The sequence below is a fragment of the Humulus lupulus genome, chromosome 3 (genome assembly GCF_963169125.1).
Source record: "Humulus lupulus chromosome 3, drHumLupu1.1, whole genome shotgun sequence".
NCBI classification, from domain to species: Eukaryota; Viridiplantae; Streptophyta; class Magnoliopsida; order Rosales; family Cannabaceae; genus Humulus; species Humulus lupulus.
In genome coordinates this window covers 251,103,505-251,175,593 of record NC_084795.1, presented here as the reverse complement: position 1 = coordinate 251,175,593, position 72,089 = coordinate 251,103,505, and the positions used below count along the sequence as shown (strand labels likewise).

At 38.4% G+C, this 72,089-nt stretch overlaps 2 protein-coding genes, 1 long non-coding RNA gene and 1 other non-coding gene across 6 annotated transcripts in view; 2 read left to right on the top strand and 2 right to left on the bottom strand.

Annotated features, from left to right (window-relative positions):
• LOC133825556 (uncharacterized) overlaps positions 1–22,888 on the top strand; it is a 31,978-nt gene extending 9,090 nt beyond the window's left edge. The window contains exons 5-6 of the mRNA XM_062258483.1: positions 22,543–22,633; positions 22,737–22,888. Of these exons, the coding sequence (XP_062114467.1) occupies positions 22,543–22,633; positions 22,737–22,888 (243 nt within the window). The remainder of the gene's footprint in view (positions 1–22,542; positions 22,634–22,736) is intronic.
• A 31,760-nt stretch (positions 22,889–54,648) lies between these two features.
• LOC133823576 (uncharacterized) lies at positions 54,649–58,088 on the bottom strand. The gene is made up of 3 exons (XR_009888424.1): positions 57,932–58,088; positions 57,291–57,354; positions 54,649–55,206 (listed from the first exon to the last, which is right to left on the bottom strand). It is a non-coding gene; the product is annotated as an uncharacterized LOC133823576 (long non-coding RNA).
• A 1,068-nt stretch (positions 58,089–59,156) lies between these two features.
• Positions 59,157–63,103, top strand: LOC133823574 (uncharacterized). Of its 3 annotated transcripts, XM_062256412.1 has the most exons (9): positions 59,157–59,395; positions 59,560–59,665; positions 60,740–60,764; positions 60,815–60,950; positions 61,047–61,103; positions 61,538–61,691; positions 62,037–62,134; positions 62,264–62,329; positions 62,701–63,103. In XM_062256412.1, exons 4-9 carry the CDS (start codon positions 60,822–60,824, stop codon positions 62,737–62,739), a joined length of 543 nt encoding a protein of 180 aa, XP_062112396.1. In that variant the 5' UTR covers positions 59,157–59,395; positions 59,560–59,665; positions 60,740–60,764; positions 60,815–60,821; the 3' UTR covers positions 62,740–63,103. The 3 variants fall into 3 exon arrangements, with proteins under 3 accessions (XP_062112396.1, XP_062112394.1, XP_062112393.1); XM_062256410.1 differs by lacking the exon at positions 60,740–60,764 and having other exon boundaries at positions 59,158–59,395; positions 60,772–60,950; XM_062256409.1 differs by lacking the exon at positions 60,740–60,764 and having other exon boundaries at positions 59,158–59,395; positions 60,767–60,950.
• Positions 63,104–68,468: 5,365 nt separating this feature from the next.
• LOC133828286 (small nucleolar RNA R71) lies at positions 68,469–68,575 on the bottom strand. Its single transcript, XR_009890914.1, has one exon. It is a non-coding gene; the product is annotated as a small nucleolar RNA R71 (small nucleolar RNA).
• Positions 68,576–72,089: the final 3,514 nt, after the last annotated feature.

Sequence of the window (72,089 nt, the reverse complement as noted above, 5' to 3'; positions counted from 1 at the left end):
TGAATTCCTTTTGTCGTCTCTTCTTCTGCTGCGCAGCTGGCAAGACCGTCTTACTCTTGGAAGGAGGGTGAACCACCTTAGGCCAGAACCTGTGAATAGAATGCTCCTGAGAATGAGTAGCATAGCGATGAGAACCCTGGTATGTTCTTGCTGAGAAGAAGATTGATGGGGAACCCGACTAGTATCTTGGTGAGAAGGGCGTTGCAATGGTTTTCACTGATCTGACCTTTCCTGCTGAGAAGAATGACTCCACTGAGGTGTACCTTGGGTGCCTTGGGAATCACAAGGCATACTGTGCTAAGAAGTAATCTGAAGAGCACGGAAAGGAGCCCTGAGTGACATTGCTGGCAATCTGAAGATCATCTTCAGGGGTTGCCGAGTTGTCTGTTTCACTCTCGCCATTGGACAGTACCTCTTTAAGAAATATTCCTCACTGAATAAGTATAAAGCAAAACGAGGGAGAATCCTTTTCAACCTTTCCAAGAAATCCTGGGGAGTACGCTCACTTACTGACTTGTTTGATGAAAAGGAGCTGGGCATCTGCAACAGAAGAAAAATAAAGATTAAAGTTAGTAAATGAGCATAATGATGCCAATAGCTGGGGGCATGTTCATGAACTAAAGAGTAAAAATGAAGAAATCAGGAGCAAGATTCTATATAGGGGGTCGGCCCAGTGAGCCTAAGCATAGGCCAACCACCCCAAGGAAGTAAGCTTCAGAAAAATGCCAGAGGACCGTTCAAGTCTCCAGAATTTTTTTTACAGTACAAGGTAGACCCCCAAGGAAATCAGCTGAGTTGAAAAAATTATATTTTAGGATCCCAGGTGGTCGGCTTATGCTTGGGCCGGCCACCCTGAGTCCCTGAAAATCGCCTAAGGCAAGAGGTACTCGACCTATGAACCCCTAAGGTGGTCGGCCTAGCCCTAATTCTAGGCCTGTAAATCGCCTAAGTGAAGGAAAGGGAATACTCGGCCCATGAAGCTCTATGGGTGGTCGGCCTAGCCCTAATTCTAAGCTTGGGAATCGCCCAAGACAAGGATTAGGAGCCCTAGAGGTGCTCGGCCCAAACACTAATTCTAAGCTTGGGAATCTGTAATGCCCCACGTCACTATGGCTACTTCCTAGAATGATGACTGGCCCTACAAACCAACACGCGTCTTTCTGGCGTGCTTTGTCCTCACTCGCACACTTCCTGGGAAAACTTCCTAGGAGGTCACCCATCTTGAGATTGCTCCAGGTCAAGCACGCTTAAATTTGGAGTTCTCAAGTGATGGGCTACCAAAAAGAAGATGCATCTTATTGATATAGGTAGTACCCATCAATCCATTTAAGCCCTCTTCAACTGTGTAGTCCCATACCTACACAGTCTTAGAATCATCACACTTGACCTTCCCCAGGTGATGTGGGATTGCACAGCTTTACCCGGTCTTTCCCCATATGGATCACGGGATACTGACTGTCACAGAATCGCCCAAGACAAGGATTGGGAGCCCTGGGGGTGCTCGGCCCAAACACTAATTCTAAGCCTAGAAATTTCCCAAGGCAAGGATTGGGAGTCCTGGAGGTGCTCGGCCCAAACACTGTCCTGGAAATCGCCTAAGGCAAGGATTGGGAGCCCTGGAGGTGCTCGGCCCAAACTTGCTCCTAGGCCTGGAAATCGCACAAGGAGAAGCCAAGAGGTACTCGACCCATGATTGGGTGCCATGGAGGTGCTCAGTCCAAATCTGATCCTATCCTTGGAAATCGCAGGCACTAGGGTTTGGAGTCCCATAAATCGCCAGGACTAGTGAGTGGTCGGCCTAGGGTCCTACATCCCTGGAAATCGTCCAGTCTGGGGTTTATAACCCTGGAAATCTCCCAAGCTAAGGAATTTTACTGAGAAATCTTGATTCGAGTAAGTCAATTATTTTGGATCAAGATACAACAATACAATAAGATTCAGACAAAAAATCCTCAAAAATGCAAAGTGTTTCTTATGAATCTAAGCACATTTAAATTAAATGATGTGAAGATTAGAAGAGAGTACTTACCAAAGATCTGAGTTTGATGAGGAACTGGAAAAATCAGACTTAAATCCTGTTTGAAAGTGGAGCATGGAGCAGGAATGAGGAGAGAGGATCTACTTATAACCTCTTAGGTAGACAATTTTAGGAATTCAAATTTCCTTGAAAAATATCTATGTTTTTAGGAATTTAAAATTCCTTGAAAAATATTTATATTTTTGTTTTTTTTGCACTTTCTGAACATATGTTGAACAAATTTCCTAGAAAAACTTGAGCATGCTTAGTACTTAAGGTCACGCCCCCATTGCTCATGTATACCCCGATCGGTATGTACTATATGCCCCCAAGTGATCGTGGGTTTAAAAGCCTTGGTCACTTGCTACTTGACTATGCCTTGCTTCGAGCGTTAGACACATAGTACTATCCTTTTCACCCAATGATGCAAGCAGAAAATGCTTGTCCCTCATTGGTAGTCGGGTGATGGTTTCATACTCAGTAGTAATGATACCTATACACAAATGCAGATTGTGTAGCAAGTGTTGATCACGATCTACGTAATCTCTCGTGTACTCGTTATAATGATTGTAGACAGAAATGTCTAAGTTGGACCAACCGGGTCTAGATGGGCTAATCAAATCTGTAATGAGTCTTAGATCAAATTATCGATCGGTTCCTCAAGGACTAGATTCGATTATGATCTGATAATAGTGACTGGTCCTCGGACCAGTCTCTTGTTTTTTGATCGTATGGGCTGATAGGTTCCTAAAGAACGATATTCAGAGTGTCCGCATCTTTGGCACTGGCAAGCTTGGCTAAGGCATCAGTGTTGGAAATTTGCTCCTTCGAGACTTGTGTAATTAAGTATTTCTTGAACTGCACCAACAAGTCCTTCGCCTTGTTCAGGTACTGCACCATCCTAAGTCCCTTGGCTTGATACTCCCATTGTACCTAATACACCACTAGGTGGGAATCGCTGAATATCTCCAGGGACTACGCATGTATATCTCGAGACAAGCGTAATCCAGCTAATAATGCCTCGTACTCAGCCTCATTGTTTGAAGCGTTGAATCCAAATATGAAAGTGCAATGGATTCGATGATTCTCCAGAGTGATCAGTATGATTCCTGCGCCTGAGTTGCGTTCATTGGATGCTCCATCAACATATAGCTTCCATACATGAGTATCTCCTTCCTTCTTGGTATCTCCATTCTTCGATTGGTAGGGGGGTCTTCAAGGTTGGTGCCTTCAACTATGAAGTCTGCCAATGCTTGTCCTTTTATCGACATCCTTGAATGATAAGTGATATTAAACTATCCCAGTTCCACTGCCCACTTGAATAATTGTCCCGAGGCCTCTGGTTTCTGAAGAACCTGCCTTAGCGGTTGATCAGTCAGGACTCGGATCGAATGAGCTTGGAAATATGGACGCAGCTTTCGAGAGGCGATTACTAAACAGTAGGCTAGTTTTTCAAGAGGGGGATACCTAGACTCCGCACCAACTAGCCTTTTACTGATATGGTATACATGGTGTTGTACCCTATTCTCTTCCTTTATCAAAGTAGCACTGATTGAATGCTCGGTGATTGCCAAATAGATGAAAAGTACTTCTCCATATATTGTCTTTGCTAGGATGGGAAGTTGGGCGAGGTGCTCCTTCAAGGCTTGGAAAGCCTCCTCACACTCCTCAGTCCATTGGATCTTCTTGCCGCCCCTCAGTAAGTTAAAGAAAGGGACACAATTGTCTGTAGACTTTGATATGAACCTACTGAGGGCAGCTACTCTCCCGGTTAAGCTTTGCACTTCTTTGATTGTGGTAGGTGACTTCATGTCAATCAATGCTTTGATCTTCTCGGGGTTAGCCTCGATTCCACGTGAATTGACTATGTATCCGAGAAACTTACCAGAACCAACTCCAAACGAGCACTTTAGAGGGTTTAGCTTCATGCTATACTTTCTAAGTATTGCAAAGCATTCCTCCAAGTCTTGAACATGCCCTCTAGCTTCTTTGGAGTTGACCAACATGTCATCGATGTATACCTCCATATTTTTGTCGATCAAGTCTCGGAACATGCCATTCACTAAACGTGGTAGGTGGCTCCTGTGTTCTTTTAACCGAATGACATCACCTTATAACAGTACAATCTCTTGTCTGTCCGGAAGCTGGTATGTTCCTCACCGAGAGGGTGCATACTTATTTGATTATACCCATAATACGCATCCATGAATGAGAGTATTTCATGTCTTACCGTTGCATCGACCAGTTGGTCTATTCTGGGTAGTGGGAAGCAGTCTTTGGGACAGGCCTTGTTCAGATCTATGAAGTCCACGCATGTTCTCCACTTCTCTTTTGGTTTTGGGACCAACATGGGGTTTGATACCCAATCAGGGTAGTAGGCCTCCCTTATAAAACTGTTTTCCTTGAGCCGCTCGACCTCCTCCTTCAGGGCTTGAGATTGACCTTTGTCAAGCAGTCTCCTTTTTTGTTTCACTAGTGGGTAGTTCTTGTCTATATTGAGGACATGACTTATTACGGATGGAGAAATTCCAACCATGTCCTTATGTGACCAGGCAAAGACGTCTTGGTTTTTCTTAAAAAATTCCACCAATCGTGCTTTAATTTCCACCTTTAACTCCTTCCTGACTTTGATTATTGTAGTTGAGTCCTCCTCATCTAGTAGGACTTCGTCAAGATCTTTGACACCCTCATGACGTCATCCCCAAAGCGAGGATCGATGTCGTATCCCTCGCTTTGGGAAACTTGCTATAACAACAAATCTTCATTAAAAGCAGCTCCCAATCCAATAGAACATTTCTTTCAACGTCAATTTCCATGTTGACAATCTCATTGGTTCCTTCACTCTTTTTGTAGCAGGTTACTATCATGTTGTTTAAGCATGGTCCTTTCTTTTCCTTGACCACTGAAGCATTATAGCATTATCATGCTTCCCTTTGGTTACCCTGTATGCATCCTTGCCCTGCGCTGGTGGGGAACTTCAAAGATAGATGCCAAATAGATACAGCTGCGTGTAATTCCATTAGGAGGGGTCTCCTGAGTACTACATTGTAAGTCGATGAGCAATCTACTACCAAGAACTCTGTCATCACAGTCTCGTGCATGGGGGCATCCCCCACTGTGACCGGTAGTTTGATAGTTCCTACTGGTGCTAGGCATTCTCCCGTGAACCCATATATCACTTGGGAACATGGTGACATGTCCTTGACCGTGAGCTTCATCTTCTTGAGGGATGATTTGTAGATGATATCTACCGAGCTTCCCGTATCCACCAAGCACCTCTTCACTCAGGCATTGGCGATTTGAATGGTAAGGACTAGAGGGTCATTGTGGGGGTACCTCACGTGTCTGGCGTCATCCTCTGTAAAAGTGAGTGTTTCACTTTCACACTTTAGATTTTTTGGAGACTGCTTCTCGACCGCCATGCACTAGGAAGACTCCCCTACCTCACGCCTAAGGGTCCTTGCATATGGCTCGCGAGCATTGTTACTGTTGCCTGCTATGCGGGGTCTTCCATATATGGTAACCAGTGTGAAGTCTATAGCTGTCGGCTTCAGTGGTGGACTCTTCTGCCTTCGAAATTCTGGGTGCCTGCCTGGGGTCTCCGTCTTGCCTCGGTACCTCAAGAGTTTTTCTGATCGGAGAAGAAACTCTATCTTATCCTTCAATTGTTTGCACTCGTTTGTGTCGTGCCCATAATCATTATGGAAACGACAAAACTTATTCTTGTCCTTTTTTCCTTCTAAATGCAAGGGTGGTGGCTTTCGGTATGGTACTTCCTGGTATGTTGCCAAGTAAATCTCAGTCCTTGATGTGGTCAGGATGGTATAATTGGTGAACCTGGGCTGGTGGGTTGATGTTTAGCTTGTTTATCGGCGGGTGCTGACTTAGCTTTCTTTTCTCTCCCCTGCTCGGCCCCTGAGGTATTTATCTTCTTACTGTCACCCCCACTGCCACCCTGAGGGTTTGCACCGTTCTTATCTGCCTTGACAATGGTCGAATGGTTTATGTCTTTTCTTCCTTCATGATAGCATCACTAGCTTCATGTATTTTTCAGCTCGGCCCAGGAACTCCTGCAAGGTGTTGATAAGGTTCCTGTGTATACTATCCCACAAGGGACTTCGATAAGTTATTCAGGCCGAGATGGCAACGAAATTCCCTTCATCTCCTACCGTGGCCGCCCGATTTTCCTCTCTCATGAATCTCTGAATGTATTCTTTTAGGGACTCATCTTTCCCTTGCTTGATGTCAGCTAGCTGATTGACATAAACCGGTTGAATTCGCCCGGCACTAAAGACCTTGCATAATTCCTTCCTGAACTGCACCCAAGAAATGATGGATCCGGGTTTGAATTTCTAATACCATTCCTAAGCTGAGTCAGAGGAAGTGGTAGGGAATACCCTGCTCCTATAATCATGCTCCACACCGAGTAACTCCATCTGATCCTCGAACTTCCCAATGTGTCATACCGAGCCCTCCTTCCAAGTGTATGTAGGAAGTTTCGGGGTCTTGTATTTTGGTGGTGGTTAGGCAGCTTGGATCTTGGCACTGAAAGGACTCCCACTTCTATGAGCCAGCTTGATATCTGAAGGTTTCTTTGTTAGACCCTGAACAACCATAATAAGTGCATCTATTTGAGCCTGTACTGCTGGTGGGATCGTTGCTCTAGGTGGGGTAGAGGTCCCTGGTACCCCTTCCTGAGCGATGGTCCTTCTGTTGATGACCTCCCTCAAATCCTGAGGTTGCGCATCTTTCCCCAGCCTATCAAACACAGTACTTATGTTATTCATCGGTTCTTTTCCCTTGTGAGATTGAGGGTGTTAGGGTGGTAGGTCCGCCTTGCCCCTGTCGATGCGACCCTGCCCCCGAAGCCTCTCCTCCTACATGACTTCGAGACTTTGAGCGGCCATTTCCATACATGTCATGCCTTTCAGATGTTTGACCCTCATCTCCTGCGTTGTTTTGTCGGTCCCCCTGGGAGGGGGCCTTCGGGTTGGTAATACTCCTACTCCGAGATGGAGTGTTATTCTTCTTAGTCATGGAGGAGGTAGTCTTGGACTGTGCCTTTTCATCCTGTCTCTGGGAAAGTGGTTCTGAGAGTGTCCTTGGGGTCCTACTCCTCCCCTGGGACTCTCTGTTACTGTTGTCTCGCATTCCTGCTGCTTTGGCCTGAGCCTCCCTCACCGCTTGAGCAACAGCTTCAGAGTTAGCTCAGGCTAACTGAGTAGCCACCTCCAAGGCCACAACGGCGTCCTGGTGCTTCTGTTCAGCCTCCTGCTCCCTCTGGATCATCCTTTAGACTTGCTCATCGATCTCCCATCATTACTGTTCCATAGTCGCCCTCTGAAGGGAAATTTCTACAGCAAAGGCCTCCTGCCTCGCCAGAAATTGCGCCATCTCCTCCTGGTGAGCGTCCTGTGGATCTTCTACATCAGGTTGATCTCCTTCCTCCACTTGAGGTTCGATAACGGGATCTATGGGATCCTGAGTGGGGGGATCCATAGGAGCAGTCTTCTTTGTCTGACTGGGTTTTGGAGGCATCGTAAAAATGATGAAAACGTGTTTCTGGATTTCGTACTCTCAATGAAAGCACCGAAATGTTGACCTGTGAAATTGGCCAACGGTCGTATGTACAGTATACGAAACCTTTTGAATGAAATAAATGACAGAGTACGATTATCTTAAATAAACACACAGGAATTTTATAGTGGTTTAGCCCTGTTCAAATGAACAGTAATAACCTAATCCACTTAGCTTTTAGTATTGAGTCACTCGACAATTACAAGTACAAATTGGTGAGTTCACTCATCTGTAAGCTTTTTCTCCCAAAATTCCAAAGAAAGAGATCAGATCCAGAAAAGAGAGTAAAAAAAAAAAGTCCCTTTAAATGAAGCCCTAGGTCCTTTATTTATAGTAGCCAAGGATTGTTACATGACCAGTCATACTGGGATCGTGGTTTGGCACACGATTATCAGGTAGTGGAGATACATGTCCACCTTCTCATGATCATGAGATCATGGGTCTTCTCGTTGTTTCTTTAGATCGTGGTAGACAATGCACGATTGAAACTTCTGGGAAAATGTTAAGTCTCTGTTGGTATGTGAGACTTAGGTGCTAGGCCCGACGACCCGAGCTTGGGTGCTAGGCCTGTGACTTTCTGGGTGCTGGACCTGTTGATCCTCTGGGTGCTAGGTAGGTAGGTAGTAGTAGTAGTGGTGGTGGTAGTGGTGGTGGTAGTGGTAGTGGTAGTGGTAGTGGTAGTGGTAGTGGTACTGGTAGTGGTAGTGGTAGTGGTAGTAGTGGTAGTAGTGGTAGTAGTAGTGGTAGTATTAGTGGTAGTATTAGTGGTAGTAGTGGTAGTGGTAGTGGTAGTGGTAGTGGTAGTGGTAGTGGTAGTGGTAGTGGTAGTGGTAGTGGTAGTGGTAGTGGTAGTGGTAGTGGTAGTGGTAGTGGTAGTGGTAGTGGTAGTGGTAGTAGTGGTAGTGGTAGGTAGTGGTAGTAGTGGTAGTGGTAGTAGTGGTAGTGGTAGTGGTAGTAGTGGTAGTAGTGGTAGTGGTAGTAGTAGTGGTAGTAGTGGTAGTATTAGTGGTAGTAGTAGTGGTAGTAGTAGTGGTAGTAGTAGTGGTAGTAGTAGTAGTAGTAGTAGTAGTAGTAGTAGTAGTAGTGGTAGTGGTAGTGGTAGTGGTAGTGGTAGTGGTAGTGGTGGTAGTGGTAGTGGTAGTGGTAGTGGTAGTAGTGGTAGTGGTAGTGGTAGTGGTAGTGGTGGTGGTGGTGGTGGTGGTAGTGGTAGTGGTAGTGGTAGTGGTAGTGGTAGTGGTAGTGGTAGTAGTAGTAGTAGGTTAGTTATCGTGGATTTTGGTTTAAGTCGGGACTTAGTTGGAAACTCATAGCAACAGTTATGAATTTAATAAGGTTAACCTATAGTTTAAGAATATTAATTATAACATAAGGTTTGATTAATATTGCTAGTCATAGATATATTATTTATTATAACCTAAGGTTTGGATAGAACCATTAAGAGCATGACACTTGTCATAATCATGATTATTGAGGAATTAAGTATTTTTGATGAATAGTTTTAATAAAAAAAAGATCTAAAAGCTCTAGAACCTTCTAGAAACTGTTAGGATCGTAGTATGACTCAGTCAAAGCTGTTACTTAATTCAAATTATGCTAAAAAAGTGCAAATACGTGTTTAATATATTCACGTATGCTGATATATCGCAGCATAGGGGCCGATATATCGCCTACGGAAGATACAGAAAATACGTCAACTTTGCACGAATGACCGAACGAACCTCGGGAATACTGGGGGAGGCGATATATCGCCTAGGGTGGGCGATATATCAGCTAGATGAGGGTAGTTTTGAAAGTTTGACTTTTTGAATTTTAAAAATACCCTTAACCACTTAGACCTGCCTTTGAACGATTTTGACCGAGTTCTGGGCGTTAATCGAACGAAAATTCAAATCTTTTTCATTTTAAAATAATTTATTTATTCAAATTAAAAGGGGTTAGTTTCACTCCTTGAACTCTATAAATAGGACCTAGTGCTCAGCCATTCTCTTCATTCTTCAAGCATATGATCAGAGCCTCCAAGGTGCTAGTGTTACTATAGAGAGATACACTTGGGTTTTGGGTTAAAGCTTTATCATTCTAAGCTTTTATAAACACTTGGGAAGTGAGGTTTAGTTTGATTTCGGTATTAAGGTTTAGACCAATCCATAAGGTCAACCAAGGTATTCCTATTCCTTAAGTTCAGTTATATATAATTCTTTAGTTTTCTTTAGTTTCTTTTATTCAGATCCTAACTCTTGTTATTGATTATTGATTAGGTATTTAAGTTCTTGAAACTTAAGGTCTTTCTTGGTAAGTTTCTTCTTGATGGTTTAGTTCCCACATTCATCTTTATTCTTAAAGATTCTCACCCTTTTCTACTGTTGGTTTATAGGAGTTTCTAAATTTCGTTCTTGTTCCCAAATATCCCGGCTTTTGGTAAGGAAAATAGGATAGACTTTATGTGCTTATATGTTATGTTTATGTTATGTTAAGTTTATGTTATGATATGTATATGTATAGTATGTTTTATAGTCCTTGGGCATATGACTTGTATAGCTAGCGAGCCCCAATAATTTATGGGCATATGACTTGCTTAGATAGCAAGCCCCACAAAATTTATGGGCATATGACTTGCTTAGTTAACAAGCCCCAAGAAGTATGATGGCCATTGTAGTCTTATATGATATATGTTTTATTAGTCATATGTTTATAGCCTTATGTTACATGATTGTTAGTAGATTTTCCTTGCTGGGCATTAGGCTCACTCCTTTATTTTTAGTGTGATGCAGGAAAACAGATATGGAGGCGGAAGGATTCTTGGTAGCTTGGCTTGTGTGTTGAGGATGAATGGAATGAATGGATTACGTGTCGATCGAGGACGAAGTTATTTATTTTAGTCTTTTAATTTTTTTTCTTAATGTAATTCTGCAAATAGTACATAAAATTATGTTGTATGTTTTGTAAACAATGGGATCCCATACCCTATCACATTTTATTTTACACTTTTATGTTATTAATACAATATTTATTTTAGAGTTTTAATAAAGTTATGATTATTTCTTATGTACGTTTTCTCCAAAAGTAGTAGCTATGTCTAGTAGTTTTTAATGGTCCAAGGTCTTAGAAATAGTTGGGTCATTACAAGTGTACTTGGGGGTTTGAGCCGACCACCCTATGAAGAATAGGGTGGGCCGACCACCCAGGTGGTTCTTGAGCATGTCAGGGCGATCGCCTTAGGGGTTGGGGTCAGGCCGACCACCCCTAGGGATCCATGGGCATACTAGGGCCGACCACCCCTGGGGTAGGGGTCAGGCCGACCACTTTCTTGGACACATTGGGGCTGACTACCCCTGGGGTAGAGGTCAGGCTGACCACCCCTAAGGCTCTTGGGCCTACTTTGGTTGACCACCCCTAGTGGTAGGGGTCAGGCTGACCACCCCTTGGGGGTTTAGGCTTGGTTGGCTTTCCTAGGTTCTGGACCTATCTGTTTTGCCCGTCGGTCTTTTCTCAATACTTTTTTGTTTTCTCCTAATTGGTGATGTCACGTGTCTCATTCTCATTTGCCATGTCATCCTTGTATTTTTTAGGGATAACAAGGTACTCGAGTGGGTTGTTTAATGCCTCTGCACCATTTGTAAACGTTGGATGGGGATAGCCTTGAGATTTTCAACATGGATCGTTGGATGAGGTAGGTGCGAATCATAGATTGACGAATCCACGATTCAGTGTTTGACTAGGCCAATTAAAGCCTCTGTATCATCCGGGACCGTTAGATGGGAATAATCTCGGGATCCCCATTATGGACCGTTGGATCAACTAGTGAATTTCTTCCCTATAAATACCTCGACATGCTCATTTCAAACTTTACACATTCCATATATTCAGAGCAGAAAAGAGAGCTTTTTATGTCCCAATTTGCCGATGAGATTCTCCGACGATTAGTTCACCTCCGTGTCCATCTATTTCCGACTAGACCTCCTTCCGTTCAGCCATCAGACAACTTTGTCCCGGTTCAACAAGCAGACGAACTGCTGCATCATCTTCTCATATTTAAGGCTAAGATTCTGCCCCTTTGTCGCTTGAGACTTTTCGAATTTCAAATCCAGCACCTCTCAGTAAGTTTTCTGGTCGTTTTCTTCTCTGTTTATTCCCCTCCTTTTTTTTAGTCATTTTTACTGTAATGCAATTCCTACAACCATAAAACTATTAGGGTAGTGACCACCATGTAGGGTAGTTCTAGGTAGGAAATTGGTAGGCCTGAATTGTAGATTTTCTAGGTGATAACTCCTATTAGTCTGGTTGTCCCAGATCAATTTGGATGCCCCTAGATTGTTTTTGCGAGTTAGAAAAACGTTTGATTTTTAGTTCCCGACTAAAGATCTTGGGATCTTTATTGATCCTGGATTTGGGTCTGGAGGGAACTTCTCCAAGCAGTTTTAGGAGAACCCCCGTACCTTAGCCAATTTTCTTTGGTTTTGGTGCTATCTGCTTGGTTCTCATTTTCTTTGTCACTTCCAGGTCACTAATCCTGAGTCGAGACGTGACTTTTCATCCGGAAGACTTCGTTCAATCGGGCCCCATAGTCCTCGAAGGGCATAGACTTCCCATTGGCAATACATAAGAAATGGATGGGGAGAAGAACGAGTTCCAAAACTGCCGAATGTTGGATGCCTTGGAGAAACACCTGGGAGTGGAGTCGACTCTAGGGATTTTTTACAACCGATTGGCCCGGAAGGAGGAGAAGGCCCATACCGACGTGGGCGAGTTTGGGGCCTGGAGCATAGGACACATTAGTGTGGGGGCTACTCTCCTGCTCCATGATTACTTCGCGCGGTTACTTAAATTCATGGGGATCGCACCATTCCAGCTTCTACCCCAAGCGTATAAGTCGCTCGCGAGATGGCACATATTCTGCACATCGAAGGAGATCCTGGCGGCAACTCCCGCGGAGGTGTTGTGTAATGCCCCAAATTTCCTAATAAGGTTGAGGACCTTGATTATGAGGTCGGGATGGCCATAATTGATTTATTATGTTATTAAATGATTATATGCATGTTTATGTGAATTATATTATTATATGATGGTAAACGCATGCATATGGATGTATTTATAATTATAAGGGCATTTTGGTAATCTGGCCCATTGAGGGCGTGATTGTGTATTTTCGTGCATGTGGGTGAGTTATGAATGGTACCATATTATATGTGGATTTGTTCGAGCTTTTTGACATGAGACGATCATGAAATGCAAGTGTTCGGTCTGGTCATAACGGGTTTAAGTTCGGGGCTCGGGGTGAGTCTCGGTGTGATTTTAATGATTAGAGCATTACCAGGAATTAAAGGGGTAATGGGATAAGAATTATTGGTATTTGAGAATATTGAGAATAACGGGAATTGGGGGGTGTTAATTATGATTAACGAAATAGGTGTGAAAGGATGATTTTGCCCTTGGTGGCTGTTAAGGTTTATTTTAGACTTGAGGGCATTTAGGTCTTTTCACCCTTAGGGATTTATATCAGCCATTAAGGCTGTAGAACCTTGTCAAAAATAGAGTTTCCTTCCTCCTTCTCTCCCGATAGTTTTCTCCTCCATTTCTCCTTGAATTTTCAAGATCTTTTTGAGGAACCAAGCCAAGGAACCAAGCTGGGATAAGCTAGGGTTATGCTCCACCATTGAAGAGGGTGTGTTGCTGAGATTGAGGCGAGTTTTTAGCCATTAGAACTCTTGCTTTTTCTCTGTTTTCTTACTTAAGTTTCAGCTGGTTTTTGAGTTGGAAAGTTGGGAATTAATTGGAGTTTTGGCTAGGGTTCTTGGGGTTGTGGTGCCTAGGACATGTGGAGAAGGTATTTGGGTTCATTTGGGACTTAATTTGATGTTTGGAAGCTTTTGATTTGGGTTGGAAATGGTAGAATCGAAGGAAGAGATTTCAGGGGAGTGTCTGGTTGGGGGTAGCGCTATAGCGCCCATCAGAGAGCGCTATAGCACTACACAGGATTTGTTTGGGCGGTTTGGGGTTCTGAGTATAGCGCTGGGGCGCTATTGAGCAGCGCTGTAGCGCTACTCTATTTCTTCAGAACCCTGTGTTTTTAAGGGTTTTTGGCTCGGGGTTTCAATCCTTAAGGCCCGGGATTGAATCTACTCACCGTGTGGGTACATTTCGGGGTCCCGAGAGTGGGGTATAGATCAAGACCCTATTATTGTTGATTATCATTAATGGAGGTTATATTTGGTTATGACTAGGTGATTGTTAAAGGATTAAGAATCGATCGTTCTCAAGGGTCGTTCAATTATTGCTCTCGCTCGAACCAGAGGTAAGAAAACTGCACCCTGTGTATATGTGACATGCATGGTTATTCTTGATGCATGTTGGATGTTTAAGTGTAATGCATATAATGCACGAGAAACATGTGATTAGGGCATACCGTGAATATTGAATATGAGATTGTTTAGAGCTTGAGCCGCTGTGTTAATGCATGATCCTAGGTGTGCTAGTAATTATTGAGTAAGCATGATGAGTGCCCTGTATCTGGATATTTGACATATGATATATGTTTGGTAGCATTGCTTACTTGTGTATGGCACTGACTAGTCAGGGTCGGCATTGGTCGAGTGTCACAGACCTAAGAGCCGAGAATGGCATAGCGTCACGAACGCAGGGCCGATTAAAGATTAGATCTAATCGATATCAGCGTTGAATGACTCTAAGGCATTAACGCTGGACCGACCCTAAGGTCGATGAATCTTATAAGCGCTTGACTAGTCTAAGCTAGTTACTCAGAGCCAGGGCCAAAGGCCTAGGTTATAGTTTTTCACATGGTTGGGGAGCAGTACTCCATGGTTATGACTCTATGGTTATGAGGAAGGTTATGTTGGTGACTAGTCATCATGCACCTATCCTGTTTATGCTAGTGAAAGGTTCACTTATCTATAAAGCCCCGGTGACCCTATCGTCACATGGCTATTGGGAATAAATCCACCTAAGTGACTATTACAATTGTCACTCTTCTATTTGGGGCTAAAAGCCCTGTATGATTATTATGATCATTGGTTGATGTGTTATACTCAATGTTACGTGAACTCATTTGCCTGCTTGAATAGGGCTATCTCTGCTAGGCGTGCGCCTTATGTTTTGATGACATGTTATTACTGTTCATGAGCATATTAAGTTTTCTTGCTAGGCTTCGGCTCATGGGTGCTATGTGGTGCAGGTAAAGGCAAAAGAAAGTTGGACCATCCTTGAGCTGGAGAGCTTAGATGACGATGTGTACATATGCGGCTGCTCGACCACCACGGCCGAGGGTTGAAAGAGGAACTAGGGTTAAATCCTATTTTGCTGCCTAGATCGGCCTGTTGTAAATATTTTCTTGTAATAGACTTTTAAATTATATTTTTGGGATCCCAATGTATAAAGTAAACGTTCTAATGAAACGTTACAGCTTAACCAAATTTTTAATCCCTAAACCGCTAATCATACTTAGATACACGATTTTGGCCAAATGACTCGATTAGCGAGTTTAGCATTGTTTATAAGGCACACCGTAACGGTCCCTGAAATTTGGGGCGTTACAACTTTGGTATCAGAGCGAGCCAAGGTTTATGGTTCCTGAAGACAAGCCGGGCATGTACACTCGTCACTGAATATAACTTCACTCAGGGAATGGTAACTATTTCTGTAGTTATGTGCTTAACTGCTTAAATAGAATGTAAATGCTTTTATTACAAATTGTATTAGGGAGCATGAGATTCTGATAGAGCCTGGCTCTTGATTATATGATTATATGCTCCGTGAATATATATATATATATATATATGAATGCGATCATATGATTACCTGCTCCATGAATATATAACTGTAATATTTGCATGCTGGAGTTGGAGGCATGGTGTGAATGTTGGAAGAGCAGGGATCATGATTGATGTATGAATGCCATGGGCATGTTTTTAGCACTGCAAGTGGTTAATGAATGTGGTGTGGTAAGATTTATCCCATGGGGGAAAGCTCTAGATATGCTCATCATGATTAATGGGTCAAGTTATTGGTTGCAGATTCAATCAACAGGCTTATATTCAAGGCAGATAATGAGGCCTGGTGGTGGTTATACAGAGGCTGGGAGTTACAGCCAGTGTGTTAGTTCTTCATCTGCTCCTATGAATTTTCAGCAGATAATCACAGATTTGCAATTAAGATTGCAGAGGCATGAGGAAGAGATTAGGTGTTTGAAGCAACAGCAGAATCTGTTGGGGAGCACTTCTTCCTTGATTAAGCCAGGAGTGGCATCAGCCTTGGCTCAGCCTAGGGTTGAGACCAGATGGGAATTTCTTTGTGGAAGATTCCAGGAGTATTACCCTTCAGTCTTCGAGGGAGGCGTAGATCCATTTAGAGCTGAGCAATGGATGGGCATGATCAGTTCTATTCTTGACAGTAAGGGGCTGATAGGTCACGATAGGGTGGCTTGTGCGACATATGTATTGCGGGATGATGCCCAGACGTGGTGGGAAGTAGTATCCCAGACACGACACACAGCTGTGATGGATTGGAAAGAGTTTAGGCAGCTGTTTAATGAGAAGTATTATTGTGATATAGCTAAGATCGCTAAGATGAATGAGTTTCTGAATCTCGTTCAGGGTAAAGCAACAGTAGCCAAGTATGTTAACAGGTTTGATGGGTTGGCCAAGTTTGCTTTAGATATGGTACCCACAGATGTAGCTCGGAAGGAAAGGTTTGTTCAGGGATTGAATCCTGGAATAGCTCGGAGCATTAGAGTTGCCCCAGTGTATGAAATCTCTACCTATGCTCAGATGGTAGAGAAGGCTCTTGCTGTTGAGAGCATAAGAAATGAGAAGAAGAGTGCTAGGGAGCATGGAGCTCAGATAACAATATCTCCACTTATTGGAGTAAGTAAGAATGAAAGCTGGAAGAAAATTTATCCAATCTGCACTCTGTGCAAGAAGCGTCATCTGGGAGAATGCCGAGCAAGGGCATGTTTTGCATGTGATATGGTTGGGCATATCATGAAGAATTACCCAAGGCTAAGAGAGCATGAACAAAAGGGGATAGACAGCTCGATTCCAACTCGAGTGTTTATTTCGAGGCAATCAGAGTTTGAGACCGAGACTAATTCCTTGGGGGTGGCAGGTTAGTTTTTGGTCCTGATTTTTATTTTTGTGCTGACTGACTTGGTGCCATACTATTCTTTATTTGTTGCATATAGAGAAGCATAAAGTTGATACACAGATCTCATAGTTATGTTGTGATGGGAGTGTGATACTTTACTCGTAACCTAAGAGATGGGCTGGAGATCAGGTGAATTATTGTGGAAAGGACTCATTAATGGTTTTCATGAGTTGGTTATGACTGACTGGTTTTAGTATGATCCAGGGTATGGATTGGTTATCCAAGTGTGGGGAAATGCTAAATGGTAAGGAAAGAATAGTAATTCTTGGGCTTGAGAGCTAGAGTTTTATGGTAGGGAGATGCATGAAACTCTTAGCTAGTGTGGTGGATACCACTTAGATTGTGCCAGTGGGGTCAAGGCAGGCTAGATTAGTCTGTGAGTTCTGGATGTGTTCCCAGGGGATTTGCCAGGGTTCCTTTATGTGAAGAGATAAAATGGTAATTGGATTGGTGTCAGGGATGGATTCAAGTTTTAGGGCATTGTTTTGAATGGCTCAGCAGCATTGTAAGAATTAAAGGCTCAGTTAGTGAGTAAGATGGTATTCTCTAAGGTGAATCTTGGATCTGGTTAGTACCAATTAGAGATCAGGGAAAAGAATATGCAGAAGTCTGCCGTTATAACAGATAAGGGCACTTGGAGTGCTGAGTTATGATTTGAGAAATTGTTTAATGCCAAGTGTTTGTGAATCAGATGTACAAAGCATTTAAAGGTTTATTTGAATGGGGTTTGTGATCATCTTGGACGATGGTATTGTGGTGTTTTCTTTGCGGAGATTTGCCAAGGTCAAAGAATGCCTTAGGGGCTGAAGTGTCCTTGGGTGGTAAGGATATTACAGGTGCCTTGGAAATTAATTCTGAGTCTTCTTGCAGATCAGACTCAATTTGGTGGTTGTTATAACACCTCAGTAGCAGGGAAAAGTGATTGCCTATGCAACATGTTGGTTAAAGATCTGACCAGAACTAGAGTAAATTTCTGGTGGGCCAGGTGGCCAGTTTTATGTTTAAGATTATTATCTTAAAGAAGATCAAAAGGAAAGATGATTAAGTGAACCACAGATAGGAAGATTAAGGAGAAAGTCTTAGCTGGGTTAACTAAGGATTATACAGTGTCAGATATGGGTTTATTGTGGTATAGAGATCGGAGTTGGAATCCGATGGACACTGGGATTAATTGGGAGATTCTGGATGAATCTCAGGTTATTCTCCTATTCTCTTCATTCAGGCATTCTGCAGTGTATCAGAGTTTGAAAGCTTTATAGTGGTGGCCTGTGATGGAGAGGGGCATAATGGAATATATGATAAAGTTCTTAACCTGTTAATAGGTCAAGACAGAGTATCGGGAATTAGCAAAGCCATAGCAGGCTTTGAGTATTTGCAATGGAAACAAGGAAACATCGCGATGGGTTTCGCGGCGGGGTTGCCCAGGTTAATGGGTCAGCGTGATTTGGGTTGGGTCATTATGGACCAGTTTTCCAAATGAGTTAACTTCCATTAGTAAGGATAAGAGATACAGTTGATTAGTATTCAGATTTCCCTATGTGAGAGGGATAATATGCCTTCTTGAGAATTCAAGGTCTATTTTATCAGATAAAGACTCTATTGTTCTTCCAGGTCTTGGAAGAGTTAAAGAAGGCGATGATTATATAGGTGGAATTCAATACAGCTTATTCTTCTCAGACTGATGGTAAATCAGAGAGAGAGAAAGAGAGTTAGCCAGTATTGGAAGGTACCCTATGAGATGAGGTATGTTAAGAATGCTTAGCACCAGTTCATTGGAATGAGATGAATGTGGGGTGGATTCTGGATAATGAGATGGTTTAGGGGACCATTGCGATTGTTAGAGGTTAGAGCTTGGATGCCCACTTCTCAGAGTAAATGGAGAAGTTTTACCATATTGAAAAGTAGGAGCGTGGAATTCCAAGTAGAAGAATGTATCTTCCTTAAAGTATCACCATGAAAGGGGTGAGGAGTTAAGGGCAAGTTAAGCCCTAGATTATCTTGGCAGTTGAGTCCTGGATAGGAATGGTTAGGTTGATTTTGGATCAGCCTTATCCTTGGCACTGTCAGTTGTATACAGTGTGTTATGTACTTCTATGCAGTGGACATGGGTTGAAAGGAGTTTATGAGTTGAGTTATAAGGATCTGAAGGTTAAGTATTCCGGTAAGGAATAGCCAGTTCAGATTGTAACAGAAGTAATAAGGCTATGAGGAACATAGGGTACCTTGAGTTAAGCTATGTAGCAGAAACAACGAGGTCAAGAGAATGACCTGGGAAACTAGAATCGGTTGTGCGGAATTTTTATTCCGGGTTGTATAGATAAATTTCGAGGACAAAATTTCCGTAAGGAGGGGATAGTTGTAATGCCCCAAATTTCCTAATAAGGTTGAGGACCTTGATTAGGAGGCCGGGAGGGCCATAATTGATTTATTATGTTATTAAATGATTATATGCATGTTTATGTGAATTATATTATTATATGATGGTAAACGAATGCATATGGATGTATTTATAATTATAAGGGCATTTTGGTAATTTGGCCCGTTGAGGGCGTGATTGTGTATTTTCGTGCATGTGGGTGAGTTATGAATGGTACCACATTATATGTGGATTTGTTCGAGCTTTTCAGCATGAGACGATCATGAAATGCAAGTGTTCGATCTGGTCATAACGGGTTTAAGTTCGGGGCTCGGGGTGAGTCTCTAGGTGATTTTAATTATTAGAGCATTACCAGGAATTAAAGAGGTAATGGGATATGAATTATTGGTATTTAAGAATATTGAGAATAACGGGAATTGGGGGGTGTTAACGAGAATAACGGGAATTATGATTAACGAAATAGGTGTGAAAGGATGATTTTGCCCTTGGTGGCAGTTAAGGTTTATTTTAGACTTGAGGGCATTTAGGTCTTCTCACCCTTAGAGATTTATATAAGCCATTAAGGCTGTAGAACCTTGTCAAAAACAGAGTCTCCTTCCTCCTTCTCTCCCGATAGTTTTCTCCTCCATTTCTCCTTGAATTTTCAAGCTCTTTTTGAGGAACCAAGCCAAGGAACCAAGCTGGGATAAGCTAGGGTTATGCTCCACCATTGAAGAGGGTGTGTTGCTGAGATTGAGGTGAGTTTTTAGCCATTAGAACTCTTGCTTTTGCTCTGTTTTCTTAAGTTTCAGCTGGTTTTTGAGTTGGAAAGTTGGGAATTGATTGGAGTTTTGGCTAGGGTTCTTGGGGTTGTGGTGCCTAGGACATGTGGAGAAGGTATTTGGGTTCATTTTGGGACTTAATTTGATGATTGGAGGCTTTAGATTTGGGTTGGAAATGGTAGAATCGAAGGAAGAGATTTTAGGGGAGTGTCTGGCTGGGGGTAGCGCTACAGTGCCCATCAGAGGGCACTATAGCGCTACACAGGATTTGTTTGGGCGGTTTGGGGTTCTGAGTATAGCGCTGGGGCGCTATTGAGCAGCGCTGTAGCGCTACTCTGTTTCTTCAGAACCCTGTTTTGAGTGTTTTTAAGGGTTTTTGGCTCGGGGTTTCAGTCCTTAAGACCCGGGATCGAATCTACTCATCGTGTGGGTACATTTCGGGGTCTCGAGAGTGGGGTTTAGATCAAGACCCTATTATTGTTGATTCTCATTAATGGAGGTTATATTTGGTTATGACTAGGTGACTGTTAAAGGATTAAGGATCGATCGTTCTCAAGGGTCGTTCAATTATTGCTCTCGCTCGAACCAGAGGTAAGAAAACTGCACCCTGTGTATATGTGACATGCATGGTTATTCTTGATGCATGTTGGATGTTTAAGTGTAATGCATATGATGCACGAGAAACATGTGATTAGGGCATGCCGTGAATATTGAATATGAGATTGTTCAGAGCTTGAGCCTCTGTGTTAATGCATGATCCTAGGTGTGCTAGTAATTATTGAGTAAGTATGCTGAGTGCCCTGTATCTGGATATTTGACATATGATATATGTTTGGTAGCATTGCTTACTTGTGTATGGCACTAACTAGTCAGGGTCGGCATTGGTCGAGTATCACAGACCTAAGAGCCGAGAACGGCATAGCGTCATGAACGCAGGGCCGATTAAAGATTAGATCTAATCGATATCAATGTTGAATGACTCTAAGGCATTAACGCTGGACCGACCCTAAGGTCGATGAATCTTATAAGCACTTGACTAGTCTAAGCTAGTTACTCAGAGCCAGGGCCAAAGGCCTAGGTGATAGTTTGTCACATGGCTGGGGAGCAGTACTCCATGGTTATGACTCTATGGTTATGAGGAAGGTTATGTTGGTGACTAGTCATCATGCACCTATCCTGTTTATGCTAGTGAAAGGTTCACTTATCTATAAAGCCCCAGTGACCCTATCGTCACATGGCTATTGGGAATAAATCCACCTAAGTGACTATTACAATTGTCACTCTTCTATTTGGGGCTAAAAGCCTTGTATGATTATTATGATCATTGGTTGATGTGTTATACTCAACGTTACGTGAACTCATTTGCCTGCTTGAATAGGGCTATCTCTGCTAGGCGTGCGCCTTATGTTTTGATGACATGTTATTACTGTTCATGAGCATATTAAGTTTTCTTGCTGGGCTTCGGCTCACGGGTGCTATGTGGTGCAGGTAAAGGCAAATGAAAGCTGGACCATCCTTGAGCTGGAGAGCTTAGGTGACGATGTGTACATATGCAGCTGCTCGACCGCCACGGCCGAGGGTTGAAAGAGGAACTAGGGTTAAACCCTGTTTTGTCGCCTAGATCGGCCTGTTGTAAATATTTTCTTGTAATAGACTTTTAAATTATATTTTTGGGATCCCAATGTATATTGTAAACGTTCTAATGAAACGTTACAACTTAACCAAAAAAATTAATTCCTAAATCGCTAATCATACTTAGATACACGATTTTGGCCAAATGACTCGATTAGAGAGTTTAGCACTATTTATAAGGCACACCGTAACAGTCCCTGGAGTTTGGGGCGTTACATGTTCTACTTGTACAAGCTGGAGCCGCAGCTTAATTCTGTGGACAAAACGCGGGACAGGTTTTATAGACTGAAATCCCGTGGTATCCATCCGGCTCCATTCAACACTTGGAAGCATCCCCCGGATGTCAAACATTATTGGTTTATGACATCCGGGTTCCTCCTGGAGAAGAACCCCACATTGGTGCTGGACTTCCAACGCGTGGGTAAGTCACTTTTCTTCCTTGTTCACTTAGCTTCTTAGTTTTGTTTGCTGCACACTCACGTTCCTGGAAAATAGGTCCGTAAGCCCAGACTCAGCTCACCAAATCCATTCTGGGCCGCAAGAAATACTATGCTACCATTAGTGTCGAGGAAATGGACGTGGGGACTTTGTGACCACGGACAACCTTCGTTTGGTCAAGTTGCTTGCCGCCCACCAATCGATAGATGCCCCCAGCTTTCGAGGGCTACAATGCGAAAGGGATCCGACCCTGAGGGAGGAGCTTGCCCTCATTCACATTGAGGTAGTGGAGGTCGCGGCTCGGGCAGACACAGATAAGAAGAAGAAAGAGCGGGCCCATCAAGCGAAGAGGGTCGCGTCTGAAGAGCTGGATGCCCTTCTCGAGGGGAGGCAGCCAAACATTGGAACTCCCGGGGCTAGTATTTTGGGGCAAGGTAAAACGCCTTTGATTTTTACTTATGCCCCTCGCCTTGAGGGCTTAGTTAGGAATATGCAACAGTATCACCGTTATCCGTCTGGAACTATTAGCGACGTGGGGCTTCCTTGCCCCATTGTTGTGGATCTTTTGTCCCTCATGGTTCCTTCAGTTTGGTAGGTTTTTAGACCTGAATGACATAGGGGATCGAATTCATGCTTTCGCACTAGGGGAGTTAAGTCATGCCTGTTCTTTAGATCAGGGTTCGTCCCGGAGGACTTTAGACTTTAGTATTTCCCTTATTTTTTGACTTCTATCCCCATTCATGTATTTTACTAATTAGTTTCATATTTCTATCTCTCTCAGGTGATCCTGAGATGTCTAACCCTGTGGAAAAAATGAAGGAAATGATCGAGGTCAGGGCAGCCGCAGCCAAGGCTTCGGCGAAGAGGGTCGTCAAAGGCTCAGCCAAGAAGAAAGTCATAGAGTTGATCCTTGGGGACTCAAAGCCAGTCTAGAAAGCTTCTGAGAGGGCTCTGGCTGCAATTTACCTTCCGGTGGCGCACGCTAAAATGATCTCGCCCCAACCTGCTCCTCTCCAGGTCATCAACTTGGAGCAGGAGCCTTCTAAAGGAGGAGGGATTGACAAGAGGAAGGAAAAATCGGTTGTCATGGAGTCCGCAAAGCGAGCCAAGAGGGCTAGGACCAAGGATCCAGCCATAGCTGAGGATCACTCCTCTAGGGAAAGCCTCATCGTTACGCAGGAGGTCTTGGAGGCTCCAGGGCTTCCCGTCAACCCAGCCCTTCCTGAGGAAAGGGACCTGGTCCTCCAGGAGGAGAGGAAGAAAATGGTGTCCCGGGCTTGGGACGATGGACGAGACAAACAGGACGAGGTGTACCGGGCCCTGACCATCTGACGGAAGGTGGAGTTGGCCAAATGTCCGGAGGCCTTCAATGCTCCCCAACAAATCGTGGACTGACTTGTAGCCGAGATTGTGTCCAGCCTAAGTTGGGGCAGGATATGGCTCCGCTTGATGTGGATTTGTTGGCCCAGGTAGGGGCTACCATGTCCACCCTTCAGCTCCAACGATATGCCACCTTGGCCAGCCATGGTGCCCTTTTCATCTCCCAGGCCATTCTTCATCAGGCCACCGCGGTAAGCCATATTCCTGTTTAATTTTTTTATTTTACCATCACTGTTGATTGTACATTTTCTAACTTTGGTTTGTTCCAGGATGCCCTGTTGGCCCATAGGAACGCAGATTTGGTGGTAGAGATGGCTTAGATGGAGCTAGAGGGGGCCATTAATACGTCGACATTCTTTCTGTGGTCCGGTAGGCCCCTAGGACGTGGGGTAACTCTTCTGGCCACTTGCTCTTACAGGCTTGTAGCTTTTTCTTTAATGTCCCCTTCAAAATCTTGTTCACAACCTCTATTTGCCCATTTGCTTGAGGCCTTGCAACTGTAGAGAAGCTTTTGATGATGCCATGTCTTTCACAGAAGTTAGTGAAATGGACGCTATCAAATTGCTTCTCGTTGTCGGACACGATTTTGTGAGGGAGGTCGTATCGACACACAATGTTGTTGATTACAAAGTACATGGCCTTTTTGGAGGTGATGGTGCTACAATGACATATTTTACCCCACCCGGCAGCTACAATGGCATATTTTACCCCACCCTTCCTGGTCGGGAGCGATCCTACTAAATCGATTCCCCATACTGCAAAAGGCCAGGGACTAGTCATCAGAGTTATTTCCACCAAAGGGGTTCGCAGGATCTTCGCGTACCTTTGGCACTGTTCACATTTGCGGACGTAATCAACACAATCCTTCTTCATCGTTGGCCAAAAATATCCTTGCCTTAGGATTTTCTTGGACAAGCTAAGTCTGGCTATGTGATCTCTGCAAAAACCTTCGTGCATGATTGCACTCATTTCTGTCCCGGATACGCATTAAAGATATGGCATGGACAACCCCCTGCGATAGAGTTTGCCATCCATCATGACGTATCTGAGGGCCTGGTACTGAAGTTTCCTGGCGGTAGCTCTATCCGCGAGCAATCCCCCAATGGTTAAAGACTGGATGAGAGAGCCCATCCAGGAAGTGGAGTAATCTATGGCATATATGATTGAGGGGGCTTGAATACTAGGCGCGGGAAGATGGCCGATCGGGACAACCCCAGAGAGTTTTTCTTTAACATCCGTGGCCAATTTTGACAATGTGTCTGCAAACACATTTTGTTCCCTGAGGATCTGGCAGATGAAGTATTTCTTGAAAGATTGGAGTAACTCCCGGGTTCATGTCACGTAGGCGACCATCTTTTCCCCCTTTGTTTGGTATTCCCCTGAAATCCACCTAACCACTAGTTGGGAGTTGCTGTGGACTTATATATTTGCTGCTCCTACCTCCCGGGCCAGGTGTAGTCCGGCTAGCATGGCCTTGTGTTCAGCTTCATTGTTTGATGCTTCGAACTAGAAGCGTAGGGCACTTTGCAACTGATGACCTTGAGGGGATATTAAGATGATCCCAACCCCGCCCCCATTTTCATTTGAGGCTACATCTACGAAGATTTTCCATAGAGGCATTATGGGGTCGATTGGTTCTTCATCTTTGGTTAACCCAGTGCATTCTAAGATGAAGTCGGCCATGGCCTGTCCTTTGATAGAAATCCTGGGGACATATTGTAATGCCCTGGTTACCCCATAACAGTTACAGTGAACGGTGAACCAGAAATTTAACTCGCTACCCGAGTTCTTTGGTTAAAAACATGCCTCTAGGTGTTATTGACAGGCTAAGGTGGAAAACCAATCAAAATGAAAGGGTATATTTTATTTAATACATAAAACTGTTCATGGGCCCATAAAAAATATTTACAAGTTATTTACAACTCAAAATGGTCATTACTGTTTCAAATTTACAACCCGCCGACCTAAGCGACAAAAATAGAGTAAACCCCCTAGTTCCTCTGAGAACTCCTTGGCCGTGGTGGTCAAGCGTCCGCATATGTACACAGCACCACCTAAGCTCTCCACTCAAGGCTGGGTGAGCTTTTCTTTCCCTTTAACTGCACTACATAGCACCCATGAGCCAAAGCCCAACAAGAAAACACAATATAGCATGAATATAATATCAACAATGATCATAATAATCATTCAGGACTTTCAGTCCAAAACAGATGAGTGACAGTCACAAAAGGCACTAAGGTGGGTTCTGTTCCCTCTAGCCATGTGACGATAGGGTCACCGGGCCTTTACAAATAAGTGATCCTTTCACTAGCTTAAACAGAATAGGTGCTTGATGAACTAGTCACCAACATAACCTACCTCATGACCATAGAGTCACAATTGTGGGATTCTGCTCCCTAGCCATGTGACGAGCAGTCACCTAGGCCTTTGGCCCTAGCCCTGAGTAACTAGTCTTAGACTAGTCAAGCGCTTATGAGTTTCATCGACCTTAGGGTTGGTCCAGCATTAATGCCCCTAGAGTCATTCAATGCTGATATCAATTAGATCTAATCTTTTATCGGTCCTGCGTTCAGGACGCTTATGCCGTTTCTGACTCTCAGGTCAGTAATATGCGACCCGTGCCATCCTTGACTAATCAGTGCCATACACAAGTAAGCAAGATCTGCTAAGCATTTAATATGCAATCATTGTCCACATTTAACAACCAACATGCCTCAACAACAATCATGCATGTCATATACACAGGGTGCAGTTTTCTTACCTTTGGTTTGAGCGAGAAATAGTAAAAGAACGACCCTTGAGAATGATCAACCTATTAGTTCCTTGACGCTCACCTGGTCATAACCAATTTTGGGATTCCATCAATAAAATGAATAATAAAAGGTTCCCAGATCAAGTCCTAACCTCCGGGATGTCGAATTCTACTAAACCGGGTAGTAGGTTCGATCCCGAGCCCTTAGGTTTGAGTTTCTATCACTTAAAACCCATTTTGAGCCGCAACCCCAAGCTTTTGAGCCGCAGCCCCACCCAAATCAGGGGACCAAAACCCTCTCTGACAGAATTAGAGCCGCAACTCTACAAGTTAGAGCCGCAGCTCTAATAGCCCGTCAGCACCAACTTCTCCTTCACACAGCTTGAGCTACAGCACCCAAGAATAGAGCTGCAGCTCAACCTAGAACCCATATTTTTTTCCCTTTTTTTTCAAATCAAACACAACCAAACCTTCCTCAAATCAATCCCAAAATCAACACCAATCGTCACCATAACATAACCAACATTCCAACAACAAAACCCAAGCTTTGAACCACTTAAAACCATACCAAATACCCAATTCGATAATCAAAACTCTCAAGCTTTCAACCAAACCAAAAACAGAGTAAAACCAGAAATTTCATGGCTAAATCTTACCTCAAGCTCAAGATTAAACCCTCTTCAATGGTGGAACGCAATCCTAAGCCCTCAAGATCCATTTCCCTAGCTTGAATCCTCAAGAACAGCCCAAAAATTAAAAAGAAAAAGAGAGAAGAAAGGAGGAGGATGATGTAGGGGAGAGGTGTTTTGATACTATGTTTTCGACTAAGCTGATGGCCTTCTACAGCTTACTAAGGTCATACATATCCCTTGCCGAATGACCATATTGCCCCCTAGGTTAAGTAAAACTCTATAAAGGCTAGTAAGGGCAAAAATGTCATTTATCTTCTAATCCTGCTAATTTCATGAATCAAACTTAACACCCTCGAATTCCCGTTATTCTCGAAATTCTCAAATACCAATGTTTCATATCCCGTTACCCTTTAATTCCCGGCAACGCTCTAATCATAAAAATCACCCCGAGACTCACCCCGAGACTCGAACTTAACCTTGTTATGACCAAACCGATAGTTTATATTCAAAGATCGTCTCATGCCGAATAGCTCGAACAAATACACATTATAATGTGGTCTCAACAACAGTTCACCGACATGCATACAAATATTCAATTATGCCCTCAACGGGCCAAATTACCAAAAAACCCCTAAAACACAATGTGGACCCACATGCATGCATTTAACATCATATTATAATATAATTCACAAAAGCATGCATATAATAGTTTAATGGCATAATAAAACAATTATGGCCCTCTCGGCCTACTAATCCAGCCACTAAACCGCATTAAGGATTTCGGGGCATTACACATATGCTATGTCAAAATGGCTAAGCTCCATGGCCCACTTCAAGAGTCTCCCCAATGATTCGGGTTTCTGTAGTACTTATCATAGGGGATGGTTCATCAGTACCTTAATGGCGTGGGCCTAAAAGTAAGGTCTCAACTTCCTAGAGGCGGTCAGTAAGCAAAATGTTAGATTTTCGATTAAAGGGTATCTAGACTCCGCGCCAAGCAGCCTTTTTCTTACGTAATAGACCGAGAGCTGGACCTTTCCCTCTTCTCGCACTAAAGCGGCGATGATGGCATGTTACGACACTGCCAAATATAGTTACAATGGCTCCCCATCCACTGGTTTCGACAAGATTGACGCTTGGGCCTGATGCTCCTTTAATTTCTAGAAGGCCTCTTCACACTCAGTCGTTCATTCAAGCCTCTTTCTTCTGCAAAGTATATTGAAGAATAGGGTACACTTATCCATGGACTTTGAGATGAAGCGGCTCAAAGCAGCTATTCTTCCCGTCAAGCTTTGAACGTCTTTGTGTTTCCATTGCGAAGGCATTTCCCAGATGCCACGCTGAAGGTGTACTTTTTAGGGTTCAGCTTCATTCCATACTTCCGGATGATGGCAAATGCTTCTGCCAGATCATCCGCGTGTTCGGCCAAGGTCTTGGACTTGACCAACATGTCGTCTATGTAGACTTCCATGTTCCTCCCCAGTTGATTCTGGAACATCCTGTTGACCAGCCTCTGATAGGTGGCCCCGACGTTCTTAAGCCCGAAGGGCATGATGATGTAGCAGTATACACCTTTGTCTGTCTGGAAACTGGTGTGTTCCTGGTCTGTTACATGCATTGAGATCTGGTTGTAGCCGGATTAGGCATCCATGAAATTCAATACCTCATACCCGGATGTAGCATCCACCATCTGGTCAATCCGGGGTAGAGCGAAACAATCTTTCGGGTAGGCCTTGTTAAGATCAGTGAAGTCAATGCAAGTCCTCCACGTCCCGTTTGACTTTGGTTCCAACACCGGATTGGCCAGCCAAGTGGGATACATGGCCTCCCAAATAAAGTTGATCGATGACAACTTCTCTACTTCCAACTTAAGGGCTTCTGCCCTCTCCGTCCCTAGGGGTCTCCGCTTCTACCGGACGAGAGTTGCATTTATGTCAATGTTCAGGGCATGACATATGACATTGCGATCGATCCCGGTCATATTCGAATGAGACCAGGCCAGGACATCCTGGTTCTCTTTCACTCGGGCAATTATGGTAGCTCTGACCTCCGAGTTCAGGTGCCTCCTGACTCGGATTACTCTGGTCGGGTCGCTGTCACTAATGCACACCACTTCAACCTCCTCCATGGGTTCTAATGCCCTATCCGCTCCTATCCGTGGATCTAATTCCTCCTCCTCTCGGACTACCCTCCATGTTAGCTGTGGTGATTGTATTGGATAAGCATTTTCCTCTTCACGGACCATGTAGATTGGTCGGGCGGAGATGTGATAACACTTTTGGGCGCTTTTCTGAGCTCCCTGCACGGTTCCCACTCCTCTGTTATCGCATGGGAACTTCATGCAGAGATGGCGGATGGAGGTGATGGCACCAAAATCAACTAATGCGGGACGACGAAAAATAACGTTGTACACAGTGGGGCAGTCCACCACTACAAAATTACAATATCTGAACGATCCCTGAATCTTGTTCCCCAATGTCACGGGCAGTTGAATCTTACCCATCGGGAGCAATGAATCCCCATTGAAACTATAGATCTGTGTTGGGCATGAAGCCAGATCTGCCTTGGTAAAACCAATTGCTGTGAAAGTCAGCTTGAATAATACATTGACGGAGCTCCCGTCGTCCACCAACACTAGGTATGCTCTTTTGTTGGCGATTTGAGCATCAATGACCAAGGGGTCATGATGTGGGAAATGAACGTTCCGGGCATCCTCTTCTGTGAACGTGATGGGCAGGTTCATCAACTTCAGGTGTTGGGTCAGAGTTTGGACTAAGGCGCATACTTCATGGTCGTGATCGAGTTCGCTGAGGTATCATTTCTGATCATTCCGGGATGGCCCTCCTAGATGTGGGCCTCCTGATATGGTGGCCAAGTGACCATCTACTCATGGAGGCGCAGTTCTGGGAGGATATGGCATTCTGAGTCCAGGTGCTTGCACTATTGGATCCCCCTGGGGGCCTGTGCTCCTGAACCTGCAGCGTACCCTCCCTGAGGAGGTCGGTACGATCCGGGTGCACCTAGAGCCGTAGGTTGTCCGGGAACTACTGGCAGTCCCAAAACCCCTATTGGCATCTTGACCCATTGGTGGAGATGCCCCAGTTTGATCAGGTTTTTGATCATGTCCTTCAGCTTACAACACTCTTCTGTCGTGTGACCCACGTCTTTGTGGTAGGTGCACCTTTTGTTGGTGTCCCTCGAATTCTTTCCCCCTTTGAACATGGGAGCTGGCTTCCGGTAATGGACTACATTGCTCGTTGCCAGATAGATGTTTTCCCGAGTGTCAACTAGATTAGTGTACTCCGTGTATTGGGGTTCATAACCCCTTCTTCCCTTTTTTGAAGGCTCGGATCGATTTTGTCCTTTGCCCGATCTCTTTCCCCGGGAGGGGTTTATGCTTGCCTCATCTCCTTCGGCTTGAGGCGGTTGGGCACCGCCAGGCGCGGCACTGTACCCGGTGGGTGTCATTCCATACTCAAAGAATGGGGTTGACAGAGATAAAGCATACCCTGTTGAAGTGGGCCCATAGACCGTCGGGGTCATGAATGGCGTCCCATCTCCCATGGGTATAAGCAGATCTGGATGCCACCGGGGGTGCTGGGTAGAGATTTGCTGGATATTTCACTCCGTATCTGGGGAAGGTTTGGGTAGTCGATTGGGTTGCTGGTTGTCACCCAAAGGCTTAGATTCGGGCCTCCTCCCAGTTGATGAAACCTTGTGCCCTTCTGATGAACTCTTCAAGGGTAGTCGCCTTCTGCACTACATGTTATCCCAGAGAGGGGATCCAGCTCTGATCCTGGATTGGAGAGCCACCAGGCACTGTCCGTCTTCCACTTTAGTTTTCGAGGATTCCTCCGTGAAGCGCTGGATGTAAGCCCTGAGGGTCTCCGTGGGATGTTGTTTGACATTGGCCAGCGCACTGATTTGCATGTCCATCTTCATGGAGGCCACGAACTACTTACGGAACACCGAATGCAATCCAGACCAAGATAGGATTGATCCCGAGTCTTTTCCACCACTCTTCTGCGGGTCCAACTAGAGTAATAGAGAAACATAAGCACTTGCCATTGTCACAAACATGAGCCACGGTCATCAGGCGATTGTAGCAGGACAAGTGATCCCTGGGGTCCGCGTTCCCGATTTAGGCGGGTAGGTTTGGCATCTTGAACCCCTTTGGTAGTACAACATCCAACATCTATTTGGCACATGGCTCCTTTCCCTCTTCTTCGGAATCAGGATCTCCGCCTTCTTGTTTCCGGACCAAGCAATCTGTGACCTTATTAAGAGCGGCCAACTGTTCCATGAACTGTTTGGCCATTCCATCATCCAGGGGGACTCTCTCGTTCCTCCTGTCATTGAGGTTATTCCTCAAGTCGCCTCCTCGGGGGTGAATCTTTTCCTTGCGAGCCCGTTCTTTTCGGGCATTGAGGCCATTGCCCAAGTCTACTCGGAAGGTATCATCTCCTGAACTGATGGTTTTTGGTTCTTCTTCACATTTGTGCCCTTTGTGATCCTTGTTCACGGAGGAGCTGGGATAAAAGTGTTGCTCCCGTTCATCCTGTCAAGGGACGTTTTGGGGTTAGTACCCTGTGGGCACTTCCCTTGCCGATCATTCGGACAATCCCGTCTTGGGACAGGATTCATCCGCTCTTTCCTAGGGAATTGCCCTAGGTTAGCCCCAGTTCTTGGAACGAGATGAGCTTTCTTCTGGGGGTTTGTTTTTCCCACAAGATCAGGCATTTTGGCTTTTTCTTTCTCCTGAGCAGGATTCGATGGGCTGGCTCCGGGATATGGTCTCGAAGGAGGGATAGGGCTAGTGTTGTTAGGTACGCCAATCCTGATAGGTGAGACAGGCTGCTGCATTCCTGGAGGTGGAACGGTTGAAGGATTGGCTGCCAATCCTTGGGCAGCAATGAAGGCCTGAAGAGCCAGGAGGGACTCTTGCATCTGGCAAGTGGCTCTTTTTGTTCAACTATCCTGACTTCTTGATCCAAGCCCTGTTGTCTCAGGTAGACCTCCTCTGGATCCTCCTGTTCAGGCTCCATATCCTTTTCTTCAGAATCAACTGGGTTTTCGCCCTCGTGATCCTCGTATTCCCATTCATCTTCCTTGTAATAGCCTTCGTCGTAGTCACCCCTATCCCTGAAGTTCTAGGAGTTGTCGGGCAGAGGCCCCTGATAAGGCGTATCCTCAAGTTGGTCTTGAGGAAATGGTTGATTGGGCAATGGTTCTCCATTGTCTTGTTGTTACTGGTGAGCAGGATCAAACACAGTATGTCTGGTGTTCACCATTTTTTTCAAATGATCGAGATTGATTCAAGCTTCCTTCACCTCTCAATGAAAGCACCAAAATGTTTCCCGAGTGTTTTGGAAACTAGGAATATATTAAGACATAAGAGTTTGAAAGAAAAGATAAAAGATGAACCAACAGAGTTTTTACGTGGTTGGGGCGTTAATGAGCCTTAGTCCACGAGTCTATTGTATTAGATTTTAGAGAGATTTTGACAATGGAGTTTTCTGCAGGTTTAGCAGAGTAATTGCTTACAAGAGAAAATCTCGGGTCCCCGCTATAGTGCACAACTAGCCCTATCTGTAGGCAGTCAAGTGTAGTGGGCTTGGGCCGGACTAATCCGGGCCCAATAGGGATGTAATCACGGTTTACTCACTAATGGAGTCATAATACAAAGAATGTTATATAATAAAATGTAGTAATCTAGGCCTATTGGGCCAAGTTGGGCATGGACAAGCCTCACAGCTGCCCATAGTACGTTAGCTCGGACTGGTCTGCGTGTGCTTCTAAGGAGATCATGGGAACAGGATCTGTCAGAGTAGTGGTAGTACTGTTTCCTAGGAATAGTGTACGTTCCGTGTGTACCCTCTTCTGTAGGTTAGTTGAGGAGACCAACTTCCGTGTTTCTTGGGGACATGTCAGCGTCAGGGAAGATTAGGCTTATCCTATCCGGATGTTTAGTCCGGGTTCATTTACTAATGTCCTGGTTTATTTGCTGGTGTCCTAATTCGTTCACCAGAACTCGAGTTCATTTGCCAAGATGGATATTGTGACACTGAATATCTCCCATGGATTCTTGACCAGGTCTATTTCCATCGACTAGTTAGTATGTCACTTCTATTGGCATCCTGGAGGATACAAGTAGGTTGGGATCGGGAAGATGAGTCGAGCCTGCATCTTAGTCCCGGTTCCCTCATTATGGTCGCACCCATCGAACGTTGTTGGGCTCGATGACGATTGGGCTATCAAGACTTCTTCGTTCCCTGTTCATTGGGCTCGGGATGGACCCGGACCTCTTTGAGAGGGCCCACGGGCCCGTTGAGTCATGCCACGTGTCACGAGTGGAAAACAGGGATAACAAGCTCAAATCTATAATATTATCGTAGATTAATTATTCACTAGTGAATTAATGGTACTTAAGGAATGATAGGTAATTAGAAGGGTAAAACAATAATTCTTGACCAGCTCTAATTAGCAAACCAATAAATGGAAAACAAAACTACATATATTTATTATATCAATGGACTGCAAGAGATTACTCTATAAATATAATTATATAATTACTAAGAGTGAAATTCCATATTTATAGTGGATTAATAATGAAATTAATAAATAAGATTATTTAATTAAAGAGTTTAATTAAGAGTCTGGTTTATTGAAGCTTAGTATTATAGGTTTTATGGTCCCTGAGTCGCATCTGTCATACATTGTGAAGGGTAAAGATGTCACAAGTAAGATTAATGGAGGAAATGACTAAATTGTAAATGAATTAATTTTTCAGGACTAAGTGATAATTATGTGTAATTAATCAATTACGAGTTAATTAATTATTTAACTAATTAGTTTTTATTTGAAAAACTTTATATTAGTTGAAATTTATATTAATCAATTTTTGGATTAATATTATAGAGAGTTAAATGTTATCTTAGTATAAGATAATTATTCAAACTGATAAATTGAGATAAGGTTAATTTTGAATTAACTAATATTTATTTTAAAATAATATTTATATTAATTTTGAATAAGTATATTGTCTTAATTTTAATTAAACAAACAAATGAGAAAAACTAGGGACACATGAGTGTGTGTACACCACACTCATGTGCCAAATGTCTCTATGATTTGAATTTTGAATTTTAAATATTATTTTTTATTTAATTATTTAATTATTGTTTTAATTTGATTAAAATAAAAAATCTAAAAGGTCAGTTTTGAATTAATTAAAGAAAATAAAATTGTTTTAAGCCTAAAAAATTCTCTAGAACTCTCTAAAGCCTTCTCTTCTCCAAACTCTCTAGATCTCTTGTGTTGAGAACATTTAGTTAGCCTAAATAATCAAACCAGTGAATCTTACGTAGCCACACACGTCCTTGTGTGTTTGAGGAATGACTTGGAAGAGTGTGGTGTGTCTTTGTGTGGATAGGAAGATCGTTTGATTATACAAAAAGACTCAATGACTCTTGATAGGCTACGAGAGGTATTCTTCTTTTCTTTTTGTGTGTAGATTTAATGTCTAAATATATGTATTGATCCTGACTCGCTATTAATGATTTTTAAAACCACTACCCTTCTATTGCATCCCTGATTTTATTAAATTAATACCAACACCCACTTGGTTAAATACATCATCTTTCTCTAGCTTGAACGATATGAGTGCATAAAATAAAGTACCTTTCGGTTTGAACTTTATCTTAGTGAAAATACTACAAAGTTTACTGAAATGCTAAGTATTCTTAAAAGATTGAACCAAACATTTCTAGTGATAAAACCGATAATATCTCACACACCTCTAATTGATTACTCATGTATTTCCCGCTATGTACGCTTAACACTTTTATGGCCTTGTGCTTATCCATTCATGAACCATCCAGAGAGAAAACTCCTACTCTCTTGAGAGATGGCACCAGCTCTAGGTTCACATAGGTCAAATTCTTAACATGAATTGCATTGTCTTGTTTTTTTTTAATGAATAACGTGAATTGCATCTCTTCAAGAGTGCTGTTAATATTTGACAAATTTGTTAAAACTAATAGTTTTTAAAAAAAAGTTGGTTGAATCAACAAATTTCATTTCATAGGCATTTATTATTCAAATAATTTCCATGAAAATTAATACAATTCAAGCTTATTCGAATATACATGGATGAAATGCATTTCCAATTTTATGGAATTTTCCATCTCCTGAATTTTTATAGAAAATGTTTTATTTTTTATTTTTTCATGGATTTTTCTTATTTTATTGAAAATATGAAGCTCGGTCAAGTCTAGTTGAGCTCTACTTGGTATATCAACCAACTACAGTTGAGCAACAATTGAGCTCTACAAATATCTTGACTAAGTTGAGTTTGGCTTTACTAGTATCTCAATCAACTATAGTTGAAAACAGTTGAGCTCTACAAGTATCTCAAACAAGTTAAGTTTGAATCTACTAGTATCATAACCAACTATAGTTGAGCAAAGTTTGAAGCTCTACCAAACATAGTCGAGCTGACTATACATAGTATAAAATTGTAAATACATAGTAGAGCTCGACTGGTATGAGTAAAGCGCAACTAGCATGAGTAGAATTTATAGTATAAAGCTCGACTGGTATGAGTAGTGCTTGACTATACATAATCAATATTATTAAAAAAAATATTGAGCATAGTCGAGCTCTACTGTACCTAGTCAAGCTTCATATTTTCAACTTTTAGCTCAACATTGTTAGGTACAGTCGAGCTCGACTGGGTACAGTAGAGCTTATGTCGATGGAACAAGTTTAAATATTGAAAATATTAAGCTCGACCAAGTCCATTTGAGCTCTACTGGTTTCTCAACCAACTACATTTGAGCAACAATTAAGCTCGACAAGTATCTTAACCAATTTGAGTTTGGCTCTACTAGTATCTCAACCGACTATAGTTGAGCAAATGAGCTCTACAAGCACCTCAACCAAGTTAAGTTTGACTTTACTAGTATCTTAACCAACTATAGTTGAGCAAAGTTTGAAGCTCTACCAAACACAGTCAAGCTTGACTGTACCTAACAATGTTGAGCTAAAGGTTGAAATGTAAAGCTCGACTAAGTACAATTGAGCTAATGTACCTAGTCGAACTCGACCTTGTATGGTCGAGCTGTACTCACGTCATTCGAGCCTTAAACTAAAGGTTCATTAAGTTTTTGAACTGGGTGTAGTTAAGCTTATGTCGATGGAACAAGTTTAAATGTTAAAAATATGAAGCTCAACCGAGTCTAGTTGAGCTTTAATAACATCTCAACAAACTACAGTTAAGCTCTACAAGCATCTCGACCTAGTTGATTTTTGCTCTATTAGTATCTCAACCAACTATAGTTAAGCAAAATTTGAAAATATGATATTTAAAAAAAAAATTAAATAATAGTCAAAGTATTTAATTTTTTTATTATAAAAATATATGCACTTATAATGAGTTAAACCACTTATCTCTAAGTAGAGCTCAAGCTTCCCACCACTTGTCCTAATGTTGTCTAATAATATTTATTAGGCTAAGTATATATTTATAGGAAAGTTCTATATGTGGGCAATTTTTTTAACTAGTCTACCTCATATAATACCTATATTTTGTATTTATTATTATTATTTAAATTATAAAAAAAATATTAGGAAAAAAAATAAAACAAGCTTTATAGGCACAACCATTTTAATTGCAGAGCCCCAGTAAACTTCTCATGCACACACGATCTCTCTATTAACTGAGAACTCCATGTGTCCACTAAAATATTTAATCTATCTCTATATATATATATAGATAGATATCAAAACTCTTCAATGAATTTTAGTACTCTACACAGGGATGAAGCCAGGATTCGAAGATGGGGGATGCCAAACTATTAAAAATTTAAGTAACAAATATTTCAAAATACGTCATTAAATTCATAGTCAATAATTTAAAATACATAACGTCTTTCTTGTATATCACGAAAGTCATCTATAAGTTACATCAGTTTTCTTTCTAATGTAAAATAGCAAAAAATTAGTTAAAAATTCATCTTCCATCTTGTTGCGAAGTGTAGTCTTTACGATATTCATTGCTAAAAAAAATTGTTCTGTGCTTGAACGTTTCTCAATGAAAAATTCCAAGAAAGGGCGTCTACCGTCCCGCCATGGAATTCATCTTTCAAAGAAGCAGTCTCCCTAGACTCCTAAAGAGGAAGATGCAATGAGAAAAGTTCCTTACGCATATGCAGTTGGAAGTCTGATGTATGCCATGTTGTGTACTAGACCAGATATCTGCTATGCAGTGGGAGTAGTGAGCAGGTATCAGTCAAACCCAGGACCGAAACATTGGATAGCAGTTAACCGTATCCTGAAGTATTTGAGACGGACTAGGGATTATAGGTTAGTCTACAAGGGTGGTGTTCTGAACCTTGTAGGCTACACCGATTCAGATTTTCAGACTGATGTCGATGACAGAAAGTCTACTTCTGGAATGGTGTTTACTCTTGGGGGTGGAGCTATGATTTGGAGAAGCGTAAAGCAGTCTGCAATCTCAGATTCCACCATGGAGGCTGAGTACATAGCCGCGTCAAAAGCAACTAAGGAAATAGTCTGGCTAAAGAAGTTCTATTTGGATCTTGGTGTTATTCCAGAAATGGATAAACCGCGTGTGTTGTTTTGTGACAATACATGAGCGATAGCCAACTCGAAAGAACCTCTATGTCACAAGAGGAGTAAGGATATAGAAAGGAAGTATCACATTATTCGAGAATATGTGGCCAGGAGAGATGTGAAGGTTATGAAGATTGCAACTGAAGACAATCTTGCGGATTCGTTTACAAAGACACTACCAGAAGCTACATTTGATAAGCATATCAAGGAAATGGGATTAGTAGAATTAAGGCATTAGTTTCAATTAGTGCAAGTGGGAGTTTGTTGGGGTTTTATGCCCTAATTAAAACCCAAATTCTTTGTAATCTCATTTTATTATCAATAAAATAATAGAAATCATTTTTTGACTTGGTCAATCACTTTGCTCACATGTTTTATTTTCATGATTATTTGTTTAATATAAACTTCTATTAAATCCCGAGCATATGGCTAATCTTATTTATAGTGACGTAATCACAGTGGAATATAAATATGATTATATATTCAAAATAAGTTAGTCCTAAGATTAGTCAGTGCCCAGGATTTACACTGACTTGCCAATCTACGATATGATCTACTTACACATTATAGTGTTATGTTCTTTCCAGAACATTAGCAAAGTAGATAAGATCGGATGTATTTGTTACATCGGACTGGACCGATATTGACAGTTGATAAGATAAGTAAACATACCGTTATTATCTATTTTAGTCATATCATATAGTTGACCATAGGTCAATTCAATCTCAATTCTGAGTGGTTAGTATTCTAACTAATTGTATTATTTGAGTTCTTTGACTTGTTCGTTACCAGCTTACCCTACGGACTAGCCCATACTTACATCTTGGGAACTCGGTAGTATAATTGAGTGGGAGTGTTAATCATAGATATGAACATCTATAGCTTCTGATGAAGAAGTGAAACGATGGTTTCCTTTTAGTTTGGTTCAAGGTGTTAAATGATAGAGATCTCATTTCAGTAATTAAATTAGTTTACTGAAATATCATTTACAAGGAACTAAGTGTTTTAAGGATAAAATACAATGAGGGGTAAAACGGTATTTTAGTCCTATCTCATTGTAGACCGTCTATAGAGGATTGAGTGACAATTATGGTTGTAACAATGGATAATTAATAGCGTATCTATATTTTTTATAGAGCGTTCTATGAATTCAAGAGTGCAATTCCAAGTCTATAGTTGAGTCACGAGGAATTAATAAGTTAGTAAATTTATTTGTTAGATTTATGATAACTTATTGGAGCTTGATTTCATAGGCCCATGTGTCCCCATTGTACCTTGGATAAAATCATCTAGATAGTCTCAATTAATTGATTTAATTATCAATTAGAATTATCAAAGTTGACCAGGTCAATTTTGGATAGTTTCACAGAATTGTGTAATTTTGAAAAGAAAAGAGAAATTATGGCAGATTTATTAATTAAGTTAAATTGGTATCTAAATTAATAAATAAGTTTAAATCAATGTTCAAATTATAAATAATTAATTTGATAAAGGATTTAAATAATTATTTAATTAATTAAATCAATAGAAAATAATACAGGTCTTGATTTTAAGTCCAATAGGCTTATAATCAAATGGGAAATTTCACGGGCCTATAACCCATGATAATTTCGACCTAGGGCTTCAAAATGACTATTATTTTATTGATTTTTTAATTAAATTAAATGGCTTAATTGAGTCTATAAAATGAGTGCTTAGAGAGAAGTCAAAACATAAGTTTGATAAGTCACAAGTCAGATTTTCTGATAGTTTTAGATTCTCTCTAAACACAAGTCCTTTTCTAAGCCTCTTTGTTATTTTCTCTTCTTCTCTCTATATCTATCTCATGTGTTGAGAATTGCCCACACTAGTCTAGGTGGTTCTAAGGATACATTGGAAGATTGTGAAGAAAATAGAAGATCGGTTCAGTTTCTTGATAATACTCTGCGACAGAGAGGATACAAGAGTTAGAGAAACTGAAGGAATGACTCTTTAATTCCGCTGCATATACTGTAAGTATTCTATTCTTTGTTTCTCTTTGAATTCAATTTTAGAAACATGTTTTAGGCTATCTCGTATTAATTTGTTTAATATTAGATATACATGAAAATAAATAAAGATCATGTATAAGCTAATCCAACACTCCGCCCTTAGGCTATTTAGGTTTAGACTTGTGCCCGAGTACATGCGACTTGGGTCTTATTAACCTTTTGTTCTTTTGGAAATCAGGAACTCAGTGTTGCTTTATGGGCGCTTAGTCCTCGGGAAGTTACTCGAGTTCTCTGTCTTAAATGGTTTGTTTGTGACACTAGGTCTACTCTCAGGTACCCGTACAGGCTCCTTAAACTGAGTTCCCTAGGTCATTTCTCGTAAAATCTCGCAAGCCATGACGCTAGGTTTACTCCGCCCATAATAGGCTTAGTTCCTTAGGTCATTCTCTGCAAGCAGTTATGTAACGTCCCAAAGTTCCTAATAAGGCTTAGTGCCTTGATTAGGAGGCTATGAGGGTATTATTTGATTATAATGTGATTTAATTGGATATTTACATGATTGTGTGAATTGCATGAGTTATATTATGATATGACTAGTTAAGCATGTTTAGGTGTATTAAATGTGCGAAACATGCCCGCTTTTATATAAAGGGGCATAATTGTAATTTTGACCCGCTGAAGGAATAATTGTGATTATATGATTGAGACCACATTATTATGTGAATATATTTGAGATATTTAGCAGGAGTCAGTCCTTTTGAGCAAGATAGCGGTTTAGTAACAACGGGGATTTATACCCAGCTCAGGATGAGCCAAGGGGTATTTTGGGTAATACGGTGAGTTATCGGGACTCATTGGAGTATGAGACGTATTTTGGGAAAATAATGATATTCTGGGCTTGGCAGAATTATCTAGGAATTATGAGTAATACGAGATTAGAGAATAGAAATGACGTTTTTGCTCTTAAGGGGCTTTGAGAGGGATTTTGGTGAGTGGGGGGTGTTTTGATCATTTAGACCATTTGAATATATGTTAATTGACTAAGTTTATTAACTCAGAAAATTGTGAAGTCTCTCCCTCTCCTAGCTCATATTCTCTCTCACTCCCTCTCTAAGCGCCTTGGAAATTTTGAAGAAAAACTCTTGATTCTTTGAGTTTTGAGGCAAGTATTGGTAGGAATTGACGCTGTAGTTGATATTAGAAGCTTGTAAGCTTAGGGAAACAGCTGGGAATAGATTTTAACAGAGGTAATTCTGAGTTTTGAAGTTTTGAGTTCCTAAATTTTTTTTTTTAATTTATGAATTTTGAGTTTCTATGGTGTTTTAGTTGAGTTTGAAGTTGGTTTTTATGTTTCTGATAGGTTTGTGATTCATATTGCGTTTTGGGATGATTTTGGATAGGTTTGCGATTCTTAAAATCGCTGGAATTTAGGGTTCACGGGGTTGCGTCGCGGTGCTGTTCTTGAGGTGTCACTGCCCACATGAACTCAGTGAGGTAGGGAGGTGCCTCGAACCGCATTGGTGCCGCGGCGCGTTTCTTGTGGTTTTGAGCTCAGGGCTCTCTAACTAGTTGAGCGTCACGACCCTTAGTGGGGGGCGCCACAACTTAAATTGGAGAAAGTCAGAAATTAGGTTTTGGGTTATGGGAACCCAAACCTAAGGGTTCGGGAATGGTTCTACCACCTAGTTTAGTAGAATTCAAGGTCTCAGAGGCTAGGGCTTGGCCCATAAGCTTTTATAGATTCATTTCTTGATAGTTGTACCTTGTTTTGGTTGTGACTAGGGTATACCGTTAGGCTCGGGAGGAAAGGACCGCGCTCGGGGTCGCTATACATTTCTATATAAGGACTTGAGGTAAGAAAACTACACCCAATCTGTGATTAGGGCTTGGCCCAGTTATCGTACATGGTTATAACCGTGCTTAGTATGTTTTATTAAACTGCCCTATGCATATCTGTACTAAATGATGAATGCATATCTGTTCTATCTAATTGAAAAGCTTGACTTATAAGTCGAGCGTTTATTGATTATATTTGATTGAAAAGATCAGCTTATAAGTCTGTAATGACCAAACTATTTCTAAGACCTTGAACCATTAAAACTACTAAACATGGCTACTATTTTGGGAAACATACATAAGAAAGAACATAACTTTATTAAAACCCAAAATATTGTCCAATACAAAATAAGGTAAAAATATAAAATAAAATGTGATATGGTATGAGATCTCATTGTTTATAAAACATAAAACATAACTTTAAATACTAATTGCAGAATTACATCAAAAACATAATTTAAAAGACTAAAAATTAACGTCATCCTCGATCAACACACAGTCCATTGAATTCATTCATCCTTAACACACAAGCCAAGCTGCCATGAATCCTTCCGCCTTCTATATTCATTTTCCTGCATCAAGTTAAAAATAAAGGAGTGAGCCTAATGCCCAGCAAGGAAAATCTACTGACACATATATCATAAATCATAAGACTAAATCATAAACATGTACTATAAAATATATGACTATAAATACATATATCATATAGGACTACAATATTAATTAACTCATTAACATGGCATGTGATAAACCATCTAGGTCCTTTGTCTACTAATCGAGGTAGGTTAGATCACATGGTATTATATGATAACCCATCTAGGTCCTCTACTAGTCGAGGTAGGGTAAATCATAACTCTAAACCATGAAAATGATAAATAATCTTGGGGTTTGCTATCTAAGCAACTATAAGCCCCAAGCAACATAAAAGATTGGGGTTGGGTATCTAAGAAACTATAAGCCCCAAATGACTACAAGACATATTTATACATATATATACATATCATAACATAAAACATATAAGTACATAAAATCTATCCTATTTTCCTTACCAAAAGCTGGGATATTTGGGAAGAACGGGATTAGAACACTCCTATAAACCAATAGTAAAAATGGTGAGTATCTCTAAAGAATAAAGATTAAATGAGAACTAAACCATCAAGAAGAAACTTACCAAGAAGAACCTTAAGTTTCAAGAAACTTAAATACCTAATCAAGAATCATAAACAAGAGTTAGGATCTAAATAAAAGAAAACTATAGAATCATAAAGAACTGAACTTATGGATAAGAATACCTTGAATGATCTTATGAATTGATCTAAACCTCAATATCGAAATCTCACTATATCTCACTTCCCAAGTGTTTAGAAAAGCTTAGAATGATAAAGCTTTAACCCAAAAACCCAAGTGTTTCTCTCTATAGTAACACTAGCAACTTGGAGGCTATGAAGACTGCTTGAAGAATAAAGAAAATGACTGAGTACTAGGTCCTATTTATAGAGTTCAAGGAGTGAAACTATCTCCTTTTAATTTGAATAAATAAATGAATATAGAATGAAAAAGATTTGAATTTTTTTTCCACAGACGCCCAGAACTCGGTCAAAATCGTTCAAAGGCAGGTCCAAGTGGTTAAGGGTATTTTTAAATTTAAAAATCATTAACATTCAAAAATACATCACCAGGGGCGATATATCGCCTACCCTGGGCGATATATCAGCTCCACCATAATCCCGACCCCTGTTTGTACGTTCGTACAAAGTCGACGTGTTTTCTGTATCTTCCGTAGGCAATATATCGGCCCCTAAGCTGCGATATATCGGCATACGTTGATATATCAAACACGTATTTGCACTTTTTCAACATATTTTGAATTGGATAAACAGCTTTGACTGAGTCATAATACGATCCTAACAGTTTCTGGAAGGTTCCAGAGCTTCTAGATCTTTCTTTTAATTAAACTATTCATCAAAATACTTAAATCCTTAATAAACATGCATATGACAAGTGTCATGCTCTTAATGGTTCTGTCTAAACCTTAGGTTATAATACATATATTTCTATGACCAGCAATATTAATCAAACCTTATGTAATAATTAATATTCTTAAACTATAAGTTAAACTTATAAAATTCATAACTGTTGCTATGAGTTTCCAACTAAGTCCCGACTTGAACCAAAATCCACGGAATCTAACATACTACAAACTAATACTAACTACTACTACTACTACTACTACTACTACTACTACTACTACTACTACTACTACTACTACTACTACTACTACTACTACTACTACTACTACTACTACTACCTAGCTAAGTAAATATTCTGGGATTCTACAAAGTCGAGGGTTGATATATTGTGTTTGATTAAAAGCTCGACTTATCAGCCGATGGTTTATCTGTTATATATGATTAAAGGCTCAACTTATGAGTTGAGAGCGGCAATATCGTGCTAAACGTAGGCCAATGAGGTTAGGCCTACCCGGAAGCATGATATATGCTTGAACGACCCTTTGGTCGCCTTAAATATAAAGCGCTAAGTATGCTTGGCCAACCCTTGTTGGTATTAAAAGAGTAAATCAAAGAAACACAACAGGGAATTGGCACTTTTTAATAATTATTAATACCAGCCAAGATCATACACATATATATATATATATTAAATCACATACAATTAGATTAGAGATTACCTCTTGTAGCCTATCAAGTGTCCTCAAATATTTTTGTATAAAATCAACAATCTTCCTATTTAAGTTCTGAAAGCTCACATCTTGATCTTACTGACCAATCCTCAAACACATAAGGACGTGTGTAGGCACGTAGGATTCAAAATGTCGATTTATGACTCTCTAGATGTATTAAACACATGAGATCTAGAGAGGTTTGATTGAGAGAAGAGGAATTGAACAGTTCTCGGGTTTAGGAAAACTATCGCTTCTGTCCTAGAGAGAGTCTATTTATAATCATATGAAAAACATTATATTTGAAAATATCACTCTATCAATTTTTATAAAGATAATTAATCTTTATTTTATTAAAAATAGAATTCAAATTAAAACTGATATGTTATTACTATTTAATTATTTCATATAAATCATATTTAAAATGAATAATTAAATAATTGATTAAACAAATAATTTTAAATTCAAAATTCAAAATTCAAATCCCAATGATTAGGGAATCCCTGTGTGTGGCGCCACACTCACTGCATAGTGAGTGTGTCGCCCCACATATTAGGATTTTCCCTAATTTTTTCATTTGTTTGTTTAATAAACTTTTAAGCCAATGTATTTATCCCAACATAAATATCAGTTAATTCAAAATTAACTTTATCTTAAAATATCAATTTTAAAAAAATAAATATCTTATTCTAAATAAGATAATTATTAATCTCTCTTTATATATTAATCCAAAAAAGATTAATATATATTTTAACCTATAGTTTTTCAAAATAAAAACTATATAGTTAAATAATTAATTAATTCATAATTAATCAATTACCTATAATTATCACATAATTATTTCCTTGCTCTGGAAAATTAATTCCTTTGCAATTAAGTCCTTCTCTATACAAATCTTTATTTTTGACATCCTTACCATTGGCAGTGTAGGACAGAGGTAATTTGGGGACCATGGACCTATAATATGAAGCTTCAATAAACTGGATTATTAATTAAACTCTTTAATATAATAATCTTATTTATTAATTCCATGATTACTTCACTATAAATATGAAATTGCATTATAAGTATTTATATAATTATATTTATAGAGTTTTCTCTTGTAGTCTATTGATATAATCAATAAATGTACTTCTGTCCTCCATTTATTGGTTCGTTAATTAGAACTGGTCAAGATTACCATTTTACCCTTCTAATTACCTCTTGATCCTTAAGTACCATTAATTCACTAGTGAATAATTAATCTATAATCAAATTATAGATTTGAGCTCAATAACTATTCGGTTCTAGAATTTACCCTTAAGGGAACTAATTTTCGTTCCGTTAGAAAAGTATGGATTCTATTATTGTAATTCATGTTCCCAGTCATTCATGATTTAGAATCTCCAAAACAAATCTTTATGTGAAACAACAAGTTTATAAAGATAATTAATTTTTATCGATCCTGCATATATAATCTCTATTATATACAACACCTTTACTAAGATGTTTATCCACATCAGTAATCTGAATCTAGATCACTTGTATCCCATATGCTTAGTAAACCACACTAGTAACCATTTATTAAAGATTCCATACTTATAATACTGTTTATTTTATTCATTATATATAATCTTAATTCTCTCGTACTAATACAAGATCATATTCTCATGAATGAATAAGGAATTTTCTTGATATTATCATATAGTTAATTCAAACAATAATTATAATATTCAAATATAACAAAATCCTTCTTTTATTTAATTCAATAAAATGTCTTTACATGCTTTCAGGGCAATGGGCCCCGGTGTGGCTTTATAGTTACTTATCTGGATTGAACGCATGCACGAGTAGGGTTATTATTGCTAGGCATGCTAATTATGATTCTGTAATTTGATGATTTACTGCTTATAAGAATGTTTATGTTTTCTTATTGAGTCTTGGCTTATGGGTGCTACGTGGTGCAGGTAAAGGAAATAAAAAGCTAAACGAGTCATGAGTTGGAGAGCTTCAGGGGCATGATGTACTTATGCAACATGCTCGATCGCCACGGCCGAGGATATCTGTCGAAACTAGGGTTGGACCTTGATCTTGTCGCTTAGGTTGACTTTTGTAATCATTTTGAATCTATAACAATTTTGAACTCTTTTGGTATCCCATGTATCGAACTCAAACTCTTTAATGGAATGGTTGACTTTTTAACAAAAATTTTAGTAGCTAAACCTTGTTATAGTTTCAAGTACACGTTTTCAGTTCAAATGACTCGTTTAGCGAGTTAAGCACTAATTTTAACACACAGTGTAATGGTCCTGGATTAGGTGGGCATTACAGGTTACCTCTCAAGGTGACTTAGCTATGCCCCCCAAGTGATCGGAGACTGGTCTGCGTTCACTTGTACAGGCCAGCAAGTGGGTGCTCCCCGGGCAATAAAACGTAAAACAAATAAAAAACACTTGCAAAATCTCTAGATTCCATCTATAGTGTTTTGCAAACACAATTTTCATTAAGGTGCCCGAAGTCTACAAATGATTACAAAATTTAGAAAATACCAACTGCTCATATTACTAGTAATACCGACAAAGGTGCTCGACATTCTAGGTGTGGGGCACTAACTCCCCGTTCAGTCGGGCCAATTTTTATGTTCTGGGAGACACGATGCTCTTGACTTGGTATGGGCCTTCCCAGTTAGGGCCCAACACTCCAGCACCTGGATCTCGGCTTGCGAGGAAGACTCTCCATAACACCAAGTCTCCGACCTCGAATTTTCTATCCTTCACTTTGGAATTGAAGTATCTGGCCACTTTTTGTTGGTAGAACGCTACACGTAGTTGAGAAGCTTCTTAGAGCTCCTCAACAAGGTCTAGTGACTCTTAAAGTAAAGCATGATTCGTGGTCGGGTCTTAAGTATCTCGTCCGTACATGGAGGTTGCTGCCTCAACTAGGAGCATGGCTTTATACCCGTAGGCCATAGAGAATGGTGAATGGCCAGTGGAGGTCTTAGTAGTGGTGTGATAACTCCACAATACCTTAGGCAGCTCCTCGGTCCAGGCGCCTTTTGCCTATTCCAACCGTTTCTTCAAAGTGGCCTTAGGCGTCTTGTTAACCGCTTCCACTTGTCCATTTTCCATAGGATGAGCTACAGAGGAGAAACTCTTCATGATTCCATGCATTTCACAGAATTCGATAAATAACTCACTGTCAAATTGCAGGCCATTGTCGGAGACTATCTTCCTCGGAAGCCTGTAACGAAAAATGATATTTTTGATGATGAATTCCAGCGCCTTCTTAGAAGTGATGGTAGTGAAAGGTGTTGAGATTGGTTAAATACATGGTGAAATTGTTTAGGCACGAAGAGATGCTAAAACAACAACGATTTCACAAAAGTCAACAAGTAAAATTTGACTTTCAGTATAGGCATTTATAAATCAAATTTTTGGGTCCAAAATGTTTATTTGGAGTATATAAGAGTACCCAAGAAGTTTGGAAGAATTTGGAGGTGTTTTGAGACAAGTCTTGGAGTGCCAATACAGGGGCGTCGGCGATGCATCGCCCCCTAGGAGGCAACGCGTCGCCTAAGCCTTGAAAAAGGCCTGAGATAGACCAGGCGATGTATCACCTGGTGCCAGGCGATACATTGCCTAGGCAGTTACAAAAAATTCCATACAATTACGTAAATTAGCTCCAAAACTTAAATTTAAATGCTCTAATCTCATTGGTTGAGTCTAATGAGGGTCCTATACTATTTAAAAGGTTCATACGAGTTAATTGGTAAATTTATCACTCGCCTCTCTCTCTATAAAAGAAGAACTCTCTCTCTCCATCTCTAGCTCCAAGATTACTAGTTTTCTCCACGATCTTCATCACTAAAGCTTGACTTGTATGAAGGATCAAGACTTGTGTATCACAATCTCATTCCAATGTAGTAGCTTCAAGAATTTCCATTGAGACGGCTAGTAATAGAGATTTTTGGACAACAAATCTACATTTGCGTCAAGCCTTGCAACTTTTGTGTTTCACATAAAATCATAGCTTTGTGATTTTATGTTCTAAGGGTTGTTCTTCAAGACATGTCCACTCTACACTTTGATCTTATTTACTTTGATAATATTTATTTTGATCTTATTTGTGTTGTTTTCATTCTAAATTCATCTTATATTTAATCCTTTATAATCAAGATTTGCATTTACACCATGAACATGGTTCTTTGATTATCAAGATTTGCATTCTTAATTTGAATAAGGTTCTTGATTAGCATCTAGGGTTTGAAATATTATACTATTCCCACTATTAATTGTTGATTTAATAAAGTGTAAGCCTTATATCCCCAAAAATAAAAAATCTCTATTCCTAATATTTTATTTTTATGTTTTGCATAATCAACAATGAGGAAAATTTGTTCATCTTCTACAATCTTCAAACCCTTATTTCAAGATTTGGTTTGTGTTGAACACATAACCATGAAATATCAAAGAAAGTTATATTTGAATATGCTCTACATGAATGTGGATATGGATTCAAAGTCTTCATTAACAAAGGATGAGATAACTCAATGAGATTACATGCTTATGGAGATTGGTGTCATCAAATTCCATATTTCTACATGTGTAGAGTTCAAGAATTTGAATGAAATGTGTTTGCTGCCATATTTTTGTGAGTTTGAGATTATTGTTTATAATAAGAGTTCAATGGTGAATGTTAATAAACAATTCAAGAGTTATTGTTATACTTCTTTTGTTTGTAAAATTATTAATCATCATGAGAGATATGGTAATTGTAAAATTAACCATAATAATATTAGGGTTAAGACATTTTATGTTGAGATCATTGCACTTCTAAATGAATTTAATTGGGTCACTCTAATTGATGATGAGATCTTAGTGACCTAGATTAAATTCAATGCATTCAATGAGGAATGCATTGTAACCCTAATTGAGAATAATGCATTCAATGAGGAATGTATGATAACCCTAAAGACAATTGACATAGTTCATGCATGTAGTGATGAGACTAATACAACCTTAAGAGAAGGTGAAAATGTCAATGCAATTGATGATAAGATCTTTGCAAAAGAAAGTGAAGATACTAAGGTCAATGCATTTGATGATGAGATCATTGCAAACCTAAGTAAGAATACGAAGGCCAATGCATTTAATGATAAGATCATTGCAACCTTGAGTGAAGTTAATGAAACCCAAGGAAAGGTGCAAGGATGGTGGTATGATACTTGTGCCACCATTCATGCAACCTATGATAAGACTCTTTTCCAAACCGCTGAAAGTGCAAAGGTGGGACTTGAAGTCCAATGGGAAATGAAAAGAGATCCAAGATACCTGGAAGGGGTTGCATTGATGTGTTCCTCACTAATGGAAAGAAAGTGACCCTAACTAATGTGTTCTATATTCTCAATATGAATAGAAACATTATAAGGGGAAGTCTATTGAGTAAATTCAGTATCTGATAAGTTCGTTTTAGGGTCATTTTAGAGTATGTTTTTATAGCGGTTTTGAGTCAAATTGTGAGTTTTGTACGGTATTATGCTTGTGTTTGTTTTGTTTTCGGGTTTTTTCTATGAATCGCGGGATGGAATGGACAGAAGCGGAGCTGGTGGACAAAAATGGGCAATTTTATGATATTTGTAGTAATTTGTCATTAGTTCTTATCATCCGAGGGAAGTCAAGATGATTTGAGGTGGAGAAAAGTGCTGAAAAGTGAAAATTGAGCATATGAGGAATTAGGGTCGCGACTTAGTTGAGCAAGCCCAGCCCTATTAGGGTTGGCATAATTTTTTCATTTGTTTATTTAATCAACTATTAAGACAAGATATTTATTCCAACATAAATATCAGTTAATTCAAAATTAACTTTGTTGATGCAACTTTTCACCAATAGTGTATTAGGAAATAGTAAGGTAGATTAGTGCTTAGAAATAAACCGTGATGAAAAATGAAATGAATTTACAAGAACACAAATCTTTTACGTGGTTCAGTGGTTAAAATCCACCTAGTCCACGAATCTATATTATTGTTGTTTCACTCTCTGTTTCAGCAGAGTTTCAGTATTACAGAATAATGGCCCCTTTTCCTGTCCAATATTCTCAGTATTTATAGAGAAATTCCATGGACAAGTTTGGGTAACCGTGTGAGTCAATCACGCATATACATATTTATTACTTTTAATACATATATTTCCCATTTATAATGGGATATGATTTGATCATACAGTAAATATTCTCCTAATATCTGGGACATTAAATATGACAACCTGGTCATAAATAACCGTATAATGGGATTCTGAGTCTCCAGGGTTCCTTGAGTATGCAATATTTTCGAATTAGCACGAGTCGAACATCTCCTCCAAGCTCGTATTTTGAATGTCGTTTGAATATTATGAGCTCACAATTCACAACCTTCGTGTTTGTAGCTCAGGTTAAACCCAGGACGCCTAACACCACACGTGCCCATGTGAAACTGGAGTTGCTTACGTAGATAATAAGCAAATATCATTCCCTTGGTTATTTCTCCGTATATTTATTTGTCAGCTGTACCCGAATTAAGTGACTGACTTGAGCTAAAATTAGGGTACAACAAACTTTATCTTAAAATAACAATATTAAATTAAATAAATAAATATCATATTATAAATAAGATATTTACTATTATCTCTCTTTATATTAATCCAAACAAGATTAATATTAATTTTAATCTATAGTTTTTCAAAATAAAAACTATATAGTTAAATAATTAATTAATTCACAATTAATCAATTACCCACAATTATCAAATAATTATTTCCTTGCCCTGGAAAATTAATTCCTTTGCAATTTAGTCATTTCTCTTAACAAATCTTTCTTTTGACATCCTCACCCTTGACAGTATAGGACAGAGGTGATCTGGGGATCATGGACCTATAATACGAAGCTCCAATAAACCAGATCATTAATTAAACTCTTTAGTCTAATAATCTTATTTATTAATTCCATGATTACTCCACTATAAATATGAAATTGCACTCTAAGTATTTATAGAATTATATTTACAAAGTTTTCTCTAGTAGTCCATTGATATAATCAATATATGTAGTTCTGTCCTCCATTATTTGTTCCTTAATTAGAGCTAGTCAAAATTACCGTTTTACCCTTTTAATTACCTCTCGATCCTTAAGTACCATTAATTCACTAGCGAATAATTAATCTATAATCTAATTATAGATTTGAACTTAATAACTATTCAGTTCCAGAATCAACTCTTAAGAGAACCAATATTTGATTCGTTAGGATAGTATGGATTCCAATATTGTAATTCATGTTCCCAACCATTCATGATATTGAATCTCCAAAACAAAAGTCATTAGCCTCATTATTCTAAGAGACCTTAACGAGTGAATCAAAAGATCCAATAAACATAAACACGAGTTCATGAATACTCATGATTTAGACTGATCTACAAATGATCATCTATTATGACAAGAATTAAATCTTTACGTCAAACGACAAGTTTATAAAGATAATTCATTCTCATCGGTCATGTCATATATAATCTCTATTATATACAACACCTTTACTAAGATGTCTATCCACATCAGTAATTCGAATCTAGATTACTTGCATCTCGTGTGCTTAGCAAACCATACTAGTAACCATTCATTAAAGATTCCTTACTATAATATGTTACTGACTATTTTATTCATTATATATGATCTTAATTCTCTCGTACTAATACAAGATCATATTCTCATAAATGAATAGAGAATTTTCTTGATATTATTATATAATTAATTCAAATAATAATTATAACATTCAAATATAATAAAATTGTACTTTTATTTAAAACCAATAAAATGTCTTTACATGCTTTTAGGGCATTAATCCTAATAGGTCGTCCCATGGAGAAAAACCTGGTCGGATGCCAGCTTTTAGGGCCATCAACTGCTGCCATTATCGACCTTTTTGGTCCTTGTAACCTCCTCCTTAAAGAGTTTTATGTACGCTTTAAGGGTCTCCAAAGGCCCTTGCTAGATGTTGGCCAAAGCATTGACCTCAAAGTGCACCTTTCGAGAACCTATAAATTGTCTTCGGAATGCGGCATAGAGTTAGTGCCAGGAATGGATTGATCCAGACCAGTGCTTCTTGAACCATTCGTCTGTAGGTCCCGTTAAGGTTAACGGGAAGACGTGGCATCCTGCATCCTTGGAGACGCGGTGTATCGACATCAATCTTTTGAACTTTGATAGATGGTCGAAGGGGTCTGTGGCTCTGCTGTAGGGAGTGATGTCTGGCATCTTGAACCCTCAAGGTAACAGGGCTTCGACAATGTGTAGGGCACACAACTCCCCCTCTTCATCCTCCGAGTCAGAGTCTTGTCCTTGCTTCCGAGCCATATTTAACATGATCTTTTTGAAACTTTCCAATTTTGCATGGAGAGGATCATGGCTAACACTTCGTGCCAGATATGCCCTTTGGTCGGGCATAGTTTCTCGCCTCTGAGCATTAAGATTGTCTCGGAGGTTTGGTTCTGGTTGTGGTGGTCTCTATGGGAGGTCCTTGAGATTCGCTCGGTTCGTGCGAGCATTCAGGTTGTCTCGCAGGTCGGGCTGTGTGTTGCGGTGATAGTCGTCCTCGGGAAATCTCACTTTTATTTCTCCCTCGGAGTCAACGTATTCATTGTTAATCGAGACATTTATTCCTTGTCCTGCTGCTGTTTTTCTGTTTCTGCTGAATAGGCCAAGGGAATTGACATAAACATTTACAATTTTCTTGGTTAAAACATTATGCGGTAGTTTCTAATTAATGCAAAAAATTGCATTTTTTTAGCTTTTGTGGTAGTGGAACACTAATGCAAACAAGCCTGACATTTGTGTCAGTGGGACACTAATGCAAACCTGACATTTGTGTCAGTGCTAAACCGACTCAAATGCCTGGCATTAGCGTTAGTGGAGCACTGATGCAAATCTGACATTTGCGTCAGTGCCCCACTGACTCAAATGCCAGATTTGCATCAATGCACCATTGACGCTAATGCCAGGTTGGTTTGAGTCATGGGAGTTCGCGTCACTTTTAAATCTGACGCAAAATTTCAATTGTGGCAGTTGGGAACTGACTCAAATGACCTTTTTTTGTAGTAGTGCTTCTCTTCTGCTGGCTCCACGCCCAGGGTTTCCTTGGGGCTGGGGAGGCATTGAAGGGAATCCTCCTTTGGGCTTGATGCGATCTGTCGTGACATGCTTGGGCGGAATGCCCTAGGCTCCACGTGTTGGAAAAATAATCAGAGTGCACAACAAAATTGGCATGGTGGGCCCAATTTTATTAACATAAAAAATTTCCATCTCTCATATAAACATTTTATATGTTCAAGAAAACATCTAGACAGAAACATTAATATGAAATATCATTAATCATGCAACATATATATATATAACTTTACACATACTTATATATATCATATGCACATTTATACAAATATCCAAGAACATAAATATTTACTTCTTGAAGCCTATCAAGTGTCCTTGAGTCTTTTTGTATATATATAACAATCTTCCTATCCAACGCTTGAGTATTCAAACCACGATCTTCTGGAGTGTTCTCTACATCTCAAAATGTTGTGGGCACATAGAGAACGAGTGTTTGTAATTTAGAAATCACAAATATATCTCAACACATGAGAATTTGGATTATGACTTGAGAAATGTTAGAATAAAAGAAGAATATGACAATTTCTTGTTTGACAAATTCTGAAACTTTTTCTGAATTTTCACTGTCTTGTTTTTTTTTCTTGTTATTACATAATATATATATAGAGATTATATATACCTTATTATTCATAATAATAACAGTAATATATTAATAATATCATAATGATGATAGAAATTGATTTAGGTAAATATATAACATACCAAATTTGAAAAAAAATATTTAAAAAATATTAATTAATTAAATAAAATAAAATAAAAACAACACAGATACTTTATCTGCACTGTCTTACACGCATGACACAGTCCTGGACTGTGCCATGCGTGTAGCAGTATTCCCTTTTCAGGTATATTGTTTTTTTTCTTTTATTTATTTATTTAATTAAAATCAATCATTCCCAAAAAATATGGTATTATATTTTTTAAAGACATTGAGTATATTTACTGCAAAAAAAAAAAAGATTGGGTATAAAAGTGCAATATTTTGAAAGCATTGGGTATTTTAGCTGCCATTTACTTTAATTTTTTTATAAACTTTTTTATATATATATATATGTGTGTGATACTATTAAATTTAATTATTTTTATTTTTTAATGGATCAAATATTTTAAAAAATATAATATTTAAAAGAATTACAAAAAAATAAAGAAGCTAATATATGGTATAATCTAAATGTTTAAGGTAAAGTAGGAAAAAAAGTGTTTTGGTGAGGTTTTTAAAAATATAGAGTAGAACACTTATTATGAGTGCTTTAAGAAGTCCAATTTTTTTAAAAGTATCACTTATGTCTCAAAATTTTATTTGATATAATTTCCAAATTTACTAAGGCTGCGTTTGGTAAAATTTTTGTTTTAAAATTTTTTAAACTCAACAATAGAAATATAATTTTGTTTTATGTTTTTTGTTTTTTATAAAATAAAAATGCGTTTGATAACCATTTTGTTTTCTGTTTTTTAAAATAAAAATAAAAATGTGTTTGGTAACTTTTAATTTTATTTTTTTGTTTAAAAAATAAAAAATAAAAAAACATGTTTGGTAAACATTTTTTTTTTGAATTTTGAATTTTTATTTTCATTTTCTAAACTAAAAAATAAAAAGATTTTTTGTGACCACTATTTATTATCTTAAAATAAAAAATAAGAAAATTATAGTAAAAAAAAATCATATTAATAATATCCAAGTAATCTCAAATTTCAAAACTTAATATCTATCCATGAGATAACATAAAATCAATAAAGTCTACATAGTAAAATAAAAAGTATGAACTGATAATTGTCTAAACTTAAAGTAAAGTATTAAACGAGTCATAACAATCAACTAATGTATTTACTCAATCTCACTATCGTTGACTAGCTCTTCATATATGATCAGCAATTTCATCACGAACATGAGCCATTTCACGTATATGAGTTATAGAGATACTGAACTCTACACTATCAGTCAAAGTTCCATCCGTGCTTTGTAAAGTAGTGGCCTGTACTTCAGAATTTCCTTCACCTCCATCAAAATATACATCTGCTTCTGCATTTTTCCTTATAAAATTGTGAACCCCACAACAAGCAATGACAATGTACTTTTGTCTTATTTCCCTTTAAAACTTCTTCTTCCATAAGTTCAATGAAAATTTCTTCATGCCTTTGAGTCTAATCAGAAGCCTCATCATTATTCTCAATAATAAGAACTTCATTATCAACACCTACCATCTAGGTAAGACTTAATGATTCAATAAGAATTCTAAATGCAAATACAAGACTATTCCAAAAGAAACAACCACATTTCAAGAACAGCAATAAGAAATTAGATTTATGCCATATATTTGCTATCTAAAAACAACAACAGAGACTATTCCTAAATGTAAATGCCCTGATGTACTGATGGATGTAAATGCCCTGTGATATTCTTTCTAGAAAGGGGTGCCACTGTTAAATCTTGACCTGTATTCAACGCATAATGATTTTTCAATAAGCACATAAAAATCGAAAACTAAGTCCTAATAATGTTAAAATTACTGAATTCATGACACATTAACTCACTAATTAATTTTATCAATCTATTCAAAAAACTTTATTATATAAAATTTAATTTTCATACAATTTAGTAGAACAAGGCCCCCACCATATCAAAAAGGGTTCCACTAAACAAGATTTTCTAAGATCTCTGCCTTCTATCATTTTCAATGGAGGATATGACATTACCCACTTCTCAAGGCTTTGTTTTGGAATTAAAGTCTAATCAAGACAGCTCCTTTCTCTCAACTAAAGTAAGAAGATAAAATGTGAGTGGCTTAATGATCAATGTAAATTCCTAGAATTCAGATAAAGGTCAATTAGAAAACATTATCTTATTTAAAGCACCTCCCTAAACACCATAAAATTTAGAGATAAGATCATAATATCAGAGATCTAAAAAAAGAGACAATAAATGTTTGTATAGACAAATTGACATTATGACCTAATTAATCTGTCTGGACTTGTGATGTGACCTATTGACATTTACTAACACCATGATCTTAAGGCTCTAAAAGGGTAGTTACTGTATACTCAGTAACAGCAAGAAACAGTTCAAGATCTAACACTCCCCTATGGATTAATCATCTGTATTCCAATAAAAAACATAACTTTACCTCACAAAAAGCTAATAGGGATGATAGATAAGGGATAAATGAGGAAGAAGCAGCCAGACAGAAGAACCTGAATAAGAGTATAACTCTGGCACAGGATCTAAAGGTTTTTAAGGCTACAATTGGAAGACAAGAGAATCTAGTGGAAAATCTTAAACTCAAAGTTCGAGCAGTTGCTGTGCTGATGGGGTGTTCAAGGGAAAAGAGATAAAGAAGATTCTTACATGTCATGCATGACTATCCTGTCTATATCAGAACAAACCAAATTTATATCTAATGAAGTTAATAATATTATGTTATTACTGACCTATATCCTATCTATTAGAACAAACCAAATTTTATGTTACTAAACTTGATAGTTTAAATGAGTACTTGTTAGTTTTATGCTATATGGAACTAAATACATATATGCATACACATAAATATATATATATATATATAAATAGAGAGAGAGAGAGTAAGACAGACTTCAGACCAGAGAATTGTTTTCTATTTATAAGCATTAAGATTTGAAATTTCGCTCACATTTTCAATGCAAAAAAATGAGGCTAATCCCACCACTATACTGTCTAATTTTAAAATAAGAACTACCAATTACAAGTTAACTATGCCAAAACAGAGTCTACTCTACTATGAAAAGAAAAACATGAGCATTGTCATAGAAAAAACATCAAGCATTTAAAATTAATAAAGTAGCAACAGCAGCACAAACACAATACAAGTTCCAGTTTACACAGAAGCCTCGTTCAATATCACATGTAGTCTCAACAGGAAAAGCACCCCAATATTTAGAACAAATATATATAAAAACGTAATGTCAATACATAAATGTAATAAACTTAAAAGTGATAAAAAAAGATAATGAATCAAAGTAATGAATCACAACTCAACAACTAAGGACAATGCAATACATCAAACATATTAGAAAAAGGAAAAACAACTCAAAGCCTTCAATAAAAAACACAACTCCATAACATTGATACATACAACTCAAAGCATAAGGAATGAAACACCAATTGCCAAACCAGATATTCATCAAAGTCAAAAGTATGAATCATATACTAAATATACAACAAAATTAACCAAACAAAAGGCCTCAAAACAATGGATCATAATTAATCCTTCAGATTAGTGAGAATTTAATCAACATAGTTTATAATAATATACCTTAAAGTCACCAAGCCAAACTGTCTAAAACACTAAAAGCCACCAATCCACCAAGCTAATCAATCTGAAACAATCGAATTTGAAACCAAATTAATACTATAAATGGATTAGAAACCACAAAATCGATACATAAATTGGTTAATTAAATCCCATAACATTCTAATATTTAGTTTTGTAATTAAGTCCTCACTTCCTTCCCCACATGGCTCTCCTTCACCATTACAGCCTCAACATCCCTACAAACACCTTCTTTCGTAAACAACCCATCTTCATCCCCTTTCTCAATCACAACTCCAACTTTAAGGTCATCACTCATAATCATAGCATTGATAAACTGATCTCCAATATTTGGGACCAAAACCAATCGACACCCATTCACCATACCCTCCAGCAAAGACCCACAACCACAATGAGTCACAACGCCGCCAATGGGTGAAATCAAAGAAGATGATTTGGGGTTTGAGGTTTTGACGAGAAGCTTCGAGTTGGGGGCGAGTGAGATCCATGGAGGTCATGAGAAACAAGATGAGATGGTAAGGAACGTCGGCGATGGTTTCAGCACCGGGTGGGAGGAAATAAGAGAAATACAAAAGCAATTTCAATGGCACAAACCTAAAATTGAAAATGACAGAAAATCATACCTTAATAATAGAAATTACCATTATTGGGCTCTATGGATTGAGGAAGGTGAAGAAGAAGCCATTACTAAGCTCAGTTGATTGAGGAAGGTGAAGAAGAAGCCATTACTTAACGAAGGTGAGGAAGACGAGAGAGTCGAAATACGTTTTAATTTTTTTTTAAAAGCTTCAAAATTATATTTTTAAAATTTAATTAATTTTCAAATTTAAATTAAAAAAAATAAAAATAAAAATAAAATTGTATTATCAAACGTGTTTCCTAATCATATTTTTTATATTTTTAATTAAAAAAAATAAAAAATCATTTTTTTAAGGGTTACTAAACGGGCCTAAATATGTAGACATAATTATTTGAAGTTAGAAAATAATTAAGAGAATGTGCAACAAAAATTAATTTATGAACTAGTTTTATGCTAAATGATTGATGGGTCATAAATCATTTTATATTATGCATTCCGTAAACAATTTTATTAACTAAAATGATGCATGTGATACGCAACCTAAGTCCTCTTTAGTGATTTGATAAAAAAAAAAACAAACAAAACAAAACCCTCAAATTCTGGTAGGCCCAACACGACTTTTGTTCGGGTCGGTTTTGAGTTTGTATTCATATACACATTTGAATTCGGGTTGAGCCTGATATTTTTATTGAAAAAAAGGATTGGTTTCTAGGGCTGAGCATTGAGCGGGTTGGTCGGGTTACAAGACATTTTTACCAGTCCAATGTTATAATCGGGTTAGCAAAAGTGACCCGTAACTTGCCCAATTAAGAAATTTTTTTTTTAACCCGTCCAATAATTTGAGCGGGTTGGTCGGGTTAACCTGCCCAAATCGAAATTGTATTTTTTTTTGGGCGGGTTGGTCGGGTTGGGCGGGTCAACCCGCCAAAACAAAAGTGGTATTTTTTTTTTTACATTTTTTTCTTTTAAATACTAGTACTAATAATGTGAAATTTATCTTTTTAAACTTAAAACAAAATTTTAAAGTTATAGTAAAAAAATTAAAATAAAACTTAATTAATTTATATAGTTATTTGAATATATTAAAAATAATAAATTTTTAATTGGGCAAGTTGGGTTATATTGGGCGATTTAAATTTTAGTTGGTTTATTCAGGTTGCATTTTTTGGCGATTTTTTCAGATTGGTTTGGGCGGATTATTCGGCTAGGGCGGGTTGTAAAAATTTCTCCACAACCCTACTGATTTCTATGTAACCCTAGTTTCTATCTAACCCTAGTCTCCCCCCTCTCGCTCAGATCTCTCGCACGACTATTACCCCCTTCCACCTCGACTAGTCCCTCCCCTACGGCCCTCCCTAGTCCCTTCTCTCTAACTCCCCGTCTCGCCGGCGGCGCTAACCAGATCAGACCACGCAGACGCATTCACGCACCCCAGGCCCAGCCACCATCCTTCTTGGAGTCGGAGCCCTCTCACACTTAAAGAACATCCACTGTGACGGTCTCGGTGGTGAGTACTCTCTCTCTCTCTACTTGGAAAAGAATTGATTGAAGTTTGAAGGCGGTCATAAAATTATGTTTGTTTAGAAAAATTTGTGTATATATGCTTAATGCTGAAAGTTAATGTGATATGCTGAGATTTTAGTGACAGTTTTTATTTTTGTGGATATACAGATTGGAGCGGACTAGTCTATAGTCATTGACTCATTGTGGTGAGTTTGAGAAGAAGGTGGATAAATTCGAAGAGTTTGCTTATACTTTGAAGCTTGAGAAGCTTGAGGTAAATCTATTATCTTTTTGCTACAGTGGATTATATATAGGATTGTGTGTTGCTCTTCATTAATAAATTTTTGGGCTCTTTATCTGGATTTCTTGGTTGTTTGTTGATGATATGTTTTGATAATGATATTTTTTTATCTGAGATTTATTAATGTGATTGAACTGAAAATGCCACCTATTCTAATTTTTTCCATAATCACCTGTTCTTTTGCAATCGATTACTTCTTCTTTCATATCTACTTCTGTATTTTTGTAATATGTCGATGCGACTTCTATTTGAAAGTCTCTGATTTCAATCATGAAGTCTTTTTCTATGTATGTGTTTGGGTATGGGAGTTTATTTTTTTCTTTTCTATTATGAGGTTCTTTATCTTAAAATGGCTAATTCTCTTGATGATATGGTTAACTCTTTGTTTTTATCACTTAATTTTACTTCTGCTGAGAATGAAATTTATACTCTTTCTGGAAACTCTTTTTGAAAGTCCTAACCAATCGTCCTTTTTAATAAGGAAGCCTTCAAAAAAAATTATGTCTAATCTCTGGAAGGGACGATTTTCTGTAATCATTTCTGATGCTGAACAAGGTCTTTTTTCTGGCTGAGTTTGGCTGTGAGGGGGAGGGGAATCGTGTAATATAGGGGTAACTATGGCACTTTGCTCAAAATCTCATTATCATGGAAATTCCAAGTCATAATTTTGTCATTATGCTTGAGTCCATAATTCATGCCCCTTTCTGGGTTCAAGTGTAGAATTCCTTTTCTTAAGAGATCTCCTGAGTTAGCTAACTTGATTGGTACTGTGTTGGGTAAGTTTCTTGAAATGGAGGAGTCTTCTCTTAGGGAATCTTGGGGGCCTTATATGAGGGTTAAGGTGTAATTAGATACTACCAAACCATTGCCTAGAGGTGTTGGGATTCTGTTTCCTACTATAGAAAAACCAGTTTGGCATGAACTTAAGTATGAGTTACTTCCAGATTTTTGCCTTTATTGTGAGTGTTTGGGACATGTTTATATTTACTGTTGTTCTTATCTGGAGTTAAGGAAATTAATCTTTTATAAATAAAAAAAATCAAGTAGATAAAGAGAGTATAATTGTTTTATTAGTGAAGAAGGAGGCTGTGAACCAAAATCAAATCAAAACATTGAAATTTTGGGAGAGATGGAGAAGGGAAAGGGAGTGATGGGTGGAGGTCGTAGATGGGCCGTTGACTTCTCGGACTACTCTAGTTCCCCTTCTTCCCGCGATATTCCTGATCCTCCTGGTTTCTCTCGTGCCTCCCTCGATCAGGTTTTATTTTTATTTTATTTTTTAATTTTTTATGGGGTTTGATCTTTTTGATGAAATATTTTGTGGTTTAGATTTTGATTTTTGGGTTTTGTTTAGGATGATTCTGCTGTGAGTCGCCAGAAGAAGGATGCTGAAGCTACTTGGAAATCCCAGGTATGATTTCTTATTCAATTTTTATATTTAATTTGTTTATTTTTGTGTTGATTTTCTAGTGTGGTATGTGGAAGAAGTCAAATGATTAACCTTGGAAAAAAAATGACAATTTTCAATTTCACTCTAGCTCTTGCTGAGATTTAGATCTAATCTAAGCAGCTGTTTCGTCCGATCGAGTATTTGCTCATTTTACTGCAAAACTTAAATTAAATACATAATAATAATTGATGGACTATCTTTTGCATTGGGAAGATTTTATTTGTGTAGCAAGTAGATTGAGTTGTTGGACTGCGTTGGATCAGCCAACTTGGCGTTTGATTTTTCTGTTGTCGTGGAGTTTTCTAGTGAATTTTCCCCTTGATATTGAAGGGTTTTGATGAACTGGATCAAGAACTCGTTAATCTAACTCGTGGTATCATTTTTTGTTTCAACAGAAAACTTGGGAGGTGGCACAGGCTCCCTTTAAAAATTTGATGATGATGGGATTCATGATGTGGATGGCTGGAAGTACAGTGCATTTGTTTAGCATTGGAATTACTTTCTCTGCTCTTTGGCAGCCCATTAGCGCCTTACAGGGCGTGGGAAAGGGTAAGGATATGCATAAATTATTTTCTAGTGTTTGTTTTCCGTGTCTCTGTGTTTTAATCTGTAATAACATAGCAAGAAATATTATTTATAAGGTAAGTCTGTAAGTATATAAGAAATTGGAGGGTAATCTACACTTTCAAAATGCAAATGAATTCATTTAGATGATGTAGCTACTTAGATATAACATTTCCATTCAGAATTACTTGTTGCTTTGATATATCACATTTGTATGGTTTGTAGTTATTTTGAAATCGTGCCACTTGAACTATATTTCAAGTTCTATTTACAAGGCACTTTTATGTTCTCACCGAGGTAATTCTTGTTACTTTGGTTTTGATTCCGCAGTTTTTGAGCCGTATAAAGATAGCAAGGTTGATCTTCTTGCTCCTAAGTTGTTGTTCATTGCCCTTAATTTGGGAGGTCTAGCTCTAGGTTTTTGGAAGGTGATTGTTCCACTTTCTCTCATGTTTTTTAGTTACCTTATTTTTTACTAATCCCAAGCAATCCAGTACATGTTGGATTCAGCCATTTTCTTTCAGTGATTCATACTTGAAAGTTTTTCATCTTGACAGCTTAATACTTTGGGGTTGCTTCCCACGCATGCATCAGACTGGGTTTCATCCTTAGCCCCTGCTCAGGTACAATTCTTCTTGTACTGATGACTAGCTGCTTTTGGCTATTTGTTTGATGTATTGTTGGAGATGTGAATAGTAGAGATTGGTTTGCCTAAATAAGAAAATGAACTTCAAGTTAGTTTAAAGTTTGGTTTTTTTATTCTTCATTTTAATGTGTTGTTTACTCTTTAATTGCATTTAGGCCATTGGCAAGTGTTGTTTTTCTTAACATATGATTCCATTAATACCATGTTACCTAGCACTATGTAAGGTGTGAGGACCCAATTTCAAACTCAAGTTTGCAAAACGAATTAACTAGTTGGTTTTGTCAATAGCTAGTCTTTGGGTGGCTTACAAGGTCTGCATCTATAAACATTGTCTTGTCTAAATTTCAGGAGGTTGAGTATTCAGCTAGTGGCCTTCCTCTACGTTGATTTTAATGGTGATAAATTTTGGTTTAAACATGCATCAATCTCTGAACTCCATGACTGAAACATACTGGAGCAGGGGATAGACTTTTAGTGTTGTTTACTGGCTGGATGGTTCCTTGCAGAGCACGGACATGTGTCATTATTTAAAAAAAAAAAAATTAATATTGAAAGTTTATCTTATGTCAAGGAGACTAGTTTTTGTAGTAGACTTGATATCTTATTGGATAATGAAGAGGTTTTCTACTTTAGCTGATAGTATAAATGCTGTTAAAAAATCAGTCTGTTTAGATTCTCGGATGAAATACGAACAATAGTCTTGTAGTTTATGCATGAAATGTAAAAAGAGTCGATGTGTCTGTTAATTTAATTTTTTTTCTCCTTTTATTTCACACGCCATATGAAAAGTAGATAACTTCATATTGAATTATTTCTACGAGTATTATTTTGAAATTTACCCAAATTACTATATTATGGCCGCAAGGAATTTTTTTTCATTTATACGATTTATTTATTTCATTTTTACGGTGTTTACGTCCATCTTTGGAGCACCTGCAAATTTTGAAATATATAATCCATGCATAAACAAAACATTGCACCTCAATGACCTGTTCTTGGCAACATAATCCAAGTCAGCGTCGTCCATTTCTCTCTTATCCGTTGCCACCGTAGAATACTGTGCATCAACGATGACTTCCATTTCTACGGTTTTTCGGGTGAGTTAGTGTACGTATGGTACAAAACCCAGTGATCTCTAAAACCTGGAGAGTAATTTAGAGAATGGAATTATAGCAGAATCAATCCAAAAAGGTCTCCTCTATATGTTTTTATATATTAGATACAAGCTACGTGCAATATGCACATTTATTTAGTTTTATTTATAGAACTTATTAATTATTTTAATTAAATTTATATTAATGTTATATAAATTTTAAATAAATTTTCTATTTTAATTAAATAATTTATCTAGTTTTGTGTAAGTTTATGTTTGTTTTAGTTTTTGAATTTGGAAGAGATAACAATAGACTATATATTATATGTTTAATGTAATATTAAATATTATACAAATATTTTAAATTTAAGTTTCTGCTAGTTTTAAAAAAAATCAATTTGTTACTAATTGACAGTATGTTATATTATATGTTTAATATGATATTATTCTAATAAATGAGTTTAAGTTTAATTAAATTTTATTTAAGTTATAAAATATATGATTTTATTATTTTAAATAATTATTATAGTAAAATATTTAAAAAATATTATATTTTAATTTGTTTAATTATTTATTATTTTTGAATAATTATTATTGTAAAATATCTAAAAAATATCATATTTTAATTTTTTTTAATTATTTATTATTTTTAAATAATTATTATTGTAAAATATCTCAAAAGATATGTTATTTTAATTATTTATTTTATTTTATTTAAGTTTAAATATTTACAAACTACTGTTAAATATAAAAATATTCCGTTAAAGTTTACATTAAAAAAAATAAAAATCTGTTAAAATAAATTTTTTTCCTTATCTACTAGAAAATATATTATTTATTAGATCCTTTAAGCTTAAATTAACTAGTTATATATAAATTTTTAATTCTCTTGCATTTTTTTATTATTTACTCGTATATATTTATTATACTAGTTTAATTAGGAAACAAAAAAAAAAAAAATATATTCTATATAAAAGGTAGGTAGTTAATGGTTTTTCTGTTTCTTTCATTAACTTTAGGACAAATAGCTTTTATACTTCTAACCTTTTGCCCCCAAACTTTTTGGTGTTGCATAAATACCCGTAAAGTATTTGAGACAACTGAAAAATGCCCTTCTGTTATTTTTTTAACAGAACTCTAACGTGACTTATTTGAAAGGGTAAAATTGTATTTCCACAATTGGCGGGAACTCTTAAGTTACTAACTAATTATAAAAATAATAATATATATAATATTACCAGTTTTCTTACAGAGAAAGAAAAGATCAAAGAACATTTTACATTCAAAAACCAATTCTTCTTATTTCCCTAATTTTTTTTTTTGAAGACAAGCAAGGGTGAGATTTATTCATGGAAGGAGATTAAGAAAATAAAGCAGGAGATGTATTATATTGTAAATGTTCAAGTTCTACATTTTATTATATATATATATATAATTTTTTTTTAAAAAAAAAAAAAAAAAAAAAAGCAAAATCATAAACTAATGGGTTGATAAATTGGAACCATTATTGTATACTTGTCTAATCTTTGTTTTCACGTGGGTGACTAGTGAAGCCATTAATGGATGGACCCATCTAAGATTTAATAAGCAAAATAAATTATAAAGTTTCCTTTATTGAAAGTAAGACAAATATGTATGCACACGATTGATGACTGCAAGATGTCTTTTAACCGCTGCATTAAAATAGATTTAACTCTCTGCTTTGATATTTTTTTAATAAATAAAAATTAGGAGATAGCATAGAAGCTTCTGTTTTTGCTGGTTTAAGTGATTTGGGGATTGATTTTCGGCATGAAGTTGCTTGTTCTAATAAAATGGGAGCTGGATTAGGTGATTTGGGGACTAGTTCAGGGGTTGGTGGTTCAAGAATAGGCAATACATTGGCTATCAGTGATGTTGGAGAGTTTGATGAAAGTGATGATGAAGATTTAGATTATGTAGAAGACTTTGAGTACAAACAGAGTGATAATGATTTAAATGTTGATGAGAATGCAGAATTTTTTTTGAAAGGCTTACAAAAGAGGCTAATTGAGATTGATGATCTACGTTCTGGTAGAGGTAGAGGATTCAGATGATGATATCGTTTGATGGGGGAATTCTGACAGTGATGAGGATAGTAGTCAAGAAATGGTTGAAGGTAATGAGTTTAGTAAGCCAAAAAAGTTGACAAGAAAAAGGAAACTACCTCAACTACCAGAATTCAAGGGTGATGTTGATGTGGATATGCATATGTTAAAATTAGGATTAGATTTTTCTTCTGGGGTAGTGTTTAAGCAAGTTGTTAGAGAGTATGCTATATTGAACGGTAAAGATATAAATTGCCCATGGGTTTGCTTTGCTTCGAAGGTAGATGAGTCTTCAACATTTGTGATTAAGACCTATATAGATCAACATAGATGTGCCAGGAAGAACAATAATAGGTTTGCTACCTCGAAGTGGTTAACAAAAAAGTATTTAGACCAATTCAAGATTAATGAAATCTGGCCAATCCATCCTTCATTCACAAAGTTAGTAAAGATCATATTTGGAAGGTTTCAAGGGATAAGGCATATAAAGCTAAGAAGATGGCAACAAGAATAATTGAAGGGACTTATGAAGAACAATATGCTGCTTTATATGATTATGCTGAGGAAATCAAGCACACTAACAAGGGTTCAACAGTTGAGTTTCTTGCTGAAATGGGATCTAATGGGCGACCAAGATTAAAAAAAATGTATATTTATTATGCAGGGTGTAGGATTGGTTTCAATGAAGGTTGTAGGCCAGTTTGATAAGTTAATTGTTAGATATATATTTTGCAAGTTCTTTCGTATTTGGATGATGCTAATTTGGTGTTTTAAGAGATTTTAACTTTATTTTGTAAGTTTTCGATATTTAAACTAAGTTGTAATTTTTTGTTGATAACACTGCTATATTTGATGCAATTTTTGTTTAAGAATTTTACAGGCTACAAAAAGAAGTTGGAAGATGAAGTTGAGATGTAATTCTAATGTGTTTTGAAGTCTCTAAGCATATATGGTAATGTTGCGGTGAATGAAGCTTGAGTAGCGGCTTACAAAATCAAGTGAAATAGAATTTGGAGTGTTGGTTGCGACTCAAAGAAGTGGTGGCCGCAACCTAATTGCAAGGAATTAAGATTTTGGGAACATCAAGTCTTGGCTGCAGCGAGTACTTCTTCAAGTAGTGGCCAAAATACAAATTTTTGAGAGAAACTGTGCACTGGCCCCGACCACTACTTTTCCAGGCCGCGACACGAGGTGAATTTTATCAAGTATCAAACACACTGGCCGTGACAACCACTTTTCCAGGCCACTTCCAGTCAACGTGATTTCAATTTTTAGGTTATTTTTAATTAGATTTTTAAGAGGACTATAAAGAGTTTTAGGACTAAGGTTTTGAGAAGTTTTTAATTATGAATTCTAGAGATTAGAAGAACAGAGGAGAGGAGAGGACAACAATCTTTCCTACATCAAACTAGTTTTTTCCTTCTTCTCTTTAAAACTCTTTAATTTCAATTATGATTATGTTATTAGTTATGTTTGTGATTATGGAGTAATCTTCTTTTATGTTAATGGTTATTTCAAAACCCAAAACTTGAATTCTTGATTTTCAATAATGAATGTTATTTCTTGATTTCTCCAATGTTAAATTGATTCTATTCTTCTATGATTAATGTTATGGACTATATGATATCTTGTTAGATGACCAACTAATTAGGATGTTTCATTGTTCTACTATCATCTTAAAATTACTATTCACCTAATAGTTTAGGGTTCTAAGTGTATGTGATAATTTGCAAGTGATAGTATTGCCATAGGTATTATTGATTGTGATGAAGTTTAGAACCTAGGTTAAACGAATTTTATGCTAAATTGATTTGTTGCTTAGATTAATCTATCTCCACAGAAATTAATGCTATTCCTAGGTTCAATAGATTACATGCTTCATGGATCTATTGCTTGGTATAAAGATTTAATTATTGAGCGCTTCGCCTTGATTAATTGTAATTGGGAGGTTGAGATAATTAACTGCTTCAGCGTTATCTACATGGTTAATCATTTAATTGGGAAATCAAAATAATGTTTATTATTGTTGGTCTTGAATGATTGTGGAGGGTGGAGAATGTCTCTTAATGTTTCTTTAAATCGTAATATCAACTCATTATTGATTTTATGTTTGCTATTTAAGTTTCAGTTTGAGAAAGAAATCCCTTCTTTAATTTTCGTTGTTAATTCTTGAATAATAATTTGAACGTAGTCCTCACGGGTTCGAATCATATTTATTGTTATACTGATATAATTGATAATACTAAAAAGACAATAATAATTAAATTAGACAAGGCACACGACACCCGTCAAATTTTTGGCGTCGTTTCCGGGGACTATTGTTATTCACTTTATTACTCAAATTTATTTGTTTGCAACTAATTAGTTTTTACTGTGGAATTGTTAGGTATATGTCTGGTGAAGACGATACACAAGATTGACTACAAAAAATCAAAGATTATCTTGAGGCATAGTCCGCATCACACTCTTCCAGAACTATCACTGATAAACCACTCTTTTAGCATCATTATCAACGTGTAGAGTCTGTTAAAGAGCCATTATTGTCTGACAACGAGTATGATTTTCACAATTCAGTTCGATCCTATAGAACTATGGCCCAGCAAAGGATGTTGAAAGAGTTGGCAGCGCCGGATCTTGACCAACAACCTCTTTGCATCTAGTATCCACCTTTGGATGTCAACTTTGAGTTGAAGTCGGGCCTCATTCACTTATTTCCTTCTTTCCATAGGTTGGCCGGTGAGGACCCGAATAAACATTTGAAGGACTTTCATATTGTATGTTCTAGTATGAAACTTGCTGTAGTGATTGAAGAACAAATTAAGTTGCGAGCTTTTCCTTTCTCCCTGAAGGATGCAGCTAAAGAGTGGTTGTACTATCTTCCACTCGGTACTGTTGAAACCTAGAATGTTATCAAGACTATGTTCCTGGAACGATATTTTCCAGCATCTAAATTTGGAAGCATCAGGAAAGAGATTTGCGGTATAAGACAATATATAGGGGAGTCATTGTATGAATATTGGGAGAGATTTAAGCGGTTGTGTGCTAGTTGCCCTCATCATCAGATAATTGAACAACTCCTAATCCAGTACTTTTATGAAGGATTACAATCATTGGATAGAAGTATGATTGATGCATCCAGTGGGGGTGCATTAGTTGATAAGACCCCTGCTGCAACCAGTAGCTTAATTTCTAATATGGCTGCCAACTCACAACAGTTTGGCATTCGCCAAGACCCAAATCCACCACCCAAGTCAGTTAATGAGGTGGGCAATTCAAACGAGAATCAACTTGGTCATCAATTGGCTCAATTAACTGCAGTGGTACAACAACTTGCTTTAGGCCAACAAGTGCGACCATGTGGAATATGTCATGTTATGGGGCACGCTACTGATACTTGCCCCACTCTATTTGAGGGAGAGACTGAGGGTGGTAATTTTGTAGGTAATTTCCCAGGTCAATTACGCCAGATGTACTATGAACCTTTTTCACAAACTTATAAACCTGGCTGGCGTGATCATCCAAATCTTCGTTATGGGAATCACCAACAAGCTACTCTACAGTCTACACCTGTTAGACTGCCTGCTTTTTCTCTTCAACAACGATCTCAACAGAACTATGCACCTAGACCATCACAAGCCCCACAAGCTGCTCACCCATTGAGTACAAAACCCTCTACTGAAGATTTAATCAATGCAATTACTACAAGTACTCTTCAGTTTCAGCAAACTACCCAAGCTTCCATCAAAAGTTTGGAGAATCAGGTGGGACAACTAGCGGCATCATATAACAGGTTGGAAGCTCATCTTTCTAATAAATTGCCTTCAAAACCTGAGAAGAATCCCAAGGAGAATGTAACTGCGATAACACTGCAAAGTGGTATACAATATGAGCGACCCACACAACCTTCATCGCCAGTTCGAGTGCAAAAGCAAGAAGTAGACAACTCCATCCATGATGAACCATCAATGCAGAAAAAGTCACATAAACCAACTATGCCAACCTATGTCCCTCATCTGCCTTTTCCAAGCAGATTGAAAAAGTTTAAGAAAGAGGAAGTTGACAAGGAAATTCTTGAGACTTTTTGCAAAGTTGAGGTGAACATTCCATTACTTGATGCTATTAAGCAAGTGCCATGTTATGCTAAATTTTTGAAGGAGTTGTGCATGAATAAGAAGAAATTGAAGGGTGATGAAAAGATAAGTGTGGGGGAGAGCATCTCTACTATTCTCCAAAAGAAGTTGCCACCAAAATGCAAGGATCCTAGAACCTTTACAATTCATTGTATGATTGGGAATAAAAGATGTATGATAGATTTGGGAGCATCGATTATTGTCATGTCATATTCATCATATGCTTCTTTAAATCTTGGGCCACTAAAGGAGACAGGATTTATTGTTTAGCTGGCCGATCGCACTAATGCTTATCCTTTAGGGGTAGTTGAAGATGTGTTGGTGAAAGTTGATGGACTTGTCTTTCCAACAAATTTCTATATACTTGAAATGGGGGATGCATCAATACCCAATCTGACACCGATTTTATTTGGGAGACCATTCTTGATGACAAGTGTTGACGCAGTTTTTCACCAACATTGTATTAAGAAATGATAAGGTAGATTAATGCTTAGTAATAAACCGTAATGAAAAATGAAATAAATTCACAAGAACACAAATCTTTTATGTGGTTCAGTGGTTAAAATCCACCTAGTCCACGGGTCTATATTATTGATGTTTTTCTCTCTATTTTGGCAGAGTTTTGGTATTACAGAATAATCGTCCCCTTCCCTGTCCAATATTCCCAGTATTTATAAGGGAATTCCATAGACATGTTTGGGTAACCGCGTGAGTCAATCACGCATTTACATAATTATTACATTTAATACAAATAATTCCCATTTATATTGAGATATGATTTGATCACAAAGTAAATGTTCTCCTAATGCCTGGGACATTAAATATGACAGCTTGGTCATATATAAACGTATAAAAGGACCCGAGTCGTTGGGGATCCGCGGGTATGCAATATATTAGAATTATCACGAGCTAGATGTCTCATCCAAGCTCGTGCTTAGACAACTATTTTAATATCCTGAGCTCGCACTTCACGACCTTCGTATCCCTTGCTTGAGTTAGACCCAGGGCCCCTAACACCACGGGTGACCACACCCGAGCTGTCCATGTGCACAACAATCATATATCACTCCTATACTATGTCTCCATATATTTATTTGCCAGCTGTACCTGAGCTGGGTGAATGAACTCGAGCTGAAATTAGGGTACAAAATTTTCCACCCAAGCTCTTGCTTGTGTATGACGTCGACACTTTCTGACCTACACAGTAGGGCCTTTTAGACTTCTGTTGAATAAAACCATGTCTGCCCACTACTTGAGTACTGGACACGTGGTATACTGCAATTGGCGTCTGTTCGGGTTTCGAGGACTGCAATAATTGTCTTGTCACCTTTTTGCCGCCGTTTGATCTATTTAATCTTGGCCCTTGGATCTTGAACTACCCCAAATGAATGGCCCAGATTAATTTACACAATTTATGTATAAAAGGGATGGCCAAGTTTCAGACTTCACCACCTTTCATTTAAAAATTTTCCTCTTTTGCACTTCCAAGCATTTTTTCTTTCCCAGAAATCCCCAAAAATCGTTCATTGTACCCAGTCACTTAGAAGTTTTCCAGGAACTTCCCTTTACAAAGTCCACGTCTTATCGTCGAAGAACACACTGTAAGTATCTCATTCTTTGGTTTGAAGAGTTTTTTTATTTTTTAAATGGACTATTTGTTCTTCACTATGTTCATCCACAATATTCACTATAGTCACTGTTAGGCTATTTCTAAATGTTTTTAGGGAATAGGTTTCGACTTAGGTTCAGCGGGTGAGTCCAAAAATAGCTCTAGAAATAAGACATTCATAAAACTGAGAAATTTCTGGATAAATCTGGGTAATCTTAATGGTGAATTAATTTAAAGAATACTCATTCAGGATAAAGGAGATGAAGGGTTTTTAGGTTTCAAACCAGATAGCTTAGATGTTACGTTTCTTGGGTGGTTTTGCACTAAACTGCTTCCCAAGGAAGGTAGTGGTCTGACAGTCTGACACACGGATCCCTAAATATCAGGGGTCTGTTAGGAAACCGTGGCGCGTAACTTAGGGTATCGCATGGCATCACGTGATGGGACTGAGGCTAACCTCAGCTCGTATGACAAAAGGAAACCATTCCCCCCTTCGTACTTCCGCGTCAGTCTTTAAATCCTCTTAGGTCGCCTACTAACTAGGTCATTCTGCTTGTTAGGCGATCTGATAGCTCCTTAAAAGAAAACTGCCCCCAAGAAGAATGCATCAAGCTTGTCCGCTCAGCATAAGAACAAGGCGAAGCAGATCGCCCTAGAGTCTCCTATCCTGCACTTCGGTCCGATGGTGGAGAATGAGCTGGTGGTTGACCCCAACGCCTACTTCGAGGCTGAACGTATCGTATCAAAGATCACGACCCAGGGGAGGGTGGATAAAATCATGCTGAGCCACAGCATAGAGGTTAGGATTGGAACTCTCCTTGCCCGACCTGCATTTGAAG

Excerpts from the sequence above, each read along its gene's own strand:
- LOC133823574 (XM_062256412.1), top strand. The coding sequence starts at position 60,822 with ATGGAGAAGGGAAAGGGAGTGATGGGTGGAGGTCGTAGATGGGCCGTT. Across the intron at positions 61,692-62,036 it reads CTTACAGGGCGTGGGAAAGG|TTTTTGAGCCGTATAAAGAT; the intron begins GTAAGGATATGC and ends TTGATTCCGCAG. Across the intron at positions 62,135-62,263 it reads TAGCTCTAGGTTTTTGGAAG|CTTAATACTTTGGGGTTGCT; the intron begins GTGATTGTTCCA and ends TCATCTTGACAG.